The 60,948-nt window shown below is 36.7% G+C and overlaps 1 protein-coding gene across 1 annotated transcript; it reads left to right on the top strand.

Annotated features, from left to right (window-relative positions):
* Positions 1 to 14,277: 14,277 nt before the first annotated feature.
* LOC149828094 (sm-like protein LSM4) lies at positions 14,278 to 39,528 on the top strand. The gene is made up of 5 exons (XM_090018644.1): positions 14,278 to 14,416; positions 14,722 to 14,763; positions 15,559 to 15,657; positions 15,754 to 15,821; positions 39,466 to 39,528. The coding sequence occupies exons 1-5, from the start codon at positions 14,414 to 14,416 to the stop codon at positions 39,485 to 39,487; spliced, it is 234 nt and encodes a 77-aa protein (XP_089874770.1). The 5' UTR covers positions 14,278 to 14,413; the 3' UTR covers positions 39,488 to 39,528.
* Positions 39,529 to 60,948: the final 21,420 nt, after the last annotated feature.

Genomic DNA, 60,948 nt, shown 5'->3' with positions numbered 1-60,948 from the left:
GTTATCGTTGCAAAATTTTAGTTTTCCAAGTCAAATTGACCTTTGAAAAGGTTTTGAAAATAACTCACCTCCATTTTTGAAATATGCGGAAAAATAAGAAGATGGGACTCGCTCGTCGGTACGAGGTTCAACCGTTCCTGGTGCCTTTACCAGAGGTAATTGAACCAAGGATCAAATTTATGTCCTTGCTTTGCCTAAATTTGCCTAAGAAATTATTCTAAGTCCTAAAATGCACAAAGAATCATGTTTGTGCTATGATCTTTGAAAAAAGGCTCATTTTGAAAATATGATATATGCTTCAGAAAATTACTTTAATTTGATAAATACTTTGAAAATATTTTAAGATTGAACTTCCAAGTGATTTCAAAATTGATTTGAAAATCTACTTCGGAAAATTACTTAAAAATATCTTGAAATTGACTTGAAATGATTTTGAGGAATTACTTGGAAAATCACCTTGAAAATCATTGAAATTGATTTTGAAATGATCTTGAAATTGATTCAAAATGTCTTTGAAAATCCTTTAGAAAATATTTTGAAATGATTTTAAAATTAATCCAAAATTACTTTGGACATTATCTGAAAATTGAATCAAAATGATTTTGAAATTAATTCAAAATTGTATTGAAAGTATTTATAAAATATCTTGAAAATGATTTGAAATTATTTTGAAAATATTTAGAAAAATGATTTGAAACTATTTTGAAAATAACTTGGAAAATGCTTGGAAATGTTCAGAAAATATCTTTGAAAATGCTTTAAAAATATTTAGAAAATTATCTGAAATATTCTTTTGAAAATGTATCAAAATTATTTCAAAATAGCTTCAAAAATATTTTGAAAATATTTGGAAAATAATCTTTAAAAATATTTTAAAAGTATTTCAAAATAACCTTGAAAATATTTCAAAAATGACTTGAAATAAAATTGAAAATGATTTGAAAATGTTTTAAACTAAAATAAAATATGTTTTGAAAATGATTTTAAAATAAATTAGAATAAACTTGAAAATAAATTGAAATAAACTTGAAAAAAATATTCCAAAAATCACTTTGATATTCATCTTGAAATAACAAATATTTTAAAATTTCAGATTTTTGAAAAATAAAATAATGCAATTCTATCTTAAATGATGAAGGCGTTATTTTATAAAAAAATTAAAGAAATTCTATTAAAATTCATTCAAATTTTCATTTTAAAAGAGAGTCGTGTGCCTTTATAGAATTTAAACAAGATTAATTTTTTATATATTCATGACTATGGCCATAAATATACTTTGAATTTATCTTTATTTGAATTCTAATAAAGGAAGAAAATGAATAAATTTTGAAATATGATGATTTTTAAAAATGACCTAAGAGTGTATATCGAATTTGCCTTATTAAATAATAATAATTTTAAGTAATATTTGTATTCTGACTATGGCCATAACTACAAATTTTACTTAGTTTCATTATCCTCTATTAAAGTGGTGCACGTGTCATTTGTGTTTCACTATGGTATAATTGAAATAAAAAATAAGAATAAAATAAACTAATCATGAAAATAGAAATTAAACTATATGCTCATTCATTCTTAAACTAAGTATAAAGTAAAATTCTCATTAATCAATTAATTACAATCCTTTGAATTAATACAACAACAACAACTACGCCTTCATCCTAAAACAACTGGGGTCGGCGATATGAACCAACAAAGAAAATCATTCTGGGTCTTCTACATGAATCCTTCTCCTCCAATCATTTTTATCCAATGCCATGTTCTCAGTGAGGTTCAAAGCATTCATATCCTTTCCTATCATCTTCATCCAAGTCTTTCTAGGCCTACCCCGACCTCTTTTAACTAATATATTTTCCCATTTCTCCATCCTTCTAACTGGAGCATCATTAGGCCTTCGCCGAATATGTCCAAACCACCGTAAACGATTCCCTCTCATCTTATTTTCAATGGGTGCAATGCCTACCTTCTTATGTATCTCCTCATTTTGAATCTTATCTTTTATTGTATTTCCACGCATCCATCTAAGCATACGCATCTCAGCTACACTCATTTTTTGAATATGATGTCTCATGGCAGCCCAACATTCCGTACCATATAGTAAAGTGGACCTAATAGTCATCCTATAAAACTTTACCTTCAACCGCAATGGCATTCTACGATTGCACAACACTCCAGTTGCACTTTTCCATTTCATCCACCCAACCTTTATCCTATGATTTACATCTCCATCAATTTCTCCATACTTTTGAATGATAGATCCCAAATATTTGAAACAATCATCCACCAGTATTTCTTGTTCACCAAGCTTCACTACACTCCCATCACTACTTCGTTGCTTACTAAACCGACATTCCATATATTTTGTCTTACTCTTACTCAACTTAAAACCTCTTGCTTCCAATATTTGTCTCCAAAATTCTAACTTAGCATTAACCCCAGCTCTAGACTCATCAATCAAAACAATATCATCAGCAACAACATACACCACGACACATTTTCTTGAATTTATCTTGTAAGCTCATTCATCACTATAGCAAATAGGAAATGGCTTAAAGCAGATCCTTGATGTAACCCAACCGTTATAGGAAAATTGGTTGTCACCCCTCCACACGTGCGGACATTGGTTACTACTCCTTCATACATATCCTTAATTATACTAATGTACTTGAGAGAAAAACATTTCTTCATCATTGTCCGCTAGAGAATGTCCCTAGGTACTCTATCGTATGCCTTCTCCAAATCAATAAAAACCATATGCAAATCTTTGTTCCTCTCTCTATTTCTCTCAATAAGTTGTCTAAGAAGATGTATAGCTTCCATAGTTGATCTTCCATGCATAAAACCAAATTTGTTCTCCAATATCATGACAACCTTCCTCAACCTAGACTCAATCACCCTCTCCCAAAGTTTCATAGTATGACTCATGAGTTTTATACCACAATTGTTTGTGCAATCTTGTATATCACCCTTATTCTTATATAAAGGCACCAAAATACTCTTCCTCCACTCATTAGGCATCTTATTTGTCCGCCAAATCTTGTTAAAAAGATTTGTCAACCATTCTAAACCTTTCTCTCCTAAGCATTTCTAAGCCTCGATAGGTATACCATCTAGGTCAATTGCCCTTCTTGATTTCATTTTCTTCAAAGCCTCTGCAATTTTTTTCTTTTGAATCTTGCGCATGAAGTCATGATTCATCTCATGAAAAGGAATGGACAAGTCTCCAAGATCTTGAGCATGACTTCCATTAAATAGCTTATCAAAATAATCTTTCCATCTCTCCTTAATCTCCTCATCTTTGACTAAAACCTGTTGTATTTCATCTTTAATACATCTAACCATACCCACATCTCTTGATTTCCTATCTCTCATCTTTGCAAGCCTATAAATATCCTTCTTGCCCTCTTTGGTATCCAACTTGTCATATACCTCCTTATAAACCTTATCCCTTGCGTTTCAAACTACTTTTTTAGCTTCCTTCTTTGCTATCATATACTTCTCCAAATTCTCATTATCACGACTCTTACTTAGATTTCTATAACACTTTCTTTTAACCTTAATAGCTAATTTGACATCCTCGTTCCACCATGATGTATCCTTACCTAGCGGTGCACTGCCTTTAAACTGACCCAATACCTCCTTAGCCACCTTTCTCATGCCACCCGCTATCTTATTCCACATTGATTTTGAATACTCCTCGAGACACCAATCAGCTTCCTTAACTACCTGCTCTACAAACATTCATTGTTTAGCTTCTTTCAGTGCCCACCACTTAATTCTAGGATCTATCATATGTCTATCCCTTTTGTGGCATTGTCTAATTCTAAGATCTAAAATTAAGACTTTATGTTGTGTAACTACACTTTCTTCCGGTATAACCTTACAATCGATGCAACAACCCCTATCTCTCTTTCTAAGTAGGAAAAAATATATCTGACTCGTATTAATACATCAATTAATAAAATAGCAAAATAAAAAATTATGGCAAAATTATCAAACTTGTTAAAAATAAATGTAGGCTTTTGTGTATTTTTCTTCAATTATTGAAAAATAGAAGAAAATTACTAAAATTAGTCTTTTATGCCACAAAATGAAGAAAATTAAACAAAATAAATGCAAATGATGCATGACTTTACAAAAGCATTTGAAAATATATTTTGGAGTTTCAATTTTTAAAATTTAGTTTGAAAATGCCAAAGTTTATTTAAAAAATTGAATTTAAAGTTAATATAACTTTGAAATTCAAAATTTTATGAAAAGAATATTGAATTTTTTTCGAAATAAAGATCAAATAAACTCCAAAATTTGCTAAAATGAAGATAAGGCATTCTAATTTGATAAAAACCATTTTTAAACTATAAAATGATGTGAATTATGTATGAATTTTGAGTTTTTAAAATGTTAAAATGCCTAATTTATCTTTATTTTAATATAAATATGTTTTTTATAAAATCGGTTTTGAAAAATGCAATGAATGAAAGGTCAAATGACCATAAAAATTTATGAAAATAGATATGGAGATCCCTAACAACCTTAGAAACACTCTAGAATTGAAAAATCCAAGAAAAGATTGGAGAAAAACCTGAATTAGGGTTTTTTATCCAATTAAAACAGGAATTTATAAAATCAAGACTTACAAGAGAACCTGTCAGAGCATTTCGATTGAATGAAGGTCCAAAACATCTCAAATTAAGATCAAAATACATACATGGATTTAGAACACATCAGAAAAACATATCCTATTTACATATCATCAAAATCATTTCTGAATCTTGATATATGAATAAAACATTAGAAATTTAATTTTAGAAGTAGGAGATTGAATTTTAGGAGACAGGTTTCTGTAATTTAGGTGTTTTAGAAGCTAAACCGACTCAATTTCTCCTAAATTTGTGGGATAAGTTTCTTAACATAATTAGGAAACTACTAAAGTTTACAAAAATAGAAAATCAATTTTGGTTTGGGAATAGGGACTTAAGGAAGTCACTGTTCAATCTTAGGGAATGAACCTGTTACAGAACTTGATGTTCTCTAACCAATCTCGGTTTTCAATAGAATTGACATAGCAGATAAGCATAAAAATTTATAAAAACTGACAGGAATAAACTAAATATATAAAAAAAAAACCTTTTTACAGATTTTGAAAATAATCTCTCACTAGGAAGAGCTAATCTAAACAAGATAAGATAAGATCTAAGCAATGCTTAATTATGCAAGATAATAGGGTTCAGATTTTTTATCTAAATTCAATATGAAATATTCATGCAAATTGCTAAAAAATTACAGAGACAAACTAGACATTTAGAGGAGAAAACCCTTTTTTACAGATCTTAAAATTAATCTCCCATTAGGGAGATCTAATTTATGCAAGTCGGCTCAAGGTCTAAGCAAGGTTTGACAACACAAAACGTCAAGGTTTTGATTTTTTATCAGAATGAACTATAATATGGTAATAAAAATTTATGAAAATTGGCATGCATAAACTAGACATTACAAGAAAAAAAATCCTGATTACAGATTTGAAAAATGATCTTCCCATAGGGAGATATGATTGCAACAATCCAATCTTGGATCTAAGCAATGCCGGGGGTTGCAGACAGATAGAGTTTTGGTTTTAAATGTAAATGAAATAGAAATTTCATTTCCTTAGCAGGTCCTTCATACGCTCCCATGTCTCGTGAAATTGCTCACCATCCATCTCTAAAAAGCTGGTGATGACTCCCCTAAATTGGTTCGTGCGACCAATGGGAAAATACTTCTTAAGAAATTTCTGCTGCAATTGAATCCATGTCTGAATTGCCCCGGGTTCAAGGTCTTGAACCAATGATTCGCCTTGTTCTTCAGAGAAAATGGAAAGAGTGTCAGCTTCATAGCATCGTCTTCGAAGTTATTGATTCAGACTATTGAACAATTCTCGAGAAACTCATCGAGATGCCTATATGGGTCCTCATGAGAAAGGCCATAAAATGAAGGTAGCATTTGAATAATGCTGACCTTAATCTCATATTGAGCCACTCCTATCTCAGGTCTCCTAATGGCAAATGCCTGGGTGTATTGGCTAAAGATAAAGAAATCCCTCAATGGACAGGTTTCAATCTGCTGCTCCATCTGCACCGCCATTCGATTCAGACTCGTGGATCTTCTCAAGATACGCTTCGGTTCTGGATCAAATGGGTGAAGAGAAGCTCGTAAAGTTCTTTGCCCCTGCAGACACCGAGTCAACCTGGTGTATGGATCGACTAAGTCTAACTATTCTATTCTATCTAAACTAAACGAACACGCAACACAAAACTTCACACAAATATAAAGTAAATAAAAATAAAAATGAACTAAACAAGTCAGAATCAGTTAATCTACTCTACAAATTTTAAATAATAAAATCTACTCTAATTCACAGAAATTAGCATAAAATATGAAACTCACAAACTATATTATCTAAAACCCACATGTCTATTCGCTCCTTTAAGTATGTGATTCAATGAATCCTAGAAAAATAGTACGTGAATCCTATATGTACTAAGTGAAACCTATATTTACTTACTAATCCTACTAACTAAAAAAATAAAAATAATTAATTAATAAACAGAAATATTAGAGATAATGAATATCAATCGTCGTTCCCCGACAACGACACCAAAATTTGGTTGGACTTTTGCAAAGGTAATTTTAAAAAGATATTTTCAATAAAAGTTTGGAAAATCGACAACCAAATATATAAAACCGACTTTCCACAGTCGTGGCGAGTACGGATCGAATCCATAGGGAACGAACAATATTCGATATTATCTTTAAAAAATTTAATTTATTAATATCTCAAACTGTTTACAGTAAAAAAAAACAAATATAAGTACTTCACACGCTAATGTAAATAAAAATTAACAAAAGAAAATTCTAAACTAAGTTACTCAAGCCTCCTCCAAGTCAAAAGGGCATTTTTGTTCTTTCACCAAATATGACATTCTTGTTCTCAACGTAAATGAACCGTTAACCTGCAATATGCTTGTCAACCTCTAGGGCTGGCTGACGATGGAGGGGGAGAAAGAGTGGTCAATGGAGGTTGAAGTCACACCCAACACGTCCTTGGAGGTCTGCATTGTTTCTCTACGCTATTGCATCTGTACGAAAGTCGAATCAAGAAAGGGAAAGATGAAGAGAAGAAGAAAGCTGCACAGGGAAAAAGGCACGGCCGATACTCGTTGATGCAAACGACACACCACTGAGGAGAGCTCCCACAAGGTCTGCAACACTTATAAGAAAACACAATACATACACAACAAAGAGAAACAAAAATAAGAATATAGAAGGAGGAGAAGAGGAAAGGAAGAATGCGCAATAGAAAGGGCGTGTGAGAGAGAGAGAGAGAATAGGAGAGGAGAGAGAGAGGGGTTGGGCAGCAATTCCAAAACTCTAAAAACGTCCAGCCCTAATTTTTTAAACTATTTATACCTCTAAACTATGTCCTAATCCTAAAAGCTACATAAATACAAAATTAATTCTAATTACAAGCTAGATTCTTTGTTATTTGCAACTAAGTACCTAAATGCTTGTCAACAAGGGGTTTTTTTGGAAAAACTTCAAGGATTACATTTTGGATCATATGATTTTATGAATTTTTAAGGTTTGGGTCTAGTCCATGATCTAAACTTGAGCTCTTGGGTCAGATCTAGATCCAAATGACTCCGAAAATTGCTCTAAAATGTAAAAATGCTTTATCTTTCTCATTTCAACACTGATTCGAGTAAAATTCGAACTCGAACTCCTTTGCATCTACATGCACCAATACATGAGTTTTTATCCTTTAAAGTACATAAAAATGCATGAATATAGTATAAAAATGATGTACATTCCATGCATCATTACTAGGACACCTCCAAATGGCATTGCAGCTGCGACAAACCTCCCACAGAGGTGCAACTCCATCACAGGGTAGAGGTAGAATAAGTGAGTCATCCACAAAGGGAGAGGGAGATAGAGCACAAGTGAGAAAAAGGGGAAACTCATCTCTCTTGAGCTTAAATAGGATCCCAAAAATCCAAGGTATGGGTCTGATCAAAGTAGATCCAAAAAGGTCTAGATCTGGTTGGGTTCTAACCAGATACCAACCATAGAAGGGTGTGGGCTCTTAGTTGGCCCACTAGTTGGGTTAACTAGGTTTTCACCTAGTTGACATAACAAAAAAGTAAACAACTCAAAAAGCAAAACAACAAGTGACAAGGTCCAGCTAACCCTAGCAGGTCTCACCTGCTGTCCTAGTCGAAATAACTAAATTGCCCTTAAAAAGCAAAAAAAGGTCTCTATTTTATCCCTTTCTCATGCCCAAATCACAAGAATGTCATTAAACCAATTCAAATAATACCAGATATATCATCCCATAAAGTTCACTGACCCAGTCAACTCAGAGTTGGACAACTATGTCCTCTAGGACAAAAATACCCTCAAAACAACCAACAAATAACCAAAATACCCTAAAAATGTGTCAGGCACGCTTCGAATGCATTTCAGCTCTGATTTTGACAAAACGAAGACCATTCTTCTAGAAAAATTTGTAAGAACGTAACTAAACACATCAATTGCACAAAAAATCTATCTATATTTCTATTTTTTATCATTATAAAAAGTCAAAAAATTATTGGATATTACAGAAAAAGAATGAGAAACTTCAATATCTTACTACATAATACATAAAGAAGAACCCTCAGTTCTCTATTTATAGAAAGGAGGCTTGAGATAGAGTCCCTATCTAATTAACCTATCCTATAGCATAAAAACTTCTATTGAAAAATAAAGACTCAGGACTTTAAAGTCATTCCTCTGATAGGACTCCTCTAAGAGGGACTCTTCAAATGAACAAATCAACTAAGGAGTCTTCTATAATTAATTAACTACCTAATTAACTCTAATTAGATTCTAGACTGAGGGTCGTCTCTTAGAACTCTCCAACATAGCATGTCTCCTAGGTGACCACCTAACCTAGGCCCACCTAAAATGCAATACAATCCAAACAAAATACCTTTTACTAGGTATTGTTTTACCAATTTTGCATTTTAAGTATTTAGATTTGGATTTAGATCCAAAATTCAAATCCATTGCATGAGCCTCAACACAATTTAGAGCTTCTTATGGTGAGAACTACATTGCTTGAAATTAAATATATCCAAATCCAATTCATAAAGTCAAGGGTTGGAGAAAATTCCAACTTTTTCTAAATTTATAATCAAACACAAAATAAATTCTTTCACATGCCTTTTCCAATGTCAATAAAACATAGGATACATTTTTACTATGAAAAAAACTTCAAGAAGTGTTTATCATGAAGAAAAAAATCCTCAAAGAAGAATTTACCTCTAGCAATCAAACACACTCTAAGGGTATAAATATAGTTTCATCATTTCATATTGCTTTAGCGGTTATCAAAAATAAGTTTCTTAACCTAGGCCAATTAGATGCAATTTTAAAAGGTCAACCATGGATTTGTAATTACTCTAAAAGTGGACCGAGCTTTTATAAATTGTTCTACTTTTTTTTTTTCAAAACGAAGTACTATTCTGTAATCGTTTGTGCCTGTCCGCAGGACTCACCAGGCGACGACCCCCACGCCCCCACACAAATATTGAACGTGTGGACATAATATGGATGAGTTCCATGGACAATTATTCCATATTTGACATCCACCGTTGTTTTGTGCCCCTTAAGGGGTTGTTTGATTATCCGTCCCCGTGCAATTTCGGACAACAATCACACTGAAAACTTGGGGATATAACAAACTAAGGATGCAGTGGACATGCAAAAAGCATCCACAACATCCTTTGTACTCAATAATTTTTATTCCACCCCCTATTGTGGTTAGAACAGAGACAGAGAGGACATTAAAAAATGTCGGGGAGGGTCCCCCGACTCTCTCTCTTATGGCCAGGCGGCATCAGGGGTCATCCACACCGGTGGTGAGGCCTCTTCCCCTTCATCATTCTTCTCCCTTTTCTTCTTTGTTCTTCGTTCCTCGTTTCTCTCCCTGACTCTCCCATTCTTCTGCGTTTTTATTCTTCTTTATTCTTATTCTTAGAGATTTGAATCAAATTTCTTAAATTAAGGCTTTTTATAGTTAATTTGATTTTTTTTATTAGAGATTTGAATCAAAAATTTTAAATTAGAGTTTTTTTATAGTTAATTTGATTAGGGTTTTCTTTGATTTGATTATATTTTTTTATTTAGGCCTTTGAATACATTTTTTTAAATTAGGGCTTTTTATAGTTAATTTGATTAGGGTTTTTTTTTATTTGCTTAGATTTTTTTATTTACGGCTTTGAATCAAATTTTTTAAATTAAGGAATTTGATTAGGGTTTTCTTTGATTAAATTAAAATTTTTTATTTAGGGATTTGAATCAAACTTTTAGTTTAAAGATGTCTTTGGTTATGGTTTCGAATCAATTTTTTTAAATTAGGCCTTTTTATAATTAATTTGATTAGTGCTTTCTTTGATTTCATTAGAGTTTTTTTCTTGATTTTTTATGATTAGGGATTTGAATCAATTTTTTATAACTAAGGATTTTTATAATTAATTTGATTAGGGCTTTTCTTATAGAATTAAATCTTTTTTATTTAATTTTATGATTTATTTTTCTTATAGTTTAGGGTTCTTTGGTTTATTTATGATTTATTTTCTTGCATTTTAAGGTTTTAAGGTTTGATATTTTTATGATCAACTTTTATAACTAGTGTAATATGACATTAATTAAATCATTTATATATAAAAAAACATATCAATTCTTATTTATCTCAAATTACTCAATTTTTAAATATTTTTTAGTTTTTAGATTCAATCTGAGATCCATATCCGGGGCTAAAATCTATAATGTATTTTGTTAAAACATTCATATGGTTGGGCGGATAAAGTCGTACGATCCAAAGCAAAGTAATATAGCCCATTATCCATGTGTGTTCATGTTGTTCACACAAAGCGTAAAACAAACATTGGACACAAGGAGCACAACTTCTTGTACAATCTAAACAAATATTACAATTGTTACATAATAGACATATCATGAGTTCTATCTATTATGTTCTTTCTGTCCTATCTTAGATGAGCCATCAAACAATCCCTCTAAGAATAGGTGTGTGGACAAGACATAACAAAACATGACAGGACAGGATAGGACATAACAGGACAGGACAGGACAGGATAGAATCGTGAGTCCTGTCCTGAAAGCAGACTTGCATGGACATTCTGACCCTTCATGTCCATGCGAGTTCGCGATTCAAAAGCTCCCTAAGGGTATGTTTGATGGCTTGTCCATGGTTGGACGAAATGAACAAAAAGAACGGAACAGAACATTGGTTCTATTCATTCTGTAACAACTGTTCCAAGTCCAACGTTTGTTTGGACTGTACTCAAATGCTATGTTCCAAATGTCCGTTGTTTGATGACAATGTGCGGACAACTTGGACAGTCATGGATAATGGATCAAATTACTTCGTTTTGGATCGTATGACCCGATTCGTCTACCATTTTACATGTTTTAACAAGTTTATTATGGTTTTTTGCCTGGATATAGATGCAATTATGAAATTATATCTAAAATTATGATTTTTTGCCCTGAATATGGATTTATGATTTGCACAAAAAATGGTAAGAAACAGAAATACTATTATGCAAAAATTTCAATGACTTGCTATTTTTTTATCTTAAGATTGTTCAACATCATATTTAGTTGATGATATGGTTCACTCATATCAACTTACCCTAATATTCTTATATAGGAAAATAATATACTTTGCCAGAAAAACAAAGCATAGCAGCATATTGATTTAGGTTGCTATTCTGTTCATGAATTATGCCACGACAATGTTTTGTTGTATCTACTCCTTTCATACATTCTGACCATTAGCAGTAGACAAGAGAATAGAGATGAAGATGAAAGAAAGGTTGGGTTAATGAAATAAAGAGAATGATAAAATCATATAAATACAAAAACTTTGATGAAGAAATCTGGGTTGACATGCACATTATCAACTTTGATGAAGAAATCAGGGTCCCACTTTGCTACTACTGTTGAAAAGCATTGAATTTTATGATTTACATAACAATCTCAAAAATTAAGGAAAAGAAAACAGAAAGAAGGGGTCTTCTATTTTCTCCCTGTTTACAGGCATGCAATGGATGAAAGTTCCATTTAAGGAAAAGAAAACATGAGGAAGGGGTCTTCCATTTTCCCTATGTTCCCTGCCATGCAATCTCTGTAAGCTTCAGTGTCAAAAGGCCTATAGCTCCATGCAGCCACATTGCCCGAATTGATCACTTTCCTGGCTCTGAGCTGAAGGATTTTCTGCGGATGACCATTGATCTTGTAAGTTTTATCATACGGAGCTCATTAATCATGATAACATGGACCAATTGTTCATTGTTTCCCACACATTTCCTTCAGATCACTTCCATGCACCCAAAGCATCAACAGGCCAATTTATGACTTCCTAATCGAAGTCACTTGATATCAGACTCGAGCAATTTACTTACGGCTACACCTTCTGCCCAAAACAAACAACCAAGGTCCTACTCATGCTGCATCAATGAAATTCACAACACCAACACTCGCCCATTATAACACTAGGTTGACCAAACATCGTCATTTGTGTGGAAACTAATTAAAGTATCGGTTCATACAGGAATGCAATTTACAATGTCTACCATTTTCAGCTGTCACATGGATAAACCAATGTCCATCTCCCTACATCTGCAGTGATATCCATGTGACATAGACCTGCAGCCATCAAGAAACAGACACGGCCATAACATGCAGAAAAAGTTTGCAAGCAGAAACTCTCTTCTGCAATTGAAAGAAAATTCTAATGCAAAGATCAAATCAACCATAACAGAGGAACCACGTTTAAAGATCCAATCAATCTTGGAACTAGCCAATGATTTTTTGTATATTGGTGGAATTACTCTATAATATCATTCGCAACTTGTAGGTTGTTGCCCACTAAAAAAGGAAGGGAAAAAAAGAGAGGCTTTCAATATAAAATCTAATCCTGCAGTCACTATGTAACAGAGAAAAAAAAACAAAAATCAGGCAAAAATGTACAGACCGTCCCTTCCACTACTAGACTTTACAGTTTAAAATTTGGCTAAGATGAGATTTTGTTAGTGCTTGAGGTATCTTTTTTCTACTTCTCAATTGATCTTTATAGACCACCTTCCTAAATGTGCTCATACAGAAAGGGGTGAAAAGTCTAAAAAATCAGAACTCAGGTTGGGTGTCGGAGCATGCTCATCGCCACATATGAAATGCCCTTGCATCAGAGACGTCCGATTTCACCCTTGCCTGAAAATCAGTTCCTGGAAACTGACGATGGGCCAAAACCCACCGCCGACTTCAACCCTTGGATGTCGCAACCGCTGGCGTTGCTCACAGCGTCTGACTGATCCTCGACGGCAAAAAAAGCGGCAGACAGAGGAAGACGTGGAAGAGAAGGAAAGTAGGAGGAGGAGGAAGACGAGGAGAAAGGAGGCGGAAACAGAAAGAGAGCACCTCATCTTAAGGGAGGCGAAGACGAGCAGAGACGGCGGTGGTTAGAGAGAGACGCATCGACTGGCGTGGCGAGCCCGTCGATGCATTTTTTTTTTGTTCCCTCCATTCCTGTACATTTTGTAATAGGGTGAGGTGGATCGAAAATTACATACTATTATGGACGCGCGGAACGCCCCCACCGCGTCCAACGTTTGTTGGAAATCGCTGTTCCCAGCGAAATTTTTGTCTGAATCCAGCTGAGAACGGCGCATCAAACATGCCCTAAAGTTTGTTTGGAGGTTGGGTTTCTGGGAAATAACCCCCTCGCTCTCCCCTTTCTTCCTTTCTTTTTTCAAACACTCGCCGTCTCTCTCTCTCTCTCTCTCAACCGATAGGTAACGCCTTGCTTCCTATCACGTTCCCGTTTGCTGATGGGTTCTGCCTATTTCCTTTTTTGTCTCCCTTTTTCCTTTTTTATTCCAGGATTTTTCCTGCTTGTTATTCCAAGTAGTAGTAGTGGGTGGATTCTTTTTCGAAACCATTATGGTAAAGGTTGAATTCTATTTCCTTTTTTTTCTTTCAAGAATGGTTTTGATTTTGCTCTTCACGATCCTGGGGGTATGCTTTGATGTCTATTTGTGTGGTAATGGAGGATAAAACAGTTCCCTTCTCGAAATTTAGGGATTTCCTTTGTGATTCCATTCGTTTATGGTGGATCCTCTTTTTGCCGTTTAGGAAATGGTTTTGCTATTTGGAGAACTAAATGAGACAGGATTTGGGAGTTTGGTTTACGCTTACTGGGACCATCTTTTTCTTTGTTAGTTGATGCAAATTTTTTTAGTGAAATAAGGGTTTTATTTTTTCAGGTGCATGAAAATCGACGCCTGCTGGAAGTTGTTATCCCGCCAAGATGGTATCTTGCTTGTTGATTTTCTCAGAGTTGTTGTCTAAAGTTATGTTTTGATGCAAAATGCAATATCCCAGTTTGTCCGGGAAAGTCGGACAACTTGGGCTTTTGCATTGTAGACCAAAATGCAATATCCCAACTTATCCTAGTTTTCTGGGTAAGTGGATGCATTAAAAAATGGTGTTGCTGTTTCTATTTGTTTTGGTGTGTTGCTGTTATGGTTCCGGAAGTGCCGGCAATTAGGATTTTTCATGCGTATCCAAAGAGCTTGAATGTGCTAATTTGGTTTTTGTTTGTTGGTATTCTTTCAGCTTCCTCTATCCCTGCTGAAGACAGCTCAGGGGCATCCTATGGTAAGATTACTAAAACTTGGTTCTCTTAAACGATAATTGACAGCTGGATTCTGGGGATAGTAGTATCATGTGTGTGCGTGTGTACATTTCACTTGGTTCTCTAACAAACTGCTTAAATGATAATTGGTAGCTGGACTGTGGGGATGGTATCATATATTTTTTTTTAAGTTGGCTCTCTAATAAACTGCTTAAATGATAATTGGTAGCTGGATTGTGGGGATGGTATCATGTTTTTTTAAGTTGACTTTCTAATAAACTGCTTAAATGATAATTGCTAGCTAGATTGTGGTAAGTTAATGATCACTGTAGTTTTCTTTTTTTCCTCCTTCCTTTTGTAGTTTGTACCACATAGCAAGTTCTGTATTACACTTGAGAATTGGGGAGCTGTTTGAAAAAACATTCAGAATGTTATTGCAATGCTTTTGTGAGTGCAATGCAATTTGAACATTTTCATAGGATGGGCAAGCAATCGATGTAATGATGCTCAAACTTTGATGTGCAAGGTGCCTCGGATTTTGTTATGGCAAACTTGATCATCTTTACTAGGTTGGTCCAGGGCTTCTACAACTCTATGTTGATTTTTTCTCATTTTTTCATTTGCTTCTCATGAAAATGCCCACATAGTTTCTCTTGATAGAGAAAAGTTCTTGGAATTTCGGCGTCTCTTTGGGCTTGTTTGTGAGAATTACCATTTTAAACATGTTTTATGGCACACGTGTCAGTTGTCTATTGTTATTAGCATGTAGAAGAACTTTAAGCTTTTTCCTCTGACCTCATTGGTGCTTCTTTTGGCAGTTGGTGGAACTTAAGAATGGAGAGACTTATAATGGTCACCTAGTAAATTGCGATAGTTGGATGAATATTCATTTACGTGAAGTAATTTGTACTTCTAAGGTAAGATTTTTGATGCATAATCCTTTTTTTTTGTCATTTCTTTTACTTTTTTCTTCTTTGGAAGGTGGGAATAATTTCTGCAAACTTTTGTTCTAGGATGGAGATGGGTTCCAGAGTGTTATATTCGTGGAAATACAATTAAGTATCTTAGAGTTCCTGATGAGGTATGTGTGCATATACTCTGCATCTAGGTGTTGCTTTAAAATCTGACAGATTGCCCTTTATTGATCCTGTTCAGTTTTTTGTATGAAAGTCTCTTGCCAAATAGGAAATAATGTGGCATATGTTTCAGAAAATAACATATTATGAACCATCAATTTTTGCATGTGTAGAGGGAGAAAATTATCAAATGCAATTTTCTCAGCATTTTGTCAATAACATGTTGAAAAAAGAACCTTATATATATATATATAGATAGATAGATAGACAGATAAACAGGGAGAATCATGTGAACCACAAATATGTTCTTGTGGATGGTGCATTTCTGGTGTTTTTTTGGAAAATCCAACTCTACAAGTGTTCAACATGGTCCCTTTGCTAGGAATCAACACTTGTTTCATGCTTTTTTCATGAGAAAATACCATTTTTTGATGCTTGAATATTTGAGAAATTTTTGAGCCTTTGATTTCAAGCCCTAAAAAACTTGCTTACACGTTGTAAGCAGATGATCCAAGAGCCAGTTCTTATAAAACCAAGCATATAGATCACATTCTTAGAATTAAGAGAAAGTTTTGGTGGCATGCTATGTAACATGGTGTTGATAAAAAAGTTTGTAAAAGGGAAGATTGGACTTAACTGGATTTCGTAAACTCCTTTTTGAAAACCTTTAAAAGATGTGGGGAAAAGCCCTGACTGTCCTTTTCCATATGGAAAGGTAAAGTTGGGGCAGGTTTCTTGATCTCCGTAGCTCAAATCGCACCACCACAGATTCAAATATGCAAAGATATAAAATGTGTATGAGTATCGATTCACAAATGATATTGAATAAGAATGAATAGACAGACTAATCTAGAAAATACCTTTTCGGATTTTGGGGTCTGTTTAGTTCTTTTAGGCTCTTCCTCCTCGGTTCAGCAGCACCTCCATGTACATTCGAGGGTTCTTCAATGGCTTCATCAACACCTCTGCGTAAGTATGGCAATTTAGGGCTTAGGTTGAGAGAGGGTCAGAGTAGAGGCAGGATTTATGTAGTCTCTTTCTCTAGGGCGAGTACTTAGATAGGGGATTTCTAGATGTTCCAGATTCTGGGGGTCAACTCTTATTTATAAAACTCCTGGATGGAATATGGATCATGGGTTTTCTGGATTTTAATCCAACCCAGGCGGATTTGTGCTTATCCTCGTGGGGATAAGACTCATCCAAGAAGAGTCTCACACGAAATGCACATAAGGAGGTTGAGTTCAACTTGGACACACCTTTCAGGTGAGGTTTATCCACGCGCCAAATGGAACATGTGTCAAATGGGACCGGACCGCCGGTTGAGTTTGTTGCTCGGTGTGAGGCTGTAGACTGTGTTTGTCATTCCGTATAAAATGGGGCTTTTTGGTTCCTTTTTGGAAGGATTCTCTTCCCCAAGCACGAGGGCTTGTTATTTCTTAAAAAATTGTAGGTGTCTACACATGGGTACTTCTACCAAGCCCCATATTAGTGCCTTTCCCATAGAGTACGAGGTACACCTGGCTACGCAACACCTTATGGTTGGCAAACTTGCAGCTTAGCTAGTGATTTAGCTGAGTCATCTCATATCGATCACTCGGTGAGTAAAAAATAAACGTTGTTGCAATTTTTCCCATGACCCGTCTAAGTTTCTAAAATGACTCGTTTGACATGGCCTGATTCACAAGTTAATCAATGACTTAAAACATACGATATATAATATGTTTGAGTCTTGACCACAATTGCTAGAATAGGAATTGAAAATGGGAAGCGGTAAGGGAATCAGAATTGGGAAGTGGTCAATCTAAATTTTTGGCGGATTCAGGAAGCAAGAAACGAGTAGGAAGCGGTAGGGGGAATCATTTAGGAAGTGGTATAAGAAATTATGAGAAACAATGATAAAATGATTGATGCAAGAAAACAACCTTTAAAGAATGAAGTTCTTTGAAGAAAAAAGAAGTATGCCAAAATGAATAATTAAGAAATGACGTCTACCATTGACAATTATATAATCTTATTAGAAAAACTACTTAAGATCATTTAATAGGATAACTAAATAACACATACAATCAATAAAAATGCAAAACCTTTAAAAACTGCAAGTTCATAAGTTTATTTTGGAGTTTTGATACAAAACATTGATATAATAAAAAATTTGTGCAGCAATTGATTTCATCATACATTATAATTCTAAGAAACTTCAACTAAGCCTAACAATATAATCAACTGTTATATGATACCTTTAAAGAACAAGAAATGTAAAAGAGTGGACAATATATATATAGCGATTGGTAGCTGTGCAACCCTTAGGTGCGCAGCTACCAATGGAACGTGATGGACGATCACTGTGCAAAAAACGCAAAAAAAATGCTAAAACTTGTTTGCGCATTTTAGCGCCTTTAGCACGCTTTTACCACTGGGACCTTTAGCGATGCTAAACATCCTTTTACAAAAGACATGCATGTCCTCTAGGCCAACACTTTAAAGCACACAGAACTGGGACCTTTAGCGATGCTTTAAAAGCATCGCTAAAGCTTAAAAGCAAGTTTTTGGCGTTGGACGTCCATCACGCCCCGTGATGAACGGTCATGCTCGTTCCACTGGAGCTGCGCACCTACACATTTTTCTATATATATATATATCTGTATGTGTGTCTTAACAAAACAAACATCTAACATATAGTTAATTATGTTTTGCTAATGATTTCATATTAATGTAAGTATGAATATAGTAATTGTAATATAATAAATCTGCATATAAGATACATAAAGCCACTGAGTTGTGCAAAAAGTAATACAAATTAGGTGTCCAAAAAAGGGTTTTCAAAATGATGATTAAATGTTCACGATGTTGATTTCAGGTTTTAGAGTACACCAGAATATTATCGATGAACACGATCACGAAGGTGTCCAAAAAGGGTTTGAACACATGGTTCATGAGGTCCATAAAGGCTACAGGTGCGTTGGTGAGTCCGAAAGGCATGACAGTAAACTCGAAATGCCCATATCTGGTTTGAAAAGCCGTCTTGGAGATATCGGCTCCCTTAATTCTGAGTTGATGGTATCCTGACCTAAGGTCGATCTTTGAGAACATCTTGGCATTTCGCAGTTGATCGAACAGATCTTCGATACGCGGTAACAGATAATTATTCTTTATCGTGGCCTGGTTGAGCATTCGATAGTCGATGCACAACCACAATGATCCATCTTTCTTTTTAACGAATAAAACAGGAGCTCCCTAAGGCGAGACACTAGGGCGAATGAATCCTAAATCAATCAACTCCTGTAACTGCTTCTTGAGCTCTTCGAGCTCGGCTGGCGCCATACTGTATGAAGCTTTAGAAATTGGCGCAGTACCCGGCAGCAACTCAATGTTGAATTCAACCTCTCGTGGTGGGGGAAGTCCTGACAGCTCCTCTGGAAAGACGTTCGAAAAATCCCGAACCACCTCCAGATCTCTTATCGAAACTTGCGTCGGCTCGGACTGGACGACACTGACTAAAAAGGCAGTGCATCCCCTTTTCAGGTAATTTTGTGCCTTTAGTGAAGAAATCATCTTGCTTGCACGGACCGCCTTCGCGAACTTGAATTCCACCTTAGGCATCCCTGGTGGAGACAACACAATCTTGCTTTCATGGCAAAAGATTTTGGCATGGTACTTATGCATCCAATCCATGCCTAGGATGACGTTAAATTCAGTCATATCTAGAAGGATAGCGCAGACCGACAAATGTCGATCCGCCAAGACCACGTCCAAAGCTGGCACGTAGGTCGCACAAATAGTGTTTTTCCCAATCGGGTTATAGACGTTGAGAGCATTATCTAACGAACTTACGGGTACGTGCAAGAGTTCAACAAATTTTTCAGAAATAAAAAGAATGAGTAGCACCGCAATCAAAGAGTACGAAAGCTGCTTGGTTAGCAATCAAGATGGTACCTTGCACAAGCTCGCCTTTGGTCAGCTGTTCGACCATGGCAGTGTAAACGCATCCCGGTGCCTTCTTCTGGCCGCTGGACTGTGGTTGCTGCGTCCGGTAAGAATGTTGTTGTTGTTGCGGTTGCGGCGGTGGTCGGGGGAGCAGAGGTGTCGTCGTCCGCCTTCTTGTGGCACTCACGTGCGAAGTGGCCCATCTTGCCACAGTACAGGCATCCGCCTGTAATAAGAGGGCATGCTTGCCCGGGGTGAGGTCTTCCGCATTTGGGGCAGACATTGCCCGCCTGCTGCCGGACGGGAGGGTTGCCCTGAGGTCGTTGACGTTTTGAAGGAGGATATTGCTTTCTTCTCCCTTTTTTGTTAACGAAAAAGGGCGGTCACTTGGTTTGACCGCCAGAGGGAAATTTCTTTTGATCGCTATCCGCAACGGGTGACTTCTTGCTTTGGGTGGTCTTGGAGCGCTCCTAATCCTCGGTCAGGAGAGTGGCTGCAGCAATAGCTGCAGAGAGAGTTGATGACATGCTGTTAAGGACCCTTGGTCGGAGTCCTTCCTTCAATCCGCGGATGAATTTTCCCGCCCGCTCGCGATCATCTTCGAATAAGTTGGGGGCAATATCGCTCCAACTCCTGGAATTTGGAGATGTAATCTACCAGACTTGACGTGCCTTAGCAAAGTTCTAAAAACTCCACCTTTTTCCTCTCCCTTGCATGAGGAGGAAAATAGTTCTCCAAGAAAGCTTTTTTGAAGGTCTCCCAAGGAATAAACGAAGCTGTCAGGAACTGTATGTTCCGGGTCGTGTCCCACCAGTGGCGGGCGGCACCAAAAAATTTAAAAGTACTATAAAGTGTCTTCTTGTCGTCTGAGACTATCAAAACTTGGAATACTCGCTCCACTTCCAAAATCCAGTTCTCAGCTGCATCGGGGTCAGGCTTGCATGTGAAGGTTGGAGGATCGAGCTTTAAGAACTTTTCATATGATACTGTTACATGGTGGCTTGGTTCTGGGGTAGGTACTTGGTTGTGCACTTGATTTCGCATGGCGCTAGCCAATGCGCTCAGGGAATCCATGATGAATCCCCGTTGATCTGACCATTCATCAGACGAACCTTCGTTCGAACCTCGAACCATCCTTAAAATAACCAAATGATACATAAGTCAACACTTGTGGGAGAAAAATAATATCAAGGAGTTATCGTATTTTCGAGTAATAGAGATTACAAAAGCCCAACAGTGTTGGTACAAGAGGTTACTTACAATAGCAAAACACAAACCGACCACGGGTACAAAAACCAACACGTTTTATCTCCTTTTTAGGGATGATGAGAGTACTTTTTTAAGCACTCTCTTGCGATACCCATGCGCCTTAACCCGCATCGAGGGGGAAAAAGATGCAAATCTTCATTCGGGACTCCTTGCCCGTGAAGAGGAGTCGTGGGGGTGTAATGTGGCGAGGCATTCGGCGCATAGGGCGGCGAAGCCGGAGTGTACACCGGAGAATCCGGTATGTATTGCGGTGAAGCCGGTGTGTACACCGGAGAATCCGATATTTACAGTGGTAAAGCCAGAGTGTTCACCGGAGAATCTGATATGTACTGCGGTGAGTCTGGGGTTGGTGTGTATATTGGTGAGTTGGGAGAAGGCAAATAAGTGGGTGGAGTGACGTCTTGAGCACCCTCTTGGAGAATTATCTGTCCATCACACGATGGTGTGTGTAAAGCACCCTGGACTGAGGATGTTGTGTCTTCCAGATCTTGTGCTGCAGACGCCTTTCTATCGTACGTTTTCCTGAGTTGACAATTATTCATTGTGTGACCTTCTTTACCAAAGAAATCGCACTCTATCTGGGCTTGCCAGGGAGATTCCGCTTCAAAGGATTCCAGAGAAGCGTGCTGATTAAGTAAAACATGTTTTGACACACGACCACCCTCCCGAAAGTGCATTGCTGCCCATGTCGTGGCTAGCGGTGCTTGGTAGGCATTTGGAAGCGTAAAGCCCAAAGAATCCGCAAAAGTGAGAGGGAGCGGCCTGCTAGTCCAACATTCTGAACCGGTAGTCGGACGCTCAGGTCTTCCTACCACAAAGCTTCTGCCCCTAACTGAACGACAACGCGTTCTTCGTGCGCCTCTTCTTCGTCCCAATCTTGAACCATCCGAAGGGTTCATTTTCTTTGAACAAGAAATCCCAAATACTCATGTAAGGTATGCTCTAGTCTAATAGTACAGAAAAGAGAGAAATTAAGTTACTTACAGCGCGATGCAGATGCTTGATGACCAAGAATCACTCTTTCAATCTGCTCTGATACCAAGTTGTAATGCCCCAAAATTTTGAACTTTATAATTTCCTTGAAATAGCTAAAAAATTCCTTTTCTTTACAGAGTTTATTTTTAAAATCAGCGGAAACAATTTCTTTAAAAGAAAAAGGACAAGTTTGACAACTTTGGGCACGTTAGCGAGAGAACAAGGATTTACCATGGACGATCTGCAATAATACTTAGGAAACCATTTCTTCTATTAAAAGAGAGTGTCAGGTTTGTACAAAATTTGGATTTTCTTCAGGGAAACTGTAACAAAAACCAAAATGTCCAGGAGAAAAACTACGAGCAGAAACAGTGGATCCTGAAGTCATCTCGCAGTCGCGTCATCGCCTGTGATGCACCTATTTGTCACTTGTACCCATGAAATGGGTTAGTTTTGCGAAAAACTAGTAGGTGAGCACAAAAACAAAAAGAACTAAAATAGGCATAAATAATTTATGCAGCAGGTAGTAACGAGCAAACTAAGCAAATGAGCTAATCAAGAAGGCTTAAACAAGCAATTTACGCAAGCAAGCTAAGCAGATAAACTGGAGAAACAAGCTAAGTGCAACAAACTGAAAGGTGAGCATGCTCAATTTAGTTATTACTTGTTAACCGGTCATGCGGGTACATACATGGCACGTGAGTCGAAACAGCCGAGACCAAGCCGAGTGTTTATTATGTTAAGTATTTTAAGATACCTCGGTTGTCTGACTGAATCTTATTCCTATGGAGACGACCGATGGTTGAGAGAGTAAGTCCTCAAGGCCTGATAGGGATGCATCCAACTTCTGCAGAAGTGTTAGGCTAACTTATGTAGCCCCTATCCCCCCTAACCTCCGATGACTGGGGAAGATGGGTCTTTTGCCCGTAAAAAGCCATAAATGGTCTGTTCATCGAAGTTGGTACCCTTCGTTCTCTCTCTTGACGAAGCCAGGTTGAATCGAGCGCGATGGAGTTTCTTAGTCGTTGCCTCATTCTTCATGCTCTGGTCCATTAGACCAAAACAACCATCTTGCCTATGAAGGCGATCCCATTTTTTTCATATGTGTTTTCAACAACGTGCATAAAGCACTAATCGAGGTCATAAGACCATCTCATCTAATCGTCGTAGTACTAACATGCCTCGCATGTTCAAGAGTACACTACGAGGAAAGGGATATAGGTCCTTAATAGGAGCCTCAGGAGTGTGTTTCGCAAAGATATAATGTTTTAAAAAGTTATTTTAACATTCTAAATCTTTCGAAACGATCAACAAATGCCTACATATGGCATGTGATTTTCTCGAATCTCACATCCGATGACGCAGTGTCTGGGTGCTATGCAAGTCTCAACACTGGTTTTGGTAAATGGGCTTCGCAAAAGAACCCATCACCCAACAACTTGATCTTGTACCAGATCAAGGATTTTCCCAAAACATATCGGGTAAAATAGTGGAAAAAGTATTCCTCCCGAATACGCTGAGTCAAAGGCAAGGCAAAAACGAAAGACAATAATGCGAAAAGCAAGAGCCTGGGCGCGAAGCGCGTCGACAAACAGAAACAGGAAATGTGAAAGCAAAGGACAAGGATCGCGAAACCGCGTCCTTGAATTAAAAGATAGTAAGTAGTAAATACGAAAGCAAAAGCCTGAGCGCAAAGCGCGATGACAAACAAAAACAGGAAATGCGAAAGCAAAGGATAAAGATCGTGAAACCGCGTCCTTGAATTAAAAGACAGTAAGTAGTAAATACGAAAGGAAAAGCCTGGGCGCAAAGCGCGACGACAAACAGAAACAGGAAATGCGAAAGCAAAGGACAAAGATCGCGAAACCGCGTTCTTGAATTAAAAGCGTACTTATATACGTATATGTATATAAATATGTAATTAAGTCCTTTCAATCTTTAATTATTTAAGCTCGATTTAATTATTTAAGTTCTTGTGCAACTTCTCCTACCTTGGGGTATTGTGAGGAAGAAGTCGTCTACAAGCGTAGGTGATCGTTGGTTTAGTTCGCGGGGCGCGAACGGGCTCCGTTGCGTAAACTGCAAAAATATGACTTTTTAGAAGGTAAATAAACGAGCAAAGGTAGAGAGGAGACTCGACTTCTCTGCAATACAAGGCAGGGATCAAAGGTCCCTGCCGACTTGAAACAGAACGGGGTAGGGTCCAATGACCCATGCCGCCAAAGGAGACAGGTGCAGGGGCCATCGGCCCCTGCCGGATATTTAGAGAAGGGCAGAGGCCATCGGCCCCTGCCGTGTTAAAAGTAAGAGGGGAAGGGGGCCCCTGCTGGGTCTTCAAAAAGAGGGGCAAGGGCCTTAGGAGGCCGTTGCTGGGTTTTAAAGAAAAGAGGGGCAGGAGCCTTCGGCTCCTGCCAGATTTTAAAAAGAAAGGGGCAGGGGCCGATGACCCCTGCCAAGGAAACGAGCAGAGAGAGGGAGCGCAGGGGCCAAAGGCCCCCTGCGACTTATCAGGAGAGGAGGCAGAGCTCGACAGAAAAACGAGACAGGGGCCAGAGGCCCCTATCGGTCAAGAGAGGGGCAAGGGCCATCGACCCCTGCTGGGTTTCCAAGAAATGAGGCAGGAGCCGAAGGATCCTGCTTCCTTTCTTAAGGGAAGGGCAGGGGCCATCGGCCCCTACTCGAAAGAGAAGGGCAGGGGCCATGGCCCATGCTGGAATAGTAAAAAGGGTAGGGGGCGGAGCCCCCTGCCTGCTAAAAGAGATGAAGGCAAGGGGGGCGAAGCCCCTTGCCTGACGGAAAAGGGAAGAGGAAGGCACGGCAGGGGCCGCTGGCCACCTGCCGGCCTTCTGGCGAATCCAGAGGAAGAAAAAGGGGGAAAACGAGAGGAGAAGGGGGGGGGGGGGCTGCCGGAGGAAGTGAGAGGTCGCCGGGGAGGTGAGAGGTCGCCGGGCGGTGGTTGCCATGAAGGGAGCTCGCCGGAGAGGGGGAACGTCATCAGTGGGGCTCGCTGGGGAGGAGAGCGAGGGAACGAGGGAGAGATGGAGTCGGGGAGGGAGAGTAGAGACAGAGGGGAAGAGACGAGAGAGAGAGTCGGGGGATCGAGGGAGAGGCTCGTAAGCCCTCCCCTCTCCCATCTCGTCCTTTTAAAAGGAGGGGCGCACACAGGGCTTGCCCCTTGTGTCGCCGGCGATCCCCCCCCCCCTCTGTGGGCTGCCAGCCCCTTCGAAAACCTTTTTTTTGAGGGGCTGGGCACAGGTTGGATCCGGGTCGGGTCTGGACCCGATCCGGGTCCGATTTTTTTTTTAACTGGGTTTTACAATTCCTATTCAAGAAGAGATACATGTCTAATGATTTTCACCAATATCTAAATGAAAATGGAATGCTTCATCAAAGGTCATGTGCGAATACACCACAAGAAAGTGGTTTAGCCGAATAAAAGCATTAACACATAATAGACCACTATAACTCTTCTAATATCTAAGAGTGTTCCCAAATATTTTTGGGCAGAAGCAACTCTTACTTCAGTATGCCTTATAAATAGGTTGCCCTCAAAAATTAAAAAAATTTCACCATATGAAAAGATTTATAATGTCCCACCTGATTATCTTAGACTAAGGGTCTTTGGGTGTAGATGCTTTGTAATCACCCATAAGAATGATAAATTATCTCCTAAAACTATTCCATGTATACACTGCCGGTCCCAAGCCCGGATAAAGGAGGGTTGCGGTAGGCCTGTGACAGCCAGCATAAAAACTTTGTCATATCCTATGAAAATGAACCAATATGAGAATTTCGTTGGGGCGTTCCCTACTGAGCGACGCGCTGTACTCTCTAGGCCCGGAGGCAGTGATAAATGTGCAAGGGTTGCTAGGTCGTCGCCCAGAAGCGACGCGTCACACCGGCGCCCGGGTGTGGTGTCAAATAGGCAAGGGTTCCCTCACTTTGTTGGACGGGTGGGGGTAAAGAAGTTAGTCCAAGACCATAAAATTAGGTTAGCCACTTGGAACATAGGGTCTTTAACTGGTAAGTTGGTAGAGTTAGTAGATGTTATGTGTAGGAGAAAGATTGATATTTTGTGTCTTCAAGAGACCAAATGGGTAGGTGAGAAAGCTAAAGTGATAGAACCTTGGGGATATAAGATTTGGTATACAGGAATAAATAGGAATAGGAATGGAGTAGGGATTGTTATGAGTCGTCAGTTTATAGATAATGTAGTTGAGGTCCGTAGGAAGGGTGATAGAATTTTACTTATTAAATTAGTATTAGGTACGGATATTATTAATATTATTAGTGTTTATGCACCTCAAGTAGGTTTAGATGATTCCATTAAGCATCAATTTTGGGAAGATTTAGATGGAGTAGTACAAGAGACATCTTATGGAGAAAAGCTTTTCATCGGCGGTGACCTTAATGGACATGTAGGCATTAGTAGGGATGGATTTGAGAATATCCATGGAGGCTATGGTATAGGAAAAAGAAATGAAAGTGGAGAAAGGATTTTAGATTTTTGTTTGTCCTATGATATGATCTTAGCAAACACTTGGTTTAGGAAGAGGGAGTCTCACCTAGTAACATTTAAAAGTGGGGTTAATACGAGTCAGATAGATTTTTTCCTACTTAGAAAGAGAGATAGGGGTTGTTGCATCGATTGTAAGGTTATACCAGGAGAAAGTGTAGCTACACAACATAGAGTCTTAATTTTAGATCTTAGAATTAGACAATGCCGCAAAAGGGATAGACATAGGATAGATCCTAGAATTAAGTGGTGGGCACTGAAAGGAGCTAAACAAGGAATGTTTGTAGAGCAGGTAGTTAAGGAAGTTGATTGGTGTCTCGAGGAGGATTCAGAATCAATGTGGAATAAGATAGCGGGTGGTATGAGAAAAGTAGCTAAGGAGGTATTGGGTGAGTCTAAAGGCGGTGCACCACTAGGTAAGGATACATCATGGTGGAATGAGGATGTCAAATTAGCTATTAAGGTTAAAAGAGAGTGTTATAGAAATCTAAGTAAGAGTCGTGATAATGAGAATTTGGAGAAGTATATGATAGCAAAGAAGGAAGCTAAAAAAGTTGTTCGAAACGCGAGGGCTAAGGTATATAAGGAGGTTTATGACAAGTTGGATACCAAAGAAGGCGAGAAGGATATTTATAGGCTTGCAAAGATGAGAGATAGGAAATCGAAGGATTTGGGTATGGTTAGATGTATCAAAGATGAAACGCAAAGGGTTTTAGTCAAAGATGAGGAGATTAAGGAGAGATGGAAAGATTATTTTGATAAGCTATTTAATGATAGTCATGCTCAAGATCTTGGAGACTTCTCCATTCCTTTTCATGAGATAAATCGTGACTTCATGCGCAAGATTCAAAAGAAAGAAATTGCAGAGGCTTTGAAGAAAATGAAATCAAGAAGGGCAGTTGGCCCAGATGGTATACCTATCGAGGCTTGGAAATGCTTGGGAGAGAAAGGTTTAGAATGGTTGACAAATCTTTTTAACTTGATTTGGCGAACAAATAAGATGCCTAATGAGTGGAGGAAGAGTACTTTGGTGCCTTTATATAAGAATAAGGGTGATATACAAGATTGCACAAACTATCGTGGTATAAAACTCATGAGTCATACTATGAAACTTTGGGAGAGGGTGATTGAGTCTAGGTTGAGGAAGGTTGTCATGATATCGGAGAATCAATTTGGTTTTATGCCTGGAAGATCAACTATGGAAGCTATACATCTTCTTAGACAACTTATTGAAAGATATAGAGAGAGGAACAAAGATTTGCATATGGTTTTTATTGATTTAGAGAAGGCATACGATAGAGTACCTAGGGACGTTCTCTGGTGGACAATGATGAAGAAAGGTGTTTCTCTCAAGTACATTAGTATAATTAAAGATATGTATGAAGGAGTAGTAACCAATGTCCGCACTTGTGGAGGGGTGACAACCAATTTTCCGATAACGGTTGGGTTACATCAAGGATCTGCTTTAAGCCCTTTCCTATTTGCGATAGTGATGGATGAGCTTACGAGATCAATTCAAGAAAATGTACCGTGGTGTATGTTGTTTGCTGATGATATTGTTTTGATTGATGAGTCTAGAGCTGGGGTTAATGCTAAGTTAGAATTATGGAGACAGACATTGGAAGCTAGAGGTTTTAAGTTGAGTAAGAGTAAGACTGAATATATGGAATGTCGGTTTAGTAAGCAACGAAGTAGTGATGGGAGTGTAGTGAAACTTGGTGAGCAAGATATACCGGTGAATGATTATTTCAAATATTTGGGATCCATCATTCAAAAGTATGGAGAAATTGATGGAGATGTAAATCATAGGATAAAGGTTGGGTGGATGAAATGGAAAAGTGCTACTGGAGTGCTGTGCGATCGTAGAATGCCATTGCGGTTGAAGGGAAAGTTTTATAGGACGACTATTAGACCCGCTTTACTATATGGTACGGAATGTTGGGCTGCCAAGAGACATCATATTAAAAAAATGAGTGTAGCTGAGATGCGGATGCTTAGATGGATGTGTGGAAATACAATAAAAGATAAGATTCGGAACGAAGAGATACGTAAGAAGGTAGGTGTTGCACCCATTGAAAATAAGATGCGAGAGAATCGTTTACGGTGGTTTGGACATATTCGGCGAAGGCCTAATGATGCTCCAGTTAGAAGGTTGGAGAAATGGGAAAATATATTAGTTAAAAGAGGTCGGGGTAGGCCTAGGAAGACTTGGATGGAGATGATAGGAAAGGATATGAATGCTTTGAACCTCACCGAGGACATGGCGTTGGATAGAAATGATTGGAGGAAAAGGATTCATGTGGAAGACCCAAAATGAATTTCTTTTTTGGTTCATATCGCTGACCCCAATTGTTTTGGGATGAAGGCGTAGTTGTTGTTGTTGTTGTTGTTGTAAAGCTATTCCATGTATATTTTTATGATACAGAGAAAGCCAAAAGGGGTTTAGGTGTTATGCTATTAAAAATAATAAGTTATATATTTCTAGGAATGTCACAATTTTAGAACAAGAAAATGGTTTTGATATTACCATGCCAAAAAATGAAAATGAATACAATTTTTTAGAAATTTCCTTGAAAATAATGTCACAAAATAAAGACATTAATAAGATAACTTGCAATGAATTTCAATATAATGAATCCTAGGATCATCTAAATGTCATTCAATATCAAAGAAGAAAAGATAATGAACAATTAAGTGCTTTGAAAAAATATTCAAATATAGAAGAACAAGAAATCAATAGAACTAGGCACTCAAAAAGACCACGTATAATCCCAGATAGGTTTGTGCCATATGAATCATTTGAACCTCACTATAGAGCTTGTTTAGCTAACAAAAATTCTTATTTTGAACTTTTCATGTATAATCAAACAAAGGACTATCCTGAATGATAAAATGCTATAAATGAATAAATTATAGCCTTATAGAAATTCCAAACTTGACAATTATCTAACATATCAACCAATAAGAAATCAATAGGATGTAGGTGGGTATTTAAAGTCAAAACTAAAAGTGATGGATCTCTAGAAATATATAAAGTGAGGTTAGTCGCCAAAAGATATGCTCAAGAATATGAAATTGACTATGATGAAACTTTTTCTCATATAACACGAATGACTATTGTTCGAATTCTCATAGCCATAGCTATAGCTTCTGTTAGAAAGTGACCAATTTATCAAATGAATGTTAAAAATGCATTTTTAAATAGAGATTTAAAATAAGTATATATGGATCCACCCCCTGGATATAATATTCCTAAGGGAAAAGTTTTGCGCCTTAAAAAAACTTTGTATGGTCTTAAACAAGCTCCAAGAGCTTGGTATGATCGTTTTAGTTATGTTATGTTTAAGCTTTGATATATTTCCTGTTATACTAACAATACTTTGTTTGTTAAGAATTTTGCTGCAGCTATTGTTATTTTTTTACTTTATGTTGATGGTATGATCATAACTAAAGCAGATAAACAAGGAGTAGATTAAGTTAAATTTATTCTCAAACAAAGTTTTGAAATGACTAACCTTGGTTTTCTCAGATTTTTCTTAGGGATTGAGGTTGTATATTCCTTTCGAGGGTATTTGTTGTCTCAATCCAAATTTGCAGCTGAAATAATTTACAGGTCTGTAATTACTGATGACAAAGGAGTAGATACTCCTGAAGTGATAAATGCAAAGATGAAAATTGATGATGGAGAACTTTTGAAAGATCCTACTCCATATCTGCAGATGATTGGAACATTGACTTACTTGACAATTACCAGACCAGTCATAGCACATGCAGTTCACACGGCCAGTCAATTTCAACACTCTCCTACCTCTGTGCACATGAGTGCTATGATGTGTATTATTAGATATTTGAAAATTTTTACTTCTAGAGGATTATATATATATATATATATTCGTCTTCTCTTAATTTAAATGCTTATTCTGACTCTGATTGGGGGGGCGACCCATATGACTGACGCTCAAGTATTAGTTTTTGTGTTTTTTAGGAGATTTCTTGATATCATGGAAATACAAAAAACAACAAAAAATATCTCTATCCTCCACAGAAGCCGAATATCGAGTCATGATAACTACCACGACTGAAATTATATGGGTGAGGCATCTTCTCAAGGATATGGGAGTAATCGTGACCGAGCCATCAAGACTATGCTGTGATAACAAAAATACCATCTACATTGCTGAAAATCACAAATTTCATGAGCGTACTAAACATATTGAGATGGACTGACATTATGTTCATGATTTTTTTTTGAAAAAAACTATTTCACTACTGTATGTGACGTCAGAATATCAACTTGCAAACTTCTTCACAAAAGCCTTGCCTTCCCCAAGGTTTCATTTCTTATTGGACAAGCTTTTGGTGATTCCATAAGTTTGAGGGAGAGTGTTAAATGTAAACATATGCATTTCATATATGTCCACATACGCATTTTTGTATATTTTTTGTATATTTATAGTCTAGGGGTATTTTGGTCTTTTATAATGTATGATAGAAATAAGCGACAAATGACTATAGTGTACGATAAAAATGATACGTTTCTTGAAATGCCTTAAAACTTTCTAAATCTGTTTGCCATCCAAAATCGCATATACTGTTATTTGTAGGACCATTTTAGCCTTCACATCTATCATTTTCGGTGTGAATTTTCTCTATTTGCGAATTTTCTTCGTCTCTACCAGAAACGCTTTAGCCGCACATATTTTATGCGAATTTAGTAAATTTTTTATGCAAGGCAACTCAACTATTTGCGAGGTTTCTCAGTTTGAGTTTAAAAGAAATTTCACAGTTTTTTTATGCGCATTTCTGAATTTTTTATGTGATGTAACTCATGTATTTGCGATGTTTGCTATATTTCTCGGTTCGAGTTTAAAAGAAATTTCATAGATTTTTATGCGAATTTAAGAATTTTTTATGCGAAGTAACTTAGGTATTTGCGATGCTTGGAGGTTCGAGTTTAAAAGAAAGTTTGCGCGCATTTATTTTATGGGAATTTTATAAATTTTTTATCGAGGTTTGTAGGGAAGAGTTTGTAGCACATTCTTTCTTGTCAAACGAGAATGACCTGGGTTTCTTTCCTTAAGTTACCTCGCAAATATGTGCAAGATTTGAAGGTTTGAGTTTAAAAGAAAGTTCACTCACACATATTTTATACGAATTTAGTAAATTTTTTATGCAAGGTAACTCAACCATTTGCGATGTTTGGAGGTTTGAGTTTAAAAGAAAGTTTCCTCAGACTTATTTTATGTGAATTCTGTAAATTGCTTATGCAAGATAACTCAAGTATTTGCAAGGTTTATCGGTTCAAGTTAAAAAACAAATTCACAGATTTTTTATGCGACATTATTATATTTTTTATGCGAGGTAACTTAAGAGAAGAAACCCAGGCCATTCCCTTTTGACAAGAAAAAATGTGCTACAAACTCTTCCCTACAAACCTCACAAATACTTTTGTTATTTCACATAAAAAAATTTATGAAATTCACATAAAATAAGTGTGAGCGAAATTTCTTTTAAACTAGAACTTCCAAACATCGCAAACACCTGAGTTACTTCGCATACAAAATTCCTAAATTCGCATAAAAAATTTGTGAGTTTTTTTTAAACTCGAACCGAGAAACATAACAAATATCGCAAATACCTGAGTTTGCATAAAAAATTCATAAATTCGCATAAATATTTGCGATTTTTTTTAAAACTCGAACAAAGAAACATAAAAAATACCTAAGTTACTTCGCATAAAAAATTCAGAAATGCACATAAAACAGTTGCAAAATTTCTTTTAAACTCGAACCAAGAAACCTCACAAATAGTTGAGTTATCTCGCATAAAAGATTTACTAAATTTGCATAAAATATGTACGGCTAAGGCATTTTCGATGGAGATAGAGGAAATTCGCATATCAAGAAAATTCTCACCGAAAATGATAGGTGTGAAGGCTAAAATGATCCTAAAAATAACAGTATTTGCGATTTTGGACAACAAATGAATTTGGAAAGTTTCAAGGCATTTCAAGAAACATGTAATTTTTGGCATACATTACAATCATTTTTTTCACAAAAATAAGTGGATTTGTATTTTTTCTTTTTCTTTTATTTATTTTATTATAAGGTCTACCCCCTCATTTTGTATTTGTTTTCTAAGGTGTGTTCCTTAATAATACAACAACAACAACTACGCCTTCATCCCAAAACAATTGGGGTCAGCGATATGAACCAAAAAAGAAATTCATTTTGGGTCTTCCACATGAATCCTTTTCCTCCAATCATTTCTATCCAATTCCATGTCCTCGTTGATGTTCAAAGCATTCATATCCTTTCCTATCATCTCCATCCAAGTCTTCTTAGGCCTACCCCGACCTCTTTTAACTAATATATTTTCCCATTTCTCCAACCTTCTAACTAGAGCATCATTAGGCCTTCGCCAAATATGTCCAAACCACCGTAAACGATTCTCTCGCATCTTATTTTCAATGGGTGCAACACCTACCTTCTTACGTATCTCCTCGTTCTGAATCTTATCTTTTATTGTATTTCCACACATCCATCTAAGCATCCGCATCTCAGCTACACTCATTTTTTTAATATGATGTCTCTTGGCAGCCCAACATTCCGTACCATATAGTAAAGCGGGTCTAATAGTCGTCCTATAAAACTTTCCCTTCAACCGCAATGGCATTCTACGACCGCACAACACTCCAGTTGCACTTTTCCATTTCATCCACCCAACCTTTATCCTATGATTTACATCTCCATCAATTTCTCCATACTTTTGAATGATGGATCCCAAATATTTGAAATAATCATTCACCGGTATTTCTTGCTCACCAAGCTTCACTACACTCCCATCACTACTTCGTTGCTTACTAAACCGACATTCCATATATTCAGTCTTACTCTTACTCAACTTAAAACCTCTAGCTTCCAATGTCTGTCTCCATAATTCTAACTTAGCATTAACCCCAGCTCTAGACTCGTCAATCAAAACAATATCATCAACAAACAACATACACCACGGTACATTTTCTTGAATTGATCTTGTAAGCTCATCCATCACTATCACAAATAGGAAAGGGCTTAAAGCAGATCCTTGATGTAACCCAATCGTTATCGGAAAATTGGTTGTCACCCCTCCACAAGTGCGGACATTGGTTACTACTCCTTCATACATATCTTTAATTATACTAATGTACTTGAGAGAAACACCTTTCTTCATCATTGTCCACCAGAGAACGTCCCTAGGTACTCTATCGTATGCCTTCTCTAAATCAATAAAAACCATATGCAAATCTTTGTTCCTCTCTCTATATCTTTTTATAAGTTGTCTAAGAAGATGTATAGCTTCCATAGTTGATCTTTCAGGCATAAAACCAAATTGATTATCCGATATCATGACAACCTTCCTCAACCTAGACTCAATCACCCTCTCCCAAAGTTTCATAGTATGACTCATGAGTTTTATACCACGATAGTTTGTGCAATCTTGTATATCACCCTTATTCTTATATAAAGGCACCAAAGTACTCTTCCTCCACTCATTAGGCATCTTATTTGTTCGCCAAATCAAGTTAAAAAGATTTGTCAACCATTCTAAACCTTTATCTCCCAATCATTTCCAAGCCTCGATAGGTATACCATCTGGGCCAACTGCCCTTCTTGATTTCATTTTCTTTAAAGCCTCTGCAATTTCTTTCTTTTGAATCTTGCGCATGAAGTCACGATATTTTTTTATCAGTGTTTTAGCCCATAAGTGGCTTATCCTTGTGTGTTCTTGTGTTTGACCCATAAGAGGTCTCATTCTCAAAGTGTTCTATTGCCCATAAGTGGCATCGTACGATACACTTCTGTGTCGTATCATACGATACACGATAGACCTTCGGTGCACTTTAAAAATGCCGAAAGTTATTTTTTTCATTTTGAGTTTTAAATACCTTTTGAGGGCCGACTTTTCCATTTATTTAGAGGCCATTAGAAGTGCATTTCCACTTTTTTCATCTAAAAAAGTGGGTTAAGGTAAAAAAAAGTGCATTTTCATCATTTTTTACTCAAGAAAATGGGATCCGTGAAAATTAAAGATTTATATAAAGGTAGAAATCAGGCTCCGCACTCTTCCAAAAAAGATGGCATAAGATGATTCTGCGTGGCAATGGAACACTCAAGTAATGAGTGAAAACCGATTGAAAATCGAGTGCAACTATTGCCATAATATTTTTTGTTTATGTAATATGAAAGTATGAGTCTTGTAACATGTTCTTAATTGCAAAACATTTAATATTTTGCATTGTTCTTGTGAGATAGTTGATGTTTGATGATGTCTTATGCAACTCATAGAAACATAAATGCTTCATATGTGATTTTATGGTTGTATTTTGTGCAATTCATCATGGTTTCTTGTGATATGATTTTTTTAGAAACTTTGATAATTTTTTCTGTTTTTTTTATTTTTATTTTTTGGATGTTTTTATTAAAAGTTTACTATATGTTTACGATATGATATGATATGAAACGATATGATACAATGTTACTTTGGGCTCGACCGATACGGGTAACGATACAATACTTATTGCCTTGCTTCCAACGACTCTTTGAGTCAAGGGAATTATAACGACTATAATGCCCTTAATAAAAAAGCAAAAATACAAAAAAATAAAAATTTCAAAAGTGCCCCTAATGAGCATAGCTTATTACATAATGTGAAAAGACAAAAATACCCCTAATGGGTATTACCTATTACAAATATACAATATATATACACCTATTTATATGTATATATATACAAACATACTATATAGGTATATATAACTATATATATACACCTATATATACACAACTTTAACATTCCTTACCCAGCAGGGTAGCAAACAGTATATATATATATATATATATATATATATATATATATATATATATATATATATATATATATATACATGTGTTTGTGTGCGTGTGCTCGCACGCGTGACCCACACCCTTATCATTCAAGTGAAATCCTTCTTCTGGCACCATGATTTTATTCATAAGGGGACTCTCGATAAACTTAATTTTATGATATAGAGAGCTGGTTTTTTATGTTCTTTGTGGGCATTTCTTCCTGGTATGATGTATTGTTAGCCAAATCAGATATTGAGTGTCCATGCGGCTCTGTTCGTATGCTTGATTTATTTTAGTGCATTTGGTAGAGGCATCACGTTGTCTTTGCCATGCACCTAATTAGGCTAAGGACTCGAGTCTTAATGGAATCTCGGTTGGTGATGATAAGCATCGGGATTGGTTGCTCTGACCAGGATTATCTTTCCTTTTTTCTGATAATTCATTGTATAAAAGTCCCAATAACTAGTAAAAAAAAGAATTATGCAGCAGAAGAGAAACAATTTTCTAATTTTTAACTACTAATTGCCACAACCTGTTGCAGGTAGAATGATACATTGCTACAACCTGTTGCTACAAACAATTTTCTAATTTCTTCCTGGTATGATGCATTGTTAGCCAAATCAGATATTGAGCGTCCATGCGGCTCTATTCTTATGCTTGATTTATTTTAGTGCATTTGGTAGAGACATCACGTTGGTTCATATTCATAGGGTATGACTAAGTTTTTATGCTGGCTGTCACTGGCCTACCGCAACCCTCCTTTATCCGGGCTTGGGACCGACAGTGTATAACTAAACAGTTATACACAGGCGGAGTTGTTGTTGGTAGAGACATCACGTTGTCTTTGCCATGCACCTAATTAGGCTAAGGACTCAAGTCTTAATGGAAACTCGGTTGGTGATGATAAGCATCGGGATTGGTTGCTCTGACCAGGATTATCTTTCCTTTTTTTCTGATAATTCATTGTATAAAAGTCCCAAAAACTTATTAGTAAAAAAAAAAGAATTATGCAGCAGAAGGGAGTCAAACAATTTTCTATTTTTTAACTACTAATTGCTACAACCTGTTGCAGGTAGAAGCATGGTTTTGCGATCCTGCAAGTATACCTGGTGACTAACCCAAACTGACCTAGTAGGCTGATAAGGTTTCTGCCAAGGCTTCTTCAAGACTCACTTGACTCAACTGAGCAATGGATTAAGCCAGCCATTGTGTTGACTTGTGTTTGTGTTTTTGCATGCATGCATGTGAGCGAGCAATTGATTAGTTGATTAACAGACCTGGCCAAGTCATCGAGTAGACTCCACCATATCTTGGGTCAAGCATTGTTCAGTAGAGTCCCAAGTCATAGGGTTTTGTACTATGGGTAGAGGACTTCCTTCTTGTCACCTGTACAAATTTCACTATTTATGTGGTATGATTTTCAAAGATTGTTTATGAATTTGCCTCATTTTTATGTTGACACTGTTTTCCTTTTAGATGAACTATTTAATGATTTTACATGGATTTTCGTGCTTTATTTTGTTTAAAAATTACTTCTTTCTCATCCTTTATCATTTCCCACTTGCTTCTCCAAATGAATGTCTCATTTCCCAAACAACGCAGCACCTTGTTTATCACTGCCTGCTTCCTAAATCCTCTAGAATCTTGTCATTGTTTTCTGCTTTGAATTCAGCATGGCTTCTCAGCTGCCTGCTTTAGAAACTATGGTTTCTTTCTCACCTCTTTCTTGATCACTAGCTTGCGCCTGGTTACTCTCAATCTACCATCATATTATGTGCCTGTTAGTATCTGGTAGCTATCACATTGAGTATCAAATGCTAGCAAAATTTGGCAGGCTTGTAGGTGTGAACATGTGGCTTTAGCATGCTTTTGGTAGCGATTTAGTTTGGTTTTTCTGTTTTTTTTTCATGAATTCTTGACCCCATTCTGGCACTCTTTTTTGTGCGTATGTTGGGAGTAGTTTTTATCTTGATTTGATTTGGTTGGTTCAACTAGCCAGGGCTTTGATGTTATATCTTGTTCATAGTCTTCTTCTTTTGTGCTGGAGGAGACTCCATTAGTTTTATTGTCATGATTTTTCAAAGAACTGGCTACAAAAGTTCCCTTTGATTAATGATAGCACCATTGCTGAAGTGCCTGCCATGGGGATCTAGCCCATGTAACTGTGTAAAGGGGCCTCTGCATGGGGGAAGGATTGGGACTTGGTGATCATGCATAATATTCACATTTTATTCATCTTTATTTATGCATAATCCATGATAAAATCGCATTAAAAAACCATCTTTACCGTTGTTTTCGAGAATTTGATTTAAAATAAATTTTCGAGAAAAATCATATTTTTTGGTTCGGCTCTTGCGTTTTCGGTATTTTTATTAGTTTAGAAATTTTCTAATTCGTAGTGTAATTAGATTATGAGCATTTTATTAATTTTTAATTAGTTTAGGAAAACCCCCTTTAAAGAAAAACATGTTTTTGAGGAAGACCTGTTTTGGAATTCTTGAAAATATTTCAGACTTCCACATAAAATGTGTTTTAACGTAATTTTTGTTTATAAATAGAATTTTTTCAATAACAGCCACTGTCTTCTCTCTTGGAAAAAACATCCTCTACCTCCCTCTCTTCTTCCCCCGTTTCACTCTTGGTTGGTTCCTCTCTCGGTTATTCTTTTTTCCCCTTTTTATTCGTTGTGCTTCTAATCTTTGCTGTCGCCGGCTTCTCCTTGTTCCCATCGTCGGAGGTACGTGCAGCCTGAGAGGAGATCCACTTCTTCTTCTCAACCCCTCCATCGGAAGTGAATCCGACGGTTTGCTTCTTCTCCCCCATCTTTGTAGCGTAGGATCATTGCATGCATTCTTTTTGTTTTTCTGCATCCTGATTGCATGTAGCATAGATTGAGATCTTGATTTTTCGCATATAGGATAAATCTGATTATATTTTTTGTAGTTTAGAATAGATTAAACTGTTGTTAGTTCGGTTGCATCATCCTTAACCAGCATATATTTGGATATTTATAGCTCTTAGAATTTAGGTTTGCTTAATTCTTGTTTTGAATCTGACTTATTTTTAGTAGAGTTGATGTTAAAAACATATAGCGTCAGACGGTATAGTGGACATGCGTTTTTTGCATGATTCCAGGTAGACTAAAGCTCTTTAGTTAGATTCATACATTAGTTAATATTTATTTATTTTTTGATTGAACATTAGTCGTGATTTCTGTTTTTGGGTTAATAAGTCATGCTTATTTTAATTGCCGTCCATATTCCTTTATCTAATCTAGATTTAGTTGTGTTAGATATTGGTTTGCTTACTGCATGCTGGTTTCTTGGCAACGTATTGCATTAGACATGTTTTCATTGAACTGCATTATTTTATTTGGTTACGAGGTGTTTTGATTTTTATTTGTCATACAGATTCATCGTAATAGCCAGATCTATGCATCACACAGTCAGTCATTCGTGATCAAACTGGTTTGATTTGTTTTGAAAAAAAAAAAACGCTGAAGCTAATATAGCTCTGCATGTTTCATACTCCAGCTTAGATCGAAAACAGACTGCATCAGACCGAGCCCTAGACAATCATATTTTATAATAAACTCGGTCTGCATTTGGTATTTGACGTAAATCTGATTGCACTAAACCAGTTGGTCAGATTTGTTTCCAGATCCGAGCATAACTCGGGGTCGCCAGCCTGCATAGTTCAGTTTTGTTTTTCTTAGATTGTGTCTAATCCAGTTAGGTTAACCTGTTTAGATTAATAGGATAACGTCTCTTACTTTGCATTTTAGTTTAAATCTCTTGTTCATATTACATAGTCAGATTTTATTAGTTTAGATTATTAGTGTTTTGAGTTTTTTATTAAGTTGTGTCTCTAAGTTAGCGTTTTCTTAGTTACTAGATGATTAGTGATATTATAGCTGTTTAAGTTGGATTCATAATTAATTTTTAGTGTTACACGTTGAGTCTTTCCTATTCATAATCTGTTAGTTATACTAATTCATCTTGTAGTGGTTTGTTAGAGTTAGTTTAGATCTTGTTTTTAAGCTTAGATTTGTTTTAGTTCTATTCGTACTGCTGCCTTCCGTGTCTTTGTTTTGTGCAGGGAGCGCTTGAACGTGTGGTGAGCCCTTTTCGTACCCTCGAAGAGCATTATGAGGTTCTCAAAAGGTCCCCTCAAAAGACACTTTCTTTTATTTTTAGCTTAGGTTTTATTTTTACTTAATTAATTGGGTTTGTAATAAGGCTGTTGATTATTGTTTAACGTTCTCCGTAGAGGGCTGCACTTCTTCTCTTATTCATTCAATTAATTATTTTTTATTTTTTTTGGCAATAAAGGGTAGTTTAAATTGTGTGCTTAAGTATTTTTCGTTTCTTGAGATCGACCCAGACTCCACTACTCGTGCAAGCTGGTTTTTATTTTTTGGTGTCTGGCTTTCACTTAGTTTTCATTAAAAATATTATTTTAAAAATCGTTTTCCAAAACTCACACCAAATTTTTGTCGCCGTTGCTGGGAAACGACGATTAATATGAGTATTAACTTTATTGTCATTGTTTGTTCTCATTTTACTTAGGTTGTTAGTTTACTTCATGTTCTTTACTTAGGACTGTTTAGTTTTTTTTTCTTTATTTAGGTTTAGAACCACGTGTTTGCACACTCTAGATACCAGTTTACCTTTTTTGCACGACCCACCTATTAGGATACCTTTAGAGGTGACTGTGCACGAGTGATACCATGCACATAGTTTGCTTTTCACAAAATATCTGTTGAGTGCAAGTGTCTGGTGCTTGTCTATTTACTGCTTTTTAGATATTTTTCTTTCACTTACTTTGTGTTTTGATGTGGTTTGGTCGCACTGCGCGTTAGTTAGTTAGAAAACCATTGACTTATGATGGTTGTTGTATCGATTTACTGTGAATACCCCTAATTTTTCAAAATTTTGTATAATTTCCCTTTTTGTCTTTGACCTCATCTTTCTAACTAAATTGAGTCATTTTCAATCCAAATTCCAGTTATTTCTCAGATTCATTGGAATCCAAATTCATGTTATATATCTAACTCAATTTCAGGATCTGGATACAGTGCTAAAATTTCAATCTCAGCCTCGTTATCCAATTTTCAAAACTAATTTTACAAAAATACCAAAATAATTTCTGAAAGGCTCAGACAGTCCATTCGGTATCCATTTGGATTCATTTACTCTGTGTTTCTCGATTTGAGGTTCAAAACTTAAATATTTTCTCAAAACCTAGATCTAAATCTATTTTCTGAAGAATTCAAATCTGAATTCTCAAAAAACCCCTCTTTTGTAAATATTTCTCAAAAATACAAAAAAAAAGTTTTAGATCTCTTATTTTCCCATAGTTTTAGAGTTTTATGTCAAAAATACAAAAAAAAATGTAGAAAATACGAAGAAAACAACAAAAAAAATTGAAAAAAAAGAAAAGGAAAAAAAAATATACGAAAATAAGTAATTTAAAAATCTTTGAAGCTTGTTTTACTAAAAACCCCTTTTTTATACTATCGTTTTGAAAATTTTTAAAATAAGAGAGACCCCCGTTGCAAGCTGCGCAACGGTCTCCTCCTAGAAAAACACCGATGGAGATCGAAGGAAGGGGAACCCTTCGATCATCCTCGCTTGCTCGAACCCTCCATCGCCAACCGTCTGCCTCTCTCCCCCCCCCTCCCCCCCCTCGACCATCGATCCCTAACTGCCCCTTCTCGATCCTTCTTCCGTTTCTTATAACAATGAACACAGGGGTCTCAGAAAAGGATCATCGATCATCCATCCATCTTTCGCCAAGCTCCCTCGCGCATCCCTCGCTCCTCCTCCTCTTTTTTTCCCTTTTCTTATTTCCTCTGCTTCTTCCTGTCGAGCGGTAAAGGAGTATTGCTTCACAGTAGTATACAGGGAAAGCACCCCTTCCCTCCCAATCGAAGCGTAGCCATGGTAATCCATTACTTCCTCTTCCTCAATTATCCATAAGTTTTCTTTACTCACTGTTACTTTCTTACTTTCTTTTTCTCTGGTATTTCTTGTGTGCTCCTCGTTTTGCTTTCTTTTAATTTGATGCAAAATCTCACATGTGGTGCCGATCTGCCTATAGCAGCATCGGCTCACATAGAGTAAAACTAACGGAACAACCTTGTTCCAACACATTTTCTGAACTCCTTCACGTTTTTCCATTTTATGTTAATTTCCCCAATGTCTCTCTCTCCCGTCAGGTAGTGCTTGGTTATGTTACGTTACTGTGTCGAGTATCATCACTGTCCCATTTCTGGCATTTTGTTTACAGTTGGTGGTGTTTAAGACCTCCTTCCATCGTAGGAGCATCGCCTCATTAATGCATCTGTCGTGATGTCAACTTGCTTATTGCAAGATCGACTTGCGCCTATGCAAAATCAACGGAATGTGCACATTCCAACACCTTATTTTCTTTACTTTTCTTCATATTTTATTGCTTCATTTACATCACATTCCAACGTACATCCTGTATTATATTAATCTTCCTCCTGCTTTTGATTATCTTTTCGTTCATGTTGATCTCCTATTCTCACTTTATGGTCATTTAATTTTGATTTCATTTTTTTTGTTATCTTCTTTCTCTGTTATGCAATGTGTTTCATCCGATCGATCATTTTATATCAAGTTAGTTGCCTTTCACTCAGTTCAATATTGCATCCGCGTTAGATTGAACTCAGCATCATACCTCCCACTTCTTCTTTTTTGTTTAGGCATTGTTACCTACGGTCAAAATTAGCCAGAATAGATTTAATTGGAGGTTTTGTTCTGCTTTTAGTCCATTTGCTATCAGATCATGCCCTGTGGTCTTTGACTCTAAAATGGCAGAGGTCTTGATTTTGGATTTTGACATGAACTATGTAAAGCATAGCTTCAATGAGGGTCTATCTGACGGATTTCAATTCACCCATTAGACCCAAGTCCTGCAAAGGATGATTCATGTCCAATCCCACTTCACCTTCATCCATTGTTTTTTATATACATCTAGAGTGTTTCACTGTGAACAACATACTTGGTTCTACGAGCATGTGCATATCATCATCATTGGTCACAGCACTCCACCAGCCACCTCATTCCATTTGATGAGGCGTTCCATCCATGGCACCTTCATTAGCATCGGGTAGGCCTAACTGCATGTACATAACACTTGTTGCATTGCCTGTTTTAGGTTGAATTGGGTTCGTAATTTGTCATATATTGCAACATTTTTGTACTTCAGTATCAACCAGCTATACAACAGATGACGTATATATATTCTTTTTTTTGTTACACTGCCATTCTGATTTGATTCTCGAGGTGGCATATCTTATTTTTGAACATTAGCATTGGTGTGTCACTGCTCCTTGAACCTCTCCCGGTTGAATTCAATGGCGTATGATTGTGCATTGTATATTATGAAGGGTGACAGTATCCTTATTTTTTTTTGTCAACCGAATGTTAGAATAGCTGAAGCCATGAAATCTTAGTTATCCTGGATCATTGTGAAGGCTAATAAGATAGGCCGCTAGGAAAGATGAGATGGAAATATTTTGGTGAGACACTTCCAGAAAAGAAAAAAAAAATCGGCTATCTGTGACATTGTCTGTAAGGTGCCATTTCCCCGTCATTCATAGTAGGTGGCTTTTAGAGGCCAATCCTACTTGAGATCTGTAGACACGAGTGACTGGAGGGCCATGTATCCATTCATAATTCAGAGACAAAGTCAAGATTTTACTGAATTCCCCCAGTGTTGCTCCCTTGTTTCCTTTTTTTTTTTTTTGAGAACTCGAGTGAAGGGGATGATGTTGGTGAAGTTATCAATCCTGATGATTATATGATAAAGGAAGAAGATGATGGTGAGAATCTTCTTTCTCGGGTTGGAATTGACAATAAGATTGATGAGATCTCTGTCGAGATGCTCCTTGATTCAAAGACTTCAAAGGTGGTTTTAAATGAAATGACTGTTCAAGTGAAGCACTCGTTGATCTACATGGATTTTGAAGGCCATTTTGATGGTCACTCAATGAAATTAATCATAAAAAAACGCGGCACTATTAAAGCTTGTCTTAGTGTATAGTTCTGCAGAAGCTACAATATGGCTTGAAAAATGTGTGCTCTCATGTGTATGCTTGATGTCACCAATCAGAGTGAATTCTCTTAAATCCTTTCACAAGAGATAGCATATATTTCTGGAAACTTTTTGCAGGAGTTCTATTTAAGTAGGGTTCATGTTATGAAAGTTTTATCTTTTTTTTTTTGTAGGCTTTTGCTAGTTCATACTAAGATTTCTTTCAATTCGTGAATACCATGCAACTCTGTCATCATAATCAATAAGTGTTTTAGCTTGTATAGCTTATGTAGCTTGAATTTCCAGCTAATCCCTTGTTAAAATCTTAGTAAGAGTGGTTTGACTGAGAATGATGTCAATACCACCCTGTTCTGCAGTATATAGGGAAAATCTCATCGAACACTTGTAAACACCCCAAATTTTCACCCTCATCTAGTGTTTACATTTCATATATCATCGCAATATCATTTCATCCATTTGACATGTCATTTCATTGCATTGCATGGCATTGCATGTCATTACATCTCATTTTCGAGATCCAACACTCTTGTTTTCAAAATATTTAATCTAGATTCGGGTTTTAAAACTTTTCTTTCAAAAACTATTTTAAAACCTTGGTTTTTAATCAACATTCTGTCGTCTGCCAACCCCCAGGACCTTATATTTTGAAGTATTTTTCTCAGAAAACAATCTGGATTCATTTTAAACTCAATTTTCAACTGATTTCAATTCTCAGATGAGACCCATTTAGGTGGTGTTCTTCATTTATCAAAAATCTCAAAAAACTTTAGAGTCCTAGTTGGATCAGGATTCTGTATTTTCATCTGTTTGAATCTTTTTGAACATTTTCAAAACTCCATTTTGATTTTAAACCAGTTATGGTCATATCCCTTGTCCATTTCCTTTATTTTGGCCAAAATCTTAGAGTCCTAGTTGGATCAGGATTCTTTTTTCCAGAGTCCAGTTGGATCAGAACTCCACTTTTCACTACCTTTTTACCTGTTTTCGGAGAAAACCTTTTAAAATCTTATATTTTGGCCAAAATTTCAGTCCTAGTTGGATCAGGACTCTTCTTCAAGAGTTCAGTCGGATCAGGACTTTTCTTCAGAGTTTCAATTGGATTGGAACTCTAATCTTTTACAGCTATTTTATCCATTTTCAATCAAATCTTTCAAAATCTTTCAAAATGAGTCAGAAACTCAGAGTTTTAGTCAAAACAGGACTCTGTTCAGAGAGTCCTAGTTGGATCAGGACTCTGATCCTGATTTTAATTTTGAAAGAATCTTTCAAAAAATCTTTTCATCTCTCAAAACTGTTACACTTTTATCAAATAATTTCAAAATTCTGAGGTTTTATCCCAGAGTCCTGATCCAATCAGGACTCTACCCGAGAGTCCTGATCGAATCAGGACTCTATCCAAAATTGATTTTCATACTTCATTTCCACTGGTTTTCAAAAGCTTTGCCCAAATTTCATCATTTTCTTATCAGAAAACCAAAATTCTTAGAGTTCTGATCGAATCAGGACTCTTTCTCAGAGTCCTAATCAGATCAGAACTCTGAACCAAAACTTCAAATTCATCTTGTTTTTAACTGTTTTTCAAAATTCTCTCATTTGTTTTCTTAGAAAATCCAAAAATATGAGAGTTCTAGTTCAATTAGGACTCTGTCCTTAGAGTCTCAGTTGAATCAAAACTCTGTTTTATTTCAATATTTGTTATTGTTTTCACTGTTTTGACAAGTTCTTTTATCTGTTTTTCAGAAAATACCAAAAAAAATTTAGAGTTTCGGTCCGATCAGGACTCTGTCCTGTAGTCCTAGTCCAGTCAGGAGTCTGTTTTAAAGTTTGTTTTTACTTCCATTTTTATTATGTTCATTTGTTTTTCAAAAATTAGGTCATTTTACAGAGTCCAGTTAATTCAGGACTCTATTTCAGAGTTCTGATTGAAGTAGGAGTCTAACCCTAACTGTATTTTCTGACTTGTTTCACCATTTTCGATGAAATCTTTTCAAAAACTCCTTCATTTGGCTTTTAAAAAACCAAAAACACAGAGTCCTAAAAATCCAGGACTCTAACCCGGAGTTCCAGTTCGCTTGAGACTCTACTTTCAAAACTTTGAATTTCAATTATTGATTTTAACCTCTTTTCAAAGTTATTTTCATTGTTTATTTCAAATTTCTTAAAAACCTGATGTGGGCCCACTCAGTTGGCGCCACATCCAGAGGAGTTCTAACCCAGTTGAAACTCTATGCCATTTCAAAACTTTCAATTTCAAGTTTATTTTTGAAAATCTTTTGAAAATTCTCTCAATTTCAAGTTTTAAAATCGTTTTGAAAAAACTCAAGTAGGGCCCACTCGAGGTGGCGCCACACTTGAGAAAGTCAGGGTTAGTCTAGGCTTAGTCAGTATCTTGTTTACTTTTAGAAGTTTAGAAGATTCAAAATCCACTTTGAAAATCCATCTTTTTATTTGGTTTTTAAACCATTGTTTTTAAAGGTTTTAATTAAAACTTGAAAAACAAATGTGGGCTCACACTAAGTGGCGCCACATTTGGAGTTTTTAGGGTTAGCTAGGAGTCTTAGGTTAGGTAAGAGCTTAATTAGGAAAGTCAAAGAGTCAAACTCAATTAGAGAAAATCGCCCCCCCCCCTTAGAAGTCCAAATTTTTCAAAATTCTAATTTTTTAAAACCTAATTTTTTTACTATAAAAAGAGGCCCATAGGGGACAATTTTCCTATCTCTCTCTTTAGCAATTCTTGAAGCCTCTCTCTCCTCTCCAGCCTTTCCTCCATTGCTGCAACTCAAAGGTAAATATTTTCTTTAATTTTTAGTTTTTGTTTAATGTTTTTCATGGTTTAAACATCAATTTAGCCATTGGCACCCCTCCTTATGTGGATTCGACCATGATTCAACCCCAAGAACCATCAAGAACGGTCCAAGAAGATGATCTAACATGATTTCACTGTTTTTTCAGGGATTCTAATCCATTAAAATTGATTATAGCATCAATCTTCATGTTATTAACCAATAAAACATGTGGTTTACCCTTTTAATGAGCTAAATCCATGCTTTTAAAGGTAAAATCAAATTCCAGCCATGGATTCCCTTTTTTATTTTATTTTTTTACTTAGTTATGTTTATTACATGTGTTTTAACATAGAAATCAATTTCGTTTTGCTGTTTATTATTTTTCTTGTTGTTTTTATTAATTAATGCATGGTTTATTAGATTTCATTAGATTTCTTTGTGTTTTTAAGCATGGATCAGCAAAGTATATGTTATTTCGTATTGAAGCACTCAGTGTAAATTTCTGATTTTTTAATATGTGGAAAACGGATATGTCAGTGAACTACTGTAAAAAATTCGGATGTTTTGGGATTCGGGAACTCTGTCAGAAAAGCAAGATATCAAATCGTGATTTTAAATCTTTAAAATCGTTATTTAAATTCAAGAGGTAACTTGCTGTTATGTTTTTATTCTAATCTGATATCTGATTTGAGATCCGTAAAGTGCTGTGGATTCATGTTGAAATTATCTATTTACTGTGAAATTTTGGTAATTTTTGGTCTCTGTTTAGTATTTTTTCGCTGACAGAAAGTCTGATTTTAAATTTAAAAATCGTTAGGGTTTACCAAAACCCTAATCAGACTTGTAATGACCATAGATCTCAAACCACAGATCCGATTCATGATCTGTAAAAAAGGAGTTTTGTTATTTTTTTGTCTACTGTTCACTACTAAAATTACAGAAATTTTTGATTAAGTTTACTATTTATTTCTGTATTTTCAATCCGAAGTAGCTGTTTTAACCCCTGTTAGATTTGTTATATTTTAGTTCAGATTGCCGAAAGGGTTTCTCCCTAACCGGAGATGCTTTTTCCTATCTGTAAAAAGGAAAACCTCTGTTTTTATGTCTAGTTTGCTTTTGTAAAAATTCAGAAGTTTTAATGGAGGATTGACCCCTGATTCGGGTCTAACTCTGAAACTGGTTTGCGAGTTAGGTTAAAAACAACATATTTTAGGGTTTTAATCCAATTTTCGGATTAAAATAATGTCAAAAATTAATTTTATGATTTCAATCTGATTTTAAGGACATAACAAGTATATGTATCAATTTTTATGAAATTTAGAATCCGTTTGATGCCTGAATTAATCAAATTGCAAAACAGGGCACCCGCAGGATCCCGAAACATTGCCAAAATCACAATTTTTGTGATATTTCTTGATTTTCGTGCATAAGTGTGTATTTTTAGGGTTAGTTCATGTTTAGAATCATGTTAGGGTGTTTCATGTTTGATTTTGTGTTTATTTCAATCATAAATCCCAAGTTTTTACCAAAATCTATTTCAGAAAACCCTGATTTCAAGGCCATAGTCTTGCTATCAGGGGCAATTTGGTTATTTGACCTAAATTTCGAAATTCTAAAACCTTAATTTTCACATTTTTAATCATGTCATATCATATTTGAGTTAATTTATCATTATTTGTATTTCAAAAGTTGTATTTTACCAAATATCTTTTTAAAAACCCTGATTTCAAGGCCATAGTCTTGCTATCAGGGGTATTTTGGTCATTTTGACCCCAATTTCGAAATTTCAAATTCCATTTTCATATTCATTACATCTTATTTCATATTTTATTAAGTTTATATAAGGGAATCATATAAAAAATGACTTATGTCTAGAAAAATCCAGTAATTTCTAGATATTACTAGATAAATCTAGAAAAGCCAACATATCTTCACTAACAATTTTTCTAGTTTTGCAGGAACATTGAAGACTTTATTTTCCTTAATTTTCTATATTTAAATTTGATTATTGATGTAAATTGTAATTAATTTTGGAATAAGAATTTAAATTCCTACATAGAATAGGATGCATTGCATATAGTTTTAAACTTTGATATATAACTGCTATGTATGCCAATTCATGCACATTCTTTATAAATCCACTATGGTCTACATGAACGGCACGTGAACTAGCTCTTATGGAGTTGACAAACTTGGTGGAATTTGTATTTATAGCCATAGTCAGAATACGAATGATACCCAGATTTGTAATCTTCGTATTAGCTACATTCAACCTACACTCTTAGGCTAACTTCAAAATGCACTACATTTCTCAAAATACAAAAAGGATTTTCTCAATTCCTCAAAATCAAGTCTTTCAAATCCACATTCATTCATTTCATTCATTTGCAAATTCCAATTTCAATTCAGAGAAATCAATTTTCTCAAAATTTTTAAGTCTTATTCTAAAATCGATTTTCTCAAAACTCTAAGTTTTCAAATGATATTTCAAGTATTTTTCAAAGTTTAAAATTCGATTTTCCAAGTTATAGCTTCAATTTCCAAGTTCTAATTCAAAGAAATCAAGTTTTTGAAAGTTATTTGAAATTCCTCAGAATCGATTTTCACAAAACTTCAAGATTTCTTCAAAAATCGATTTTCACTTTTCTCAGAAATATTCTCTCACTAAGCTCATGATTTTCCAAGTGTTATCTTTTCCAAGAATCTCCAAATATTTTCCAATATTCAAAGCAAACATCATGTTTTCAAATCTGCATTTTCAGAAAATTCATAGCACATGCCTGATTCTTTGTGCATTTAGAAAACAGAACATAATTTAGAAAAGTTGAGCAAAGCTAAGCACACTTTTGATCATTGGTTCAATTACCCCTGGTAAAGGCGCCAGGAACGGTTGAACCTCGTACCGACAGGCGAGTCTCATTCTTCGGAATTATCCCGCATTTTAAAACGGAGGCGAGTTATTTAAAAAAAAAACTTTTACAAAGGTCAGTTTGACTTGCAAAAGTAAAAATTTTGCGATGATAACAACACTTTACAGCATGCCATTTACTTTCATGACATCTCATTTTTTTTTATTTCCTCACTCATTCAGTTAGCATTCCCTCAACTTCCCTGGGATTTCTGGTTATCCCAAAATCCCAATCTTCAGCCCGGCAGAGACCTGATTCATGGCTCTTTGATTAAGTCATCCCTTGGTGGCCAGCCTCCAGCTCATTGCCATTCTAGTGGACACCATCCCCTTGCATCTTGTTGCCCAATCTTATATGCACTTATGTTTAGCAGAACCTTGCTAACACAACATGTTTATCACCCAGTCTTGTGCCTTGATTAGCAGCAGCCACTCGCTGCATCCGCCCCTGTCACCGCTCGCATGACACCCGTTGGGTGTTCGCTCCATTAGTTTCCCACTGTCCATTAGGTTCCTTGGGTTTTCCAGTATTATTTCCTTTAGGATTGATAAAAAAATCCCAGGATTGTGTTTAACAATATGGGTTTCCTTAGTTTATATATATATATATATATATATATATATATATATATATATATATATATATATATATATATATGTCATGACACCACTTGAGCATCATATAGGCTTTGAAGTATGTATCTTCTCCATGAATCCAATGCACCTCATATACATTTTGAATTCATTTCTCTACCTCTGCCTAGCATATCATATATACCTTTCGTCATTAATGCATTTATGTTAGTTTTAATTTGGTACTTCAGATTTCCTCCCGTAACTATATTTTTGCTAACTTTACTCTCTTTACAGGAAATGTATGAAAATGGTTGATTCTTTTTTTTTTCTTTCTTTTCATCTTAATTTAGGAATTGTAATTTCCATTTTTGTTTCAGAAATATAACAACTAGATTATAATGAGAAGTTTACATTTCCTGTCTTAGATTAGAATGTATGAGCATGCATATATCTTAGAAATTGCTAGTTTTCATATCATTTTCCTCCTTTATTGCAAAATTTCACAAATGAGAACACAAATGACACGTGCACCATTTTTTATAAGAGGTGATTAAATCCTAAGTTGATGATTTACATCAATGGCCATTGTCAGGATGTGAACAAAACTTAGGATTTTCATCTTTTATGGAATAACATTGGATCCACACTGAATCTCTTTCCAAAAATCATCATATTTTTTAACATTTTCCTCTTTTATCAGAGTTTAACTTAGAATTAATTCAAAATATATATCAATGGCCATAGTCAGGATATATTGAGATTTAATTTCATTTTAAACTCTATAAAGGCACCGAAATATATTTTATTCTTCACTTGAATTTAAATATGATTACTATATAATACATTCAATGACCATAGTCAGAGATGTATCATATCTTCAATCTTATTTCAATTCATTTAAAGAATAAAATATGCTTTTCAAATTCAATTTCAAATTCTTTAATTCATTTCATCATTTAGGATAAAATTACATCATATTTTCAAAATTCTTTTTTTTAAAGATCCAAGTGATTTTGAGATATATTTTCAAATATCTTCTTCATTTCTCAAACCAATCTTCAATTTCTATTTCAATTAATCTTTCTATCTCATTTCAAAATTCAAAATTTAATTTCAAAGTCCAATTTGACTTTGAAATTTTGAATTCTCTTGTTATATTCAAAAATTCAATTTTCAATTTAAAAATTCAGAGTTCAATTCGACTTTGAAATTCCAAATTCATTTCCAAGATTCAATTTCAAAGATCAATTTAGCATTTCAGATCAAATTTCAAAGTTCAATTCAGACTTTGAAATTCTCGATTCATCTCCTGATTTCAAAACTCAAGTATTAAAATCAAGTTTATTCTTTACTTTTCAAAAATCTCCAAAGTTCTATCCCAAGATTGAGTCTTGATTCTCAATTCAAAATCAAGGTTTTGAGATTGTTTATGAGTCTCAAAAATTCGATTTTTTTTCTTAGAGTTTAAATCCCACCTTTTTAATTCAAATCTGGATTTCCAGAATCCAGATCCATCTTCAAAATCCCATTCGGATTTTTCAGAATCCAAAATCCATCTTGGGTTCTGGATTTAGAACCCGATTCCCTCTTGGATTCCAGATTTCGGATCCAACTCCATCTTGGATTTCAGATTTCGGATCCAATCCTATTTAGGATTCAGATTTTGGATTCGACTCCATCTTGGATCCCAGACTTCGGATCCAATTCCATTTAGGATTCTAGATTTCAGATTCGACTCCATCTTGGATTCCCGACTTCGAATCTAATTCCATTTAGGATTCCAGATTTTGAGATTCAACTCTATCTTGGATTTCAGACTTCGGATCCAATCCCATTCAGGATTCCAGATTCCGAATTCAACTCCATCTTGGATCCCATACTTCAGATCCAATTCCATTTAGGATTCAGACTTCGAATTCAAATTCCATCTTTGATTCGAGATTTCAAATCCAATTCCATTTTCAATTCTAGATTTCAAAACCAATTTCATTTTCAAATCCCATCTAGACTTCTTAAATCCAATTCTATTTTTAAATTTCATTTGGATTTCTTAAATCCAAAATTCCATCCTGATTTCAAACTTTAAATCTGTTATCCAATTCCATTTCAAATTCCATCTCCACTTCTAAATTCAGATTCAAAATTCAAATTCAAAGTCCATTTTGACTTTGAAATTTTATTTTTTTCTATCTTAGCTTCAAATCCCCCTTTCTCTTCATTCTTTTTCAAGATTTATTTTCCCAACTTCGATTATTTTAAAACTTAGAACTTCAAATATCTTTTCAGTTCTAAGTTAGTTTCAACTTTCAAAAAAACCATTTCTTCACTCCATTGTCAAATTCATCTCAGAATCATTTGAAAAATCCCAAATTTCCAAAATACTTTTCAAAAGCATACATTTCTGCATTTACATTTGCACAAGCATGATTCTTTGTGCATTTAGACTTAGAATTAATTCTTAAATGATATTTTAGCAAAGCAAAAGGCACGAATTCGATCCTTGGTTCGATTACTCCTGGTAAAGGCGCCAGGAACGGTCGAACATCGTACCGACAAGCGAATCTCGTCTCTCCATTTTTCCGCAAATTTTCAAAATGGAGGTGAGTAATTTTAAAATATTTTCAAAATTTTGGTCAGATGAGACCTTGCAAAAGAGTTCCTCTCTTCTTTCTTTTCTCATTCTCTCTTCTTTTCTGTCTTTTATTCCTCTTCAAAAGGGAATAGAGGCTAGAAAGGCAAAGAGAAGGAAAAGAAGAACGAGAATATATTTTTTTTGCATGATCATATGAGTTGGCGACCGTGATGGGACTCGTCTCCGTTCAGTCGAATTGTGCCTTTGCTTTGCTTCGATATTATCTAAGTCTTTATTCTTCAAATGTCAGCTTCATTTCCATGCAAACCTTAGGAGCCTAGACTCTGTCCCAGCTGACGTACTGCGTATAGGATTTAAGTATGGTTTGATAGGACCATATTGAGGAGACTATTTATGTTCACTTAGACTTAGGTCTGAAATACAACTCTCCTCAATTCTAGGGATTGAATGCAAACAATATATGCAAGTGTATGTTTCTCTTCATTTAAATTCTATCTCTTTCAGGACTTGCATTAGAGATTTCTGGTTTTATTGCATGTTGAACATGTTTTTGAAAACATCCCTACCTATATTGTCCCGGTCTTCACGTTGTTGGGCTATATCACTGAACCATAGTTCGGGAAATAGCCTCACAACTGGATCACTTATTTGAGTTAACGCCCCCTACCATGTACTTAAGGGCCATAGTCCGAGGTATATCAGTAGGTGCTCAAGGATGTTGGGAAGCCATTACCTTAGAACCTATGTAACAGGGATTCGACTAGCAGGGTGCCGCACCCGCGTCGATGCGACTCGATGCGGGTACGGCACCGGGTGCGGTCAACTCGACCCTAGGTGCGTTGACCGCTCTCAGGGTCATTTCGGTCTATTTTTTTTTTGTTTAAAAAAAAAAAATTTGCCCCATGAAATGGGTTCAGACAAAGAAAGCTCGTACTCGTTCGGTTTCTACTTCAAACGCTCCTCCGATCACCTAAAGAACGACAGAATACAACAACACACTTCATTTTCTCGAATTCCCGATGCAAATATCACGAAAAACTCGGGTCCAGACAAAAAACCCGGCAAACTCGTTAGGTTTTTACTCAAAACGCACCTCCGATCACCTAAAGAAAAAAATAAATACAGCAAAAAAGTTTCATCTCCTCAATTTTCCAAGACAAATGTCACGAAAAACTCGGCTTTTGAAAAACAGAAATCCAGAAGCTCAAGTGTTGACTCATAAAAGACGATTTCCACTCAAAAAAATCCACCCGATCACCTCAAGATCCCGCGATTTCCTCCAATTCTCGAAGCTAACCGGCATAAACCATGGAGAAACACAGATCGGGAGCGAAACCCCGAAAAATCGAGTGCGCGATTGGGGAGATTTCCACTGATCTGAAGAAGAGTGAGCGACAAATATGCGCATCCCGATCCTTCTACGACAAAAGGGAGGGAGTGTAGGAAGAGGTAGAGAGAGCGAGTTCCTCTCCCTGGTGGAGTGAAGAGAGACGCTTCACTGGTCACTGCTTCCAGATTTGCGTTTCTGGCTTTCAAACCCTCTTTCCTTCTCTCTCTCTGATTTTCCTTTTTCTTGTTTTTTCCCACAATTTTTCGTGTCAACGATTGACGCACAGAGAAGAAGAGACTTTGACGCCCTTGCGACGCCCCACGCGTCAGCTTAGCAACGATTATTTGCATTTCCAAAAATTGTTAAATGCCCCATTCTATCACTTAATTACGCTAGTGCCATATCTATGACTATCACTGACCACAAACTTTAAAAACGGGGGTTAAATTTATAAAAATTGTTAAAACCCGCATTGGGGGAATCCCCGGACCCCCCCTTATATATATATATTTGGACATTTTTTCCCCTGCCGCACCCGGGTTTTTTGGAAGTGCCGAATCCCCGCACCTGCACCCGCACTTGCACCCATGTGACATAACTTAGAACCGAAGAAATATTTCTATGCCACGTACTTCGAGCTTCGGCTTGGGTATATCGGCGTACCTTGATTGAAATCAGATGATCTGGACCATAGATTTAGGATTAAGGTCCTACAAGCCATTTTAAATATTGCATTTAGAGTCAGCCTTTAGGGAGTACTGTATGCATATCCTTGTTTGTACAACTGTGATTATGCGATGTTTCCTTGTATTCTCCTATATATATCAAACCTTTTCCAAACCCTGGGTATATTATTCAAAACTTTCTCTTATTTTCAGAAACCAGGTGTATATTTTTCCTCTACCTACATTCTTTTCTCTTTTAGATCAATTTTTCTTAAAAACCCCTGGAAAATTCTTTTAAATTTCCTTAATCTTTCAAATTTTTTAGGATTTATATCTATTCTCCTTTCTTTCAAGAGTCTATCCATAAGTCCAGCATTCTATCTAATTCTCCTCATTCTTCTTTGCCACGGTATCATTTCGATGGCGTCCAATTTCCTCAATGCTGTCTTTCTTAGAGATCATGTTTTCTATTAGATAAGGGCCGGATCCCCAGATCATCGGGTTATCCAGACTCATTTCTTCTTCTCTCGGTGGTATTATTCTTTGTTCGCCACCTTTTCGCGTATGTTCCGAGACCACTTGGATGATTGTGGATTGGAGATGACATCAACAGTGGGTAAGCGAACCATCAACGGAAGTCTGATTCAGGCTATGGGAGAACGATGGAATCCACATACCTGCACGTTTTGGTTTCCATGGGAAGAGATGACTCTACTGATGGACGAATTCAATGACATTATGGGATTGCCAGAGCCAACTGGTCAGCCAGAGCTAACTGGTCAGCCAGATGATCCCGTCGAGCTGCAGTTTCTGATCAACATCAAGGGAGTAAATGTTCGAGAAGCATTAGCCAGGGCAACAAGGAGCAGATCTTGGCCTCTCACTGAGATTAGCGGAAGTTAGTTCATTGACCTTTTTGGACTCTATTGCAAGTATGGAGCTTACGAGGAGGTTGACACCTTGTCCCGAGCAACGAAAGACAGAATCCAGCATGCCATGGTCCTATGCACAGTAGGATTATCATTCTTTCAGAACGGTCAGAATTTCATCGACGTCAGAGTTGCCCAACTCTTTCGAAGATGGGGAAACAAGCAGACTCGTCAACTTTCAGTTTCTATGGCGGCCTTAGCCTTTCTCTACCGAGGCTTAGCTCGCTTCGCCCTTGGAGAGACCATTCTGGTGGAATGATGCACCTATGCCTTGCAGTCTTGGTTCCTGCGACATGTGCTGTCAAAAGCCAGTTCTTTCAGGTTCAACAACAAGAAGCCAAAATCTGTCATTCAGTGTCGAGCTTTGATCGAGGGTTTGCATTAGGAGGAGATCGTTTGAGATTACTTTGACAGGAAAGGATCAGTCCCTCGCTACACTTATGCCCACGACAAACGTTACCGATTGTTGGGGCCCTTCTTCTGTGTCGATTACTAGTCAGGAGGTGTCTCAGACAATTCTCACAACGGCAGGTTTGCATCAACACTCATTTTCCAGCAGGTCACATGCCAGAATTCAATCTGCAGTCGGATCAGTGGTCTGGGGTATACCATGCGGCCAAATACACTTGTGACTCTTTCATTTCTCTGTCTATATTTCCAGGACCCAATGTATCTTCTGAATATCTAGAGTGGTGGCAAACTGTCTGCCCACCTTCTCTTTATCTTTGAATTTGTCATTAATAAAAGTTCAACCTTTGTTCTATTAAAAAGTTTTTTGGGCCAAATTTTATTCTTTTATTTGTTTTATAGCATAAATGGTCACAATTTCCGTGACAACCTCATCCCTGGTAATGGGACATTCCTTCTATTCTTCTTCAAATGTCTTTTATCATGGTTGACGACTTCACCTAGGTAACAAGACACATTTTTTCCGTTATCATAAAATGGTAACACAATTATCACAAGTTTTGTGGTGACCCAATCCCTGGTAATGAGATAACCCCTTTTAATTGTCTACCAAAATCCTCAATTTCTGTTTTTCTCAAAATTTTGTTTCAAAAGGCTTCTTCCGCACTCTAACCATTCCTTTATTCTGCAGGAAACATTGGCATTATAAAAATGGTTCAGACAAGGACTGGAAAGAAAATAATTTCCCAGCACAGCGACAGTGAGGTGGATGGAATGAACTCTCCTAAATCAGTCAGAGGACAAAGTCAAAACAAGGGAGATGATATTGATCCCGCCATGTATGGTCTGTTCCAAAAGATGATGGCCAGGATGATGTCAGAACAAGCTGAGGTCAGTCTGAAGAAGACCGTTCCTAAAAGCAAACTGAAGAAGAAGGCTGTGAAAAAGCAAGTCAGGATCATCAGAAAGAAAGTTCAGTCGAACACTACTTCTGAAGATGCAGAATTATCTGAGGAAAAGTCAGAAAAAGAAGAACAGTTTATCTTCAATCAGAATCCTCCGCGGCAGTTTGTAAAGATCGCCGAAGAGCCTGAATTTGTGAACAAACCTAAGTTTGGTGTTCTAGTCGAGGATCCGATGCACGAGCAGTTGAGGAAAATGACTAGAGCAATCAAAGATATCCAGGCCAAAAGTAAGGGCAAGCAACCTACACTGGCGAGGATTTTTACGATGGCCTGGACGGGGATGATAATCTGGAGAATCTCCCTCGCAAATTCATCAAGTTTGATGGAACGAGCAACTCAAAAGCCCATTTGGTCACGTTCTATGCAGAATGCGGTCGTTTTAGAAAGGACAACAGGGCCTTGTTCATCTGCTTTCCTCGCAACTTGGAAGGAGTAGCAGCCAGGTTGTATGCAGACCACATCAACCCTATTGAACTACAAGAGTTCGATAAAGTGGTGAACCTGTTCATCGAACGCTTCATGTTCAATGTTGAGGCCTCACCAACTCTCAACTATTTGTATAATCTGAAGCAGAATAAGGGCGAGAGAGCAGGAAAATTCATCCACAGGTGGAGAAGCACCTGTAACAAGCTGAAGGTTTCCATCCCAGAGGAGCATGCCTTGCAAATCATCCTCAATAACTTCTCTCAGCCCCCGAGGAACCTCATCTCCACGTCTCCTGCAAAATCATTTATTAAGTTGATCGAGAGAGTCGAATGGCTCGAAACAGGCTTGGACAATGGCCTCTACGAAGGTTATCATTTTGTCCGAGGTAACCCTGAGCAGAAAAAAGAAGGCACATGTTGCTTATTCCACAAAATTTTCAGGCAATAGCAGCAGTTCTAACAACAAGAAAAATAAGAAAAACTGTAGCAATGGCTCAGGAAGCTCCAAGACTGAGAGAACAAACTCAGCAGCTCAGAAGGAAAAGTTCGTCAAGCCGCTGCCTGTACAGCCAGTGCCACAACCTCAAGCAAAGCAGCAACTAAAACTAAAATACGATGGCTGGAGTTATGACAGAGAGTTCACATCTCTGGAACAATCCTGAAAAGATATCCTGGAATATATGTTGTTAAAAGGAATGGTCAAACTCCCTAAGGTGGCAGATCCTCCAGTTGTTATGGGTAAATGGACAGAGAAATTCTGCAAATTCCACCGAACTGTAGGACATGCCATTGTTTTCATATTTTGTTGTAGTGATGTAGCTTTTTGTAACTCTATTTATCTCTACTCTAAAACAATGCATTTTTTCTGTGAACATGCCAGATCGAACTCTAATCGTTTAACTCGAACTCAGCTTGGCTCGTCACAAAAATGAACCAAGCTTGAACACTTCAAGCTCGGTTCCTTCAGCTCGTTTACCAGGCACAAGCATCCGAACATTGACCGTCTTGAGAAATCTGTGGTGTTGCCATGTACCCAATGAAATGACAAATTTTCTCAAGTGTCCTTACTTTCCAAATTATTTCCTAGCAATGTCACAAATCTTGTTTGCAATAAGAGAAAAAAAGACTGGCGTGTGATATGCTGAAAATCTGTTTTTTTTTTTATATAAAAAAAACTGGAAAATATCGGCATGTATGTATATACAGACATAACAAAACAGGAAATAACATAAAAGTGTGCATTTATCACGTTCACATTGCTAAAAAAGGAGTATCTTAAACTATTTTAGTTGATCAGACCTTACATATATGATCTATAATCAACGGCTCACGGTGTATGGAAATTTCATAATTTAAAAAACCTTACTTTTGGGTACATCCATAAATTTAATTAAGATATAACCTACGACCATGATTTCTAGTATGTGGCGGAGCACAGCATTACTCATTTTGAAATAGGTCATAATTTGAAAAATATTGTCATCGCGCATTTCCATAAACAGCCGCTGAAAGGTTTTTTGCCACGTTTCACAGCGAGGGAGTGTTTTCCCAAGTTCACCTTCGTTTTTCACCATTTTCCTCAAGCAGCTCACTTTTTTCATGTTCAAGTGGCACTGTGATATCCTGTACCTGTTCAGCTTGCCGATGCTCTTTTCTTTCTACGCGACACCAAAATCAGTGGACTTGATTTTTGGGTTCAACGAAAGTCGTTTCTGTCTCCGGCCTCCTGGAGATCGTCTCCGCTTCCATACCATACATATAAAAAGGGGGCAGAGCGAGTGAGAGAGGGTGCGTCTCGACGAGGCGAGCGCCTTGCCTTCGCCTGAGCGGTTAGTTGCCGGGAATTACTTGCCGCCGGCCTCTCTCTCTCTCTCTCTCTCTCCGCGTCATGGCTGCTTCTGCGTCCGTTGCTGTAGTGAAGCTTGTATGCATCTCTGCCGGAGTGTCGCCGAAGGCCCCAGTCCGGTTTTTGGAGGATCGGACGGACTCTTTTGCCGGTAACGCCCCCGTCTAACACCGCTTTCCAACTTCTGCTCCCCGAATTTATAATCTTTCGGTTTTTCACGATAAATGAGCGTAGAGCCTCCTAGTGTACAGCCGATCGATTTCCATTCCTAAAAACAAGATTTTTGAGATTTTTTTCTAAATTTTAGTTTTTGAAATCATGAATTACTTGAAATTTTATCATTTTCTTTTTGAACTTTTTTCTGTTTGTTTCTGATCTTGAATTTATTTACGAATTTCTCTTCTAAACTATTAATTTCTTATGTATCTGACGAATATTAAGCCAACGATTTTCTTTGTGTTTTCTAAATATACTAAACCAAAGCGTTAAATTTGCTGCAATTTATCTTAAAGCTTTGCTCTGATTAATGCATTTATGGGATCTTTTTTCTAGCAAAAATTTTCTCAAAAGATTTGATTTTTTCTTTAAATAAATTTTCTTATTGACCTCTCTCTCTCTCTCATGAGGATCCAACGGCTGTGCGATTTTTCTTCTTTTTCAAATATTATCGAACGGCTAGAGAGCAAGATATCAAAGCCGACCTTCAAGCTTCCCTCCATTAGATTTTTTTTTAACTTATTCCCGTAACTTTTATTCAAAAAATGATTCCCTTAATTTTAGATCCAATGCAACGTAAATTCGGATCTTTTCTCCTATTTTTTCGAGAAATATCTCTATATTTGCGATTAAAAAGTATACGCACTTGGCCCCTAATTTTTTTTTTATTTTCTCACCGGTAAAAATAAAATTTCTCCCGTGCACAGCTGGCTTCCATGGCGGCCGATTTTTTTCATAATATTTTTCTTAGTTTTAACGTTTAGAATTAGCTCCAGGAAATATCACAAAAATGTCATTTATGCGTGTATTGCTCGTTTATTTTTTCTAATAATAATAATGTTGATTAATTAATCAAATATTATTTTTATTTTGAGTTCAATAGCTGTATGCGGACGAAGCATCGGTTGAGGTTCCTGTTCACCGTTTTTTTTCTTTTTTTCAGCGAGCGGTTTAAGGGCACAAGCAGACATTTTATTTTCAAACTTTAATTTTTGTTTTGTTTTTCTGGTAAACCATCTTAGTTTTTGGGACGTTGAATCAGGTGTCAGCGTGCCCGTCGTTTGCGAGAGGGTTGTGTATGTTCGCCCTCGATGATTCACTGAATCCCACGTTTGTGTTCGGGGCTTTGAATGAGCACCACGTATACAAGCACATGGGGCTCGTATTCCCGTGTATGTTGACATAACTTTGCATCGGACTCTGGTGTTGTTGCAAAGACTTAAGTACCCTTTATTGCTATTCTTCTCATAAAGTGATGGTTTGAGAAAATGACAAAAATGCCTTTCATTCAAAAAAGAAAAAATTATTGTTGGAAGGCTCAAAAATTATATATCAAGACGGTTCTTGAAAATGAGTGGTTGTAAAGACTTAAGTACCCCGAAGATGATTATTTAAGACCTAGTCTCTGCACTGCAGGATTATCCGAGAAAGAAATCTTCCCTGGAGTTGAAGAGTTGTGGAGTCTGATTTAGAGTTTTTACCCTTACAGAAAGAGGGGTCTGAGAGCTCCTCCCAGTGTGGGTAGCATCATTCAACTTGAAGAGTTATGGAGTCTGATTCAGAGCTTTTACCCTTACAGAAGGGGGGTCTGAGGGCTCCTCCCAGCGTGTTCATGACCTTTTGCCCTTACAGAAGGGGGATTTACATTTCGTAGAACACCCGTCACCGGAACGAGATGAACACCCGTCACCGGAACGACGGCTCCGCTGAGACCTCCTCGCTAGGGAGAAGAAGACGATGTGGTGGAGCTTCTGCTGGCCATCCTCAGCGCGACTGTACCGACTGGGTTGCTGTCGAGGAGGAGGGCGAGAACGGTGACTTTTAGCTTGGGCAATCTTTCTTTTGATGA

The sequence above is a fragment of the Nuphar pumila genome, chromosome 10 (assembly GCF_984573655.1).
Source record: "Nuphar pumila chromosome 10, dmNupPumi1.hap1.1, whole genome shotgun sequence".
Taxonomy (NCBI): Eukaryota; Viridiplantae; Streptophyta; class Magnoliopsida; order Nymphaeales; family Nymphaeaceae; genus Nuphar; species Nuphar pumila.
This window is presented reverse-complemented; position numbering and strand designations above follow the sequence as displayed.

Excerpts from the sequence above, each read along its gene's own strand:
- LOC149828094 (XM_090018644.1), top strand. Across the intron at positions 14,764-15,558 it reads CAGCTCAGGGGCATCCTATG|TTGGTGGAACTTAAGAATGG; the intron begins GTAAGATTACTA and ends TTCTTTTGGCAG. Across the intron at positions 15,822-39,465 it reads ATCTTAGAGTTCCTGATGAG|GGAGCGCTTGAACGTGTGGT; the intron begins GTATGTGTGCAT and ends TGTTTTGTGCAG.